Below are 67,485 nucleotides of genomic sequence, written 5' to 3'. Positions count from 1 at the left end.
CAATCCACCTAATATTTTTTTCTGAAATACATTAAAAAAAATCACAAAGAATGGACCCAAAAAATCACAAATGGTTCAAAGAGAGAAAATTTTCCATACCAATCGATTCCATGATCATTACCGTACGTGGAATGTCAGCAACAAAAAAATAAAATAAAATCATGTAGGGATGGCAAAACTATGCTTCGCTTCCTTACCACTTGATACCCAGTTTGATCTGTAACATCATTCTGTTTTTCTTTCACGTTTTTGCTTTTGGCTTTTTACCCTCCTCTTTTTTTCTCTTTTGTCTTTCTAAATTTACAAAATAAATTATTCAAATTATTGTTGTGAGTCCCCAAAGAGACCTATAATATGGTCTCACACTCATGTGACAAGTTTAGTAAAATATTTGATAGAATATTTGGGATTCCTAACATAATTCATAGAATATTAAGGGTTACAAATGATAATCATATGGAGGCTCAGATTAGGAAAATAGAAGCTAGGAATTAAAAATAAAAATCTTTCCTGTTTTGCTTCTTTCAATTTTGTTTCTTAGCTGTAAATATGAGTTTTGCAAAAAATTAATTTCATTAGATATCAAATAGACACATAAATAAATTATAATTTTTTTTTAAATGATTTTTTTTCAAAAATAATTTTTTCAATTAGTTGTATAAGATGAATGATTTAAATTACCAACATAAATTTAAATTAGTCCATAATGAATCAATTTTATCATAAAAGTAAAATTTTAAATTTTAATAAATCCGGTCTCACTCACGACTTCCTCAGTACTTCAGTTTGGGTAGGTTGTAAATGGGCTTAATTGAGGAAGTTCATAGGTGTGACTGGGCCTTTGCTAAGTGTTTGACGGACAAAAGGTCCAATTGCGGCCCAACGACTAGAGTTACAAAGGGAGTGGTGGTTCCGTGAATATATTTTGGAGGCCCATTTAAAAAGGTCTTCTTTTCTTGGTGCTAGTATCATTGTGGTATAGTTTGACCAATTTAATGGTATTTAGTCGGACCTATTCAACTAATACAATTGCAACAAGATTACAAACACAAAATCAATTACATAAAATAATCTTAGTCATGCATATCATATGGTGAATCCCCATATATTGTTTTAGTTAGATTGTTGTAACTATGACATATATGGTTGATTTTGTAGTCAATTATGTATCCGTAAACTTATTACTCCCTCTATTTTATTTTGTTAGTCTTTTTTTCATTTTAAGATGTCTCAAAATATTAGTCCTATTTAAAAAGTCAAAGTAAAAAATATTTAACTCTCAAATTTGTCCTTTTTAAATGACTAGAAATATATTACAAATTAAAAAAGAGCAAGGTATAATTGAAATAAGTGCACTAAAATTTGAATTCAAATGCAATGATTATATATCCCCTAGAAAACTTAAAATTTTTCAAAAAGAACAATCTTATAATAGTTTTGCATTTGGCAGTAACAAGATGTTGATTTCTTCAACAATGTGAATAGATATATGATTTTGTTTAAGGAGAGAATCAATAAGTGTAGATACCGACACACTGATTTCATGGTCATGCATAGTGGGCCATGGCTGACGATGCCGTTGACACTTTCAAAAATAGGTTTCACGTCAATTTTTTAAGGGAAATTTTATTTTCACATATCAAATTATCTCTGTTTACATCTTTTCTCAATTCATACATGTAGTAATTTGATTTTTATTTCTTCATCTTAGTCCACACACATCACATTCTCAATATACTCTCACATTCTTTGTGTACATCTTCTCCTTTCATCCTTTCTCCCTCCAAAAAACTTAACCCTAATTACACCAGCTACCGGCAATGACGACAGTGACAACATCAACCACCGCCCCTTCCCAGCCTCTCAGCCACTCTCACATAAGGTTCAGATGTGATTAAGCTCATCGATTATTTGATTTTGTCTCATAGATACATACATATATATATATATATATATATATGGATTTGGACACAGTGTCTTAGGGTTTGAGAGTTAAAGTGAAGAAGACAAACAACAATCATGTCGCTTAGGCCTACTGCGAGAACCAAGGTTCGTCGGAGAATTAATATTCAGAGAGGAAATAGATTTAAAAATTAGATTTTGATCGTCTCTTTTTCTTACCCTTTCTTGTTTGCTAAAAATGGGATTCAATCAAGAAAAATAAAATAAATAAAATAAATTGACAATTACATGTTGAAAATGTATCACATTTTAGTAAATCTGACTAATAAATTATGTCTGCATACAAACATGATTCAATTTCATTTTTCGGGTGACCAAATATCTTCTTTTTTCTGATTGAATCCATTTTAATTTGTATTTTTGAAATTTTAATAAATTTTTTAATACTTTTATCAATTTTGTTAATATTTTTAGATCTATTTAATCTAAATACATTTAGAAAGTACAAATTTTACAAAAAAAAAATAAAAATAAAAATCAAACTCTGTATTTGAGAAGTATTTGAGATGGTGGTAAGTGAGGTGTATATGGAGAAATTGTGAGATGTGTGGGTGAGATGGTGGTGGGTGAGATGATAATTTTGTTAAAGGATAAAATTATAATTTTGAAAAAATTTATTAAACAAGTAGAATAAGAAAACTTAATATGTGAAAATAGAATGTCCCATTTCCTAGCCATGGAGGATGGATTGTTAGAACTTGCTACATTATCAAATCGTTGTGTGACGTAATTAGTATATTTTCGTCCTTATCATCCCCTTGTATTTTTATCAAAAATTCGGTGTAATTCCTATATTTTAGTCTGTCCGTTAATTTTCCAAATAATCATATACATTAAACTCAAAGACCTTAGGTTTGGTCCATGGTTCTTATAGTTATACATGACGATACGATGAGATGAAAGTCAAGAGTTTAAGGAATTGTTTAGAATGAATTATATAAGTGTATTTTTTGATTTTTTTAACTAAAAAAGTAGAGGGAAAAAAAACAGTTGTTTGGGATAATTTTTTGACTTTTTACCAAAAAAATATGTATTAAAATATTGTATGAAATACCGAAATTGCCAAACTACCCTTCTGACATGCACTTTTGCTTTCGTGCATGTTAATGAATTGACTCATTTTGTTTAGTGCACTCTGGTTTTGTTTTATTTATTTATTTATTTTCACCCGTGCATGTCAGGGGGAGGGACAAAAGTAAGGGCAATTCTGTATTTTTGCGCTTTGATTTTAAGCCACAATTTCTGTGACGACTCCACCACGTACAGTGATTAGCATTGAATTAATTAAGGAGAATTAAATTTTAATTGTCAATTATTCTAATTTAATCTGGGTTTTATGAAAATTATGGAGACTGATTCGTATATGATTTTATTGAGAATTTATTTTGGAATGAGAAATTGAAAGTCTAATGGCTCAAGAGAATACAAATGGTGAATTGAATTATTTTAATTTCAAGTATCGGACCATATGGGAGTTTAATTAAATATTCGATTCAAATTTATAAAATTGAGATTTGGTTAATTGAGTCTGAATTGGAGTAATTAAGTTATGAGAATTGAGAATTAAGATTATTATGAATTAAATTTATTTATGAGGTGTTCAATTGAATATGTAATTTATTGACGGAAATCTTGAGTTAATCTGAAATTGAAAGCCTTAATAAGGTGAGAAGCCTAAATTGATAATAGAAATAAGTTTAATTTGATATTTGAAAGTTTGATTAAAAATATGATTCAGAATAATAAATTTAAATATTATTAATTGGATTCTAATAGAAGTCAAATTAAACAAATTAAATTATGTGAGATTTATGATTAATTATGATTAATTAAGTTATGTGCTAATCAAGATGTATAAAGATAGTGTTATCCAATTAAGTTAATTTTAATCATAAATTGAATGGTGTAAATTTGAGGACCTATGTAGGTGTGCAGAGAAATTCTGTGTGTCCAGAGAAATCTTGTAAGTGTGTGCGTGCATGTAAGTGTTGAGGTGGACTTAAAAAGAAGTGTGCACGTGTGCTTGTGTGGTGTCCAGAGGTGTAGGGTATGTTTCTGTATGTGTGCTGGTGAACTCTTGAACATTCATTTGGGCCCAAAACATTTTGTAAAGAGAGAATGAGCAAGCAGAGAGAGAAAGAGTTCAAGTCAGCTCCTACTTGCTGGAAATAGAGAAGAAAAATTAAGGAAAAGGAAATAAAAGAAAGAAGACTCAAAAATTTGTGAAAAGATTCAATAATTCAACAACTCTAGGTAAGATTTCTAACTCCAATCTTGAAGTAAATCCTCCCCTACCTCTCAAATCAAGAAGAAATATAATCTAATTGTATGTAATTTTGAATGCAATGAAAAGAAAAATGGAAAATTTGGCTATAAACCCTCTTTACCTTCCTTTCATTGTTAAAAGGACTAAGAAAAAAATTAAATTTTCTAAACCCCTTCATAATTATAAAATCTTGCATAAAGGACAAAATTTATTATTTAAATATTTTTCAGACTATTATACCCTCAACTAAATCTTCCCACATTCTCCACCCACTCTCTCTCTCTACTTTCTTAGTCTCTATGACTCTGGCCAGTCAAAATCGAGTTCATCTAAGCCTAAGATTCATTCAATCTTTGACCTAGAACACTGACCTGGTTCAAACAATCACAATTTGACCTGTGTATTTGAATTGAAGCTTAGTTTGAAGCTTTAATCTAATTTGCGTCTGTTAAGAAACCAAGGACTTCATCGCAAAATTGATCCGATTCGACAATCAACCCGAATTCAAGCTTCTGGAACTCGCGATTACGAACTGGAGTCCTTCGCGATCTGACCTTGGGTTCTCTCTTGTGACTCGTTGTTCTTTGAGTCAACTTCGATGAGAACTTTGGATTTCAAGTTCTAATTGGAATTGCGATTTCAGTTTGCATCTGGCTTAAAGGTTGCAAACTCTAAGTTCGAACGACTTGCAGATCGACTTCGCAAACTGAATCGAAATCAGACTTGTGTTTGCTATCTTGAAGCGAAATTAAACTCAATTTGAAGCTTCTATTGCAATTTGAAAATCCATCGAGTTCGCAATGACCACGTGGAGAAGAGTGCGGGTGGAGTTGTTTGGTTATACATATTTTTTTAAACACAGATTTGAGTTTTGAATATATGTATATATATATATATTTGTGTGTATGAGTGTTGTTGAACGCATGTATTCTTTTCATTGAGATTTGTGATTGTTGATCGAGTTTTAGAAGTTTTTCTTCTCAATTAGATATGTTGATTTGTTGATTAATTTGTTTTGTTTTTGTTTGTTTGTTTGTTTTTTATTTATTTTTGTTGTTTTGTATCTAATTTCATTTGACAAAACTAGAGTAAAATTTTACTCTGGTTCTATTGCTCTGTTTTTTTCATTTGACAGAACCAGAGTAAAATTTTACTTTTATACAGAGTAAAATTTTACTTTTGTGTAGAGTCTAACATTTTACTCATTTTTCAGAGTAAAATTTTACTTTTATACAAAGTAAAATTTTACCTTTGTGTAGAGTCTAACATTTTACTAGTTTTTCAGAGTAAAATTTTACTTTTATACAGAGTAAAATTTTACTTTTAGTTTCAGAATGTAAAATTTTACTTTTAGTTTCAGAATGTAAAATTTTACTTTTATACAGAGTAAAATTTTACTCTGAAATATATAGTGAAGATGACTTAATAGGAGAGCTGATAGATATGAGGGTAACATAGTAAAAGAAACAAGTTTTAAAATATTATGGAGTTTTGAAAGTACTTATATAATTCTTGTCCTTTTGAAAGACAAATTAGATAGTGAGGGGGCTATCACCAAATCACCCAAGAAAAATTAGGTTCAAGAATTAAGAAATTTACTAATTGAGTTTGATTTGTGTTATTTTTCATGAATTTAGACTCCATCTCTACATGCATCATGAATTTGGAAGAAATTTAGGTCATTCAATTTTATATTATGAAAAAGATAAAGAAAAAGTCGTGAAAAGAGTTCATGAAAAGGGTTTAATCATGGAGTTAAATGAGATTCTGATTTTTGTTTTGGAACCTAAAAATTGGTTTGATTTCCATGCATGTAATGTAATTTGAGAGTTTTATTTAATTTAAACAAATTTTAGAATATATTAAATTAGTTAGTTTTGTTTGAATTATATACATGCAATTTTTGCTAAGAAAATTGACAAGAAAATGAAGAATTAAAGCTAAAACCAAATTTATGAAGTTTAATTATAAATTAATTATTTTGGGTTTGATTTTGAAAGTTATGGTTAAACTAAGCCTGTGTTTGGCAAGTGGGTTTGCAGGCTTTTTTGGCTATTTTAGTCACAAAAAACAAAATAGGCTATTTTAGCCATAACAAACAAAACATCACATCCAACCCATAATTATTACATTCTTCTCTCACAAAAAAACTCAAAAAAGCCAAAAAGCCAACCCACTTCCCAAACGGAGGCTAAGCTACATAAATTACATGCAATAAAAATGGGGGATTTGGTGATAGCCTCTTCACTATCTAATTTGTCTTTCAAAAGGACAAAAATTATATAAGTACTTTCAAAACCCCCTAATATTTTAAAACTTGTTTCTTTTACTATATTACCCTCATAAAATTTTACTTTGTATGAAAGTAAAATTTTACACTCTGAAACTAAAAGTAAAATTTTACTCTGTATAAAAGTAAAATTTTACTCTGAAAAACGAGTAAACTGTGAGACTTTGAAGCTAAAAGTAAAATTTTACTCTGTATAAAAGTAAAATTTTACTCTGTATGAAAGTAAAATTTTACTCTTTATAAAAGTAAAATTTTACACTCTGAAACGAGTAAACTGTGAGACTTTGAAGCTAAAAGTAAAATTTTACTCTGTATAAAAGTAAAATTTTACTCTAAAAAACTAGTAAAATGTTACTCTACACAAAAGTAAAATTTTACTCTGTATAAAAGTAAAATTTTACTCTAGTTTTGTCAAATGAAAAAACAGAACAATAGAACCAGAGTAAAATTTTACTCTGGTTCTATCAAATGAAATTTGATAAAAAAACAACAAAAATAAATCAAAAACAAAACAAACAAAAACAAAACAAATTAATCAACAAATCAACATATCTAATTGAGAAGAAAACTTCTAAAACTCGATCAACAATCACAAATCTCAATGAAAAGAATACATATGTTCAACAACACTCATACACACAAATATATATATATATATATATATATATATATACATATATTCTCAAAATCTTGAATGAGGAATGTAACGGCTGCGAGATCTTCAAATTTGGAGATCGTCTTCATCGATTTTGTGAAGTATGATCGATTTGGAGATCGTCTTCATCGGCTACGAGCTCAGATTTCAAATTTTTCATACGTATGATACTATATATATAAGGGCAATATTGTGATAAAAAAAAATAGAAATTATAAAATGTCCTTATTAAGGTAAGCATTTCTTACTCAGGGACTTTTTGAAAGAAAATTAATTAGGTTATCCTTTACCCTAATAAAAAGGCCCAAAAGGGGGGTTCCACCAAAAATCCCAATAAAAATTTATTGAAGATTTGATTCATGCAATGAAGTATATAAATAACTTTGAAGAAAAAGTTTTGAAGATCATGAGTTCATGAAATTTGAGAGTTGATTTTGAAATTAAAGGAAGTTTTGATTTAATTGAGTTGAAGATTGATCATGACTCATAATTATTTTCATGTTTTGATGAAATTTTGCATGAGTTTTGAACATGAAATTGGGTTTTAAAAGCTTAATTTATGTTTTAGAATTTATGAGTTTGAAATTGAGATTGATACGAAGAAAATGAATTAAATCTAAAATTGGACAAATTAATAAATAAATTATAATTTGAATTTGACAATCAAGAATTAGAATTTGACAATCAATAATTAGTTTAATCTTAATTTGAAATTCATATATGTAAATATTTTTCTAAGAGCCATATAGCTTTAATTTCATATTTTGTAAGAAAAAAGAAGAAAAGTTTTGAATCATTATATTCATGAAATTATAGCTTTAATGTTGACAAATTAAGGAAGGTTTTGCATTAAGATTTGGAAATTAGTTGTGTTCATATTTATTAATGACATTACTTGTTTAAATATGCATGAATCTAAGTTTTGAATGAAATTTGGAAGGCAAATCTTCAGTTTTGGAACTCATAAAATTTACCAACCGCTCTAGTAACCAATAGGTGACTTGAGCGAACATTTTAAGCTTCTAGTATTTTTATAGACAGTACAGTCTGGTGGCTCGAGCAGCCAAGCTATTTTCAACATGTTTTGAAAAATCACACTTTGTTTATCTTTTTATCTCATCTCTTCCAAAGCATTCTAAACATGATTTATGAGTCAATGAAGATTAATAAGCTAACGATCAACATTAATTAGTTGATTGAAGAATAAGTCATTAACTTAGTTGTAATTGATTAAGAAGCCAATCAAAAAATTGGTTTATTCAGAAAAGAATGATTTAGTAATGAAAGAATATGTGAAATGAGAACTCGATTCATTTGACTAAAGAAAGAATAAGCGCATTAGACCTTTGGATTATTTAGACAAAAGACAAAAGAAGTCAAGTTTGATCAAGAAAGTAATATTGTGTTTCAATGTGTATATGTTATGTATTTGTGTAGGTCACGTACTATTGTCTACTTGATCTGCTTTTGCAACTATCTGTAAGTAATAACTTAGTAAAGCTATATTCAAAATGAAATACTTTTTGAACATTATGATATCATATGAACTGTTTCTGAATGATACAAAAGGCTATTTTGTGATTACATGAATGATGATTCAATTCTTTGAAATATCTTTGTGGTATCCTTAGCAGAGGCCTTCGCCCAGGAGAAATAATATTGTGGCTTATGGTCATGAGGCCCTCACCTGGAGTAACGGCAATCCTAACATTGATAGAGTAACTACGATCCTCTTAGTTGCAATATAACTTTATTAACAAACTAACATTTTACAATCTTAACAAAAAATAAAAACAAAAAATTGAGTATATATACATGTTAGACTCATTGTAACTTTAACTTTAAATTTTAGGAGATGATTAAGACAATTAAAATAAATGACACCCCCGTTTGAATATTAAAAAGGATTGTTTGAGATGAACTAAATAAGTGTACTTTTTGATTTTTTGGATAAAAAAATAGAGGAAAAAAATTTGATTGTTTGGGATAACTTTTTACGAAAAAATGTGTATTAAAATATTATATAAAATAGCAAAATTATCATATTACCCCTAAATATATAAATGCGTACTGACATCCCTTGTACCATGAAGCCAGTACTATATGCTGCATGCTTTATAACTGGACGGTGCCTCCAGTCCGAGCACAGCACAGGACGGTGTTGTTCGCCTGGTGGGGGCCCACCACAGGTCCCATTTTGATAATCGAAACCGTTCAATGTGTAGAACTCGCCGAGTACTGTATATTTGTGAAAAATTACGTTGATTGGATATCGATATCTATTTGATTGGATTAATTTTTTTTCAACCGTTAATTTGTTCAATGCTCATTTTTTTATACAAAACTGATTTGATCATATAGTTATCGATATCCGATCAACAAGATTTTTTATAGGCATATAGTACTCGACGAGTTCTACACATTGAACGGTTCAGATTATTAAAACAGAGCCTGTAATGGGCCCCCATTGACAGAACAGTACCGTCCTATGTTGTGCACCGCCTGCGTAATTTGTACCATCATGTGAGACCTTTTTTTTTTTTTTTTTTTTTTCTGGGAGTTGACATCACTTCAGCCTATGGCGCTGTTTGGGAAGTTTGGGTTTTAGTTTTTTTTTTTTTGTTTTTTTTCACTAAAAGACAAATTGGTTACAAAACAAAAACAAAAAATCAATCCAAACAAAATATCACATAAAATCTCATAATCATTTCACTTTTTATCTCACAAACATTACATCCAACCACAAAAAAACCTATCTTCTTGAACACAAAAAAAAATTTCTCCAATAATATCCTACAACTAAAAATATTTACAAAAAAAACCCACTTTCCAAATAGCCACATAGAAAGTTGGCTTGTATTTTATTTTATTTTTTGTGTAAATTTGTTTTTTTTTTATATTTTTTAGTTGTGAATAGTGATAACTTTTTGACTTTTTATCTTTTTTATAACATGCCAAACCAGCCCTAAGTTTTTTTTGTTAGCTTTAAATTTTTATGGAAAATGTAAATAAAATATAAAAAGTGATGTAAAAACTTATAATGAAATTATTATTTTTCCCAAAATAGCATAAATATAAAATATAGAGTGCAAAATGAATTTTTTTTTCAAACATTAATTAGTGAACTGAAACATTTACAAAAATTTAGTGAAGTAAAAAATATATATAACACCATTTTTTGACTGGCCTCGTTTGGGAACAGGCTAATTTAGTAACTTTTTGGCTATTTGGCTAAAAAGGTAGGTAAAAAAAACTTGTATGTTTGGGATGACTTTTTGGCTAATTACGAAAAGATGTGCAAAAAGTTGAGAGAAAAGAGAATCTTTGACTTTTTTGTATGGATTGTTGGCTTTTTGGCTAATTTAGTAACTTTTTGGCTTTTTGGCTAAAACAGAGCCTTCCCAAACGAGGCTGTTGTTTGGGAAGTGATTATAATAGTCAAAAAGGTTATTGAAAGTAGGGATAAGCAGTGGATATTTCGACCCGTCTAAATCGGTCGAACTGAACCAATTTGTCATATTTTGAATGGATGCGTGATGACAAGCGGATGGTTGCGGATTGATCTTTTTTAATCCACCTAGTTTTGGACGGATGACAGATTTGTGGTTCCTCTGGCCGCAACCGAACTGCCAAACCACGAGCACTCTCAGTAATTTGTAAGATTTTATGTTTTCAATTTGTTTAAATATTTTGTTTGTGTTTTCAATTGAAAAAGAATGCAAATATTTTGTTATGTTTTCAATTTAGAAATCCTTTTATCAAATGGAAAGTGTTAATATTTGATATTTTTGTGTGGAAAATACAAGGCTTAATTTATTTAAAAAAAAAATCAAATTAAATAGTTTTTGAATATAAAAAAAAGTAATAAAATAATTTTGATAATGGATAGTTTTCTTGTATGTATTTATTATTGGTATTTGACAATTTACTTGATAATCTTTTGGTTATGTTGAGTTGGATTGTTATCCCCCAAAAAAATATTGATAAGTTGTTATATTATGTTCAAAATTTATAAAAATTTAAACCGCTAAATCGATTCGCATTCATCCTTCAATTTGCATCCGTCAATCCGATGGACGGATGTGAATTAATTTTTTCCAATTCACCAATTCAACGAACAAATGACAGATTAGAGGTTTCTCGGCCGCAATCAAACCGCAAACACTCCTAATTGCAAGTTATCATATTACTCTCTATATTTTTTTTATATGTCCTTTTGTAAAAAGTTAAAATGGCCAAAAATAAAAATAATTAACTTCCAAATGAATCCTAAACATAAAATCATTATATATGGATTCATCGAATGAAAAAAAAAAAAAATCATGAATATGCGATTAAATTATGGTTATTTACATAAAAATTCTCTAAACTATTGAGAAGTATTATTCTGAACTCTTAAATTTTATAAACATACAAATGAACCCCTTAAACTATTAACAAGTATCACTTTGCCGCATTAAAATATAAAAACCATACAAATGAATATTTTAAAACTATTTTAAACTATTAAAATATAAAAACCATACAAATGAACCCCTTTTTCGATTAAATTTGTACGTTTTTATAATTTAAGAATATTTTAATGCTTTTATAATTTAAAGGGTAGAGTGATATTTCTCAATAATTTAAGGGATCCATTTGCATGCTTTTGTAATTTAAGGAGTCAAAGTGATAATTTCTAAGGGTCTGTTTGGTAATCATTCCGTTTTTAGTTTATATTTACAAAAATTTTAAAAACTGTCATTAAAATTTGTTTGATAATTTTTTTGGTTTATAAATGGTTGTCTCAGTTTATAAATTTGTGAAAAAAACATAAACTCAAAAAATGAGTTTACGTTTTCAGTTTTCAATTTTTTTTCAATTAATTTTTTTTTTCAATTAATTTTTTTTTCAATTAAATATTTTTTCAAATAATTTTTTTTCCAAATAATTTTTTGTTCAAATAATTTTTTTTTCAATTAATTTTTTTCCAATTTATCTTTTTTTTAAATTAATCTTTTTGCCCAATTAAATTTTTTTCAATTATTTTTTTAATTAATTTTTTTTCATTTTTTTCAAATAATTCTTTTTCAATTAAATTTTTTTTTTCAATTATAATGTGTGTGATCCCATTGTCATAAAATAATAAAAATAAATATAAATATTTTAGGCCTGAACAAACATATTTTTTAGTTTATGTTTTTAAATTTTTTTAAATATTTTGTTCAAACCAGACGCATTTATAATTTATGATTTTCTAAAAATAAACAAAAATCAATTTATAAAATTTTTATAAATATAAACCAAAAACGCAAACATTACCAAATAATACCTAATAATTTAGGAGGTCTTAGGGTAAATAACTCATTAAATTATACACTGTTCAATCATAAATCTAACCAACATTTGGAGAAGTTGTCCCATGGATTGGGAATTCCAAGTTAGCAGCGTATCCTTCCAATGAAAACAATACATGGAGATAAAAAAAAGTCACAATACATAGAGTGCTCGTTTGGGAAAAGCGGGTTTGGGGTTTTTTGGCTAAAATAGCTTTAAAAAAATAAAATAGACTTTTTAGTTCAATGACAAAACATCACATTCAACATATATTCATTACATTTTTTTTTCACAAAAGTCAAAAAAAGCCAAAAAGTCCATCTCAACTCCAATGGTAATAGGTATTTTACCTATCTAAACATTACTATAAAGTATATATTTTATTTTGCCTATCAACTGTTTCATGTTTTTGCTTCAACCATGCTCTTTATTTTAGCTATTCATCAAAATACTATTAATTTTATAAAATGCCACGTTAGCAATAAAGATGGAGCGAAATAATCCTAATGATTAAATACATTTTGCCTAGCCTTGAAGGCTAGCTACATGTAGTTAGTGAATGTGAGTTGAACTAAAATGCCTAATCACATGCCTAGTGCATTAGAGTTGAAAAAAGTGAGTCATACTAGGGATTTTACCTAGCAAGCATTATATGCCTAGTGCATTGGAGAAGCTCAACGGTAGTAGGCATTTTACCTATCTAAATATTACTATAAAGTATATATTTTATTTTGCCTATCAACTGTTTTATGTTTTTACTCCAACCATGCTCTTTATTTTAGCTATTTATCCAAATACTATTAATTTTATAGAATGCCACGTCAATAACAAAGATGGAGGGAAATGATCCTAATGATTGAACACATTTTGCCTAGCGTTGAAGGCTAGCTACATGTAGCTAGTGAATATGAGTTGAGCCAAAATGCCTAATCATATGCCTAGTGCATTGGAATTGAAAAAAATGAATCACACTAGGCATTTTAACTAACAAGTATTATATGCCTAGTGCATTGGAGATGCTCTTAGCCCTAAGCTAAAATAGCCAAAAAACTAAAAAGCTAACCCACTTTCCATATGAACCCAGAGTAATTATAATAATTTAGCCAATAGCTATCACATTCTTTAAAACTTCATTGATTAGGCACACCACATATTAGAGGTGCTCGAGGTAGCGTTGTGGCCAAGAAACCTCCAATCTGTCATCCGTTTGCTGGATTAGCGGATTGGAAAAAATTGATCTGCATCCGTCTGTCGAATTGGTGGATGCGGATTGGAGGATGGATACGAATTGGTTTGGTGGTTTAAATTTTTTAAATTTTGAACATAATACAACAACTTGTTAATATTTTTTTCCTTGGATAACAATCCATTCAAAAATTATTTAATTTGATTTTTTTTAAAATTGACAAAATTAAGCCTTATATTTTTCACACAAAAATACTAAATATAAACACTTGCTATTTGACAAAAGATTTTCTAAATTGAAAACATAATAGAATATCTAATTTTTTTTTTCAATTAAAAACACAAACAGAAGATCTAAATAAATTAAAAACACAAAAAATTACAAATTACTAAGAGTGCTTGCTGTTTGACGGTTCGGTTGTGGCCAAAGGAACCTTAAATCTGCCATTCATCCAAAACTAGGAAGATGGAAAAAATCAATCTGCAACCGTCCACTCGTTATCACGCATCCGTCCAAAATACAACAGATCGATTCAGTTCGATCAATTTAAACAGATCAGAATATTCACTGAGCATCCCTGTCACATATGTGGTGTACCAGTAATTCTCCAGTATTTGACACAAGCAATTTCTTTGGATCAATTGCTAACATTATTACTCACAAACAATTTCATTCGTCTGTGTGTGTGTGTTTTTTTAAATCTTTTATTTTTTAAATTTATCTATAGACGAAGAGAAAAAATAAATTTTTTAAACATAATTTAGAAAAAAAAAGGTTATTAATAAAAAGAATATAGAAAAAAATTATTACTTTAGCCTTGTTTGACAATTTAAAATTTTAATTAAAAGTTAAAAAATCATTACAAATTATCGTATCATTTTTTCTATTTTTTTATACAATTATTTTTATAAAAATAAATTTTTTTCTAAAATAATAGATTCCAAACCAAGCCTTATTTTTTGGAAGTTTACAAACCGCCTTTTTATTGTACAGCGCATCATAGTTTCCCTCTTTGAAACCTCGTTCTCAGCATTTTCTTCAATTTTACAGAGGGAAAGTGAGGAGTTACCGACTCCGCGAGAGAGAGAGAGAGAGAGAGAGAGAGAGAGAGAAGCAAGTTTGAAGAGTCGGCGAATTGTGGTAATTATGGAGTTGTTCGGAAAAAAAACAAGACCTATGAAGACTGACATTGAGAAATAGAATTGAAACCCTAGACCACGCAAATTGAGGTTTGATTAATTCTTCTTTGTTCCTCTTTTTGGTCGTATATTTTTGAAAGTTGTGGTGAATTTCTGAATTGTTTACTTTTGATTTAAGCTTTGATTATACTACGGCCTTTGTTTAACATAGATGTTCGGTTTTTGTTTTTGCGCTTGAAGGTTTGATATCTTTCAAGCTGTAGGGGTTAATTCGCTTCACTGTTAATTTACAATCATTGTTTTTTCTATGACGAAATTCCAAGAAAATTGGTATTTTAAATGTTTGGAATGCATGTCATTTGAAATTGGTTTTTGATTTGGAAGAATTTGGAAGGAAGAACTAGTCAGTCATGTTGAGATCTCTGTTCAAATGTATTGGTTTCAATGGAATTGAAATTACTTAAACCTAATTTCTTTTACCATCAATACCAAAGGGGAATCATGTTCTACAATATATTTATTTTGGGTGCTTCTATTTACACAACACTAACACTCTCAGTACACACTATTAATAGATTAAATTTATATTATAATAATATCCTCTAATGAAATAACCATTAAGGAGGTGTATTCTATCGATTCAAAAATTTCATATATTAAAAATACAAAATACTCTTCACACACCATCATTCCTATAGGGTTTAGAGTTTGAACATTTAAACATTGTATTTCTTCATCATTTTCACCATTAACCTGCACTCATGATATCATTCATTATCAATTAGCTCACTCCCTTCTCTTCTCCATTGTACGTATTTTTCAAACTCAAAACATTATTGCCTTTGAAGATCTAGGGTTTAAGAATATTGAAATCAATTAGTTTTGAAGATTTGCATACCATAGATGACACTGAGATGGTTGGTTCCGATATAAATATTGAAAACGTTGATTTGAACATTGAAAAGTTTAGTTTATGACTTAGGTCAAGTTTGGCATGATTAAAAAAAGACAAAAAGTCAAAAAGTCACTATCGTATTTAAGTAACATCATCTTATTTAAGTCACATCACCTCTCTAACACATCACTTCAAACCCAACCCAAACCCAACCCATATTTCATAAAAAGTCAAAAAGTGCACTTATTTAGTCTTCCCAAACTAAGCCTTAATTTTTTGATTTTTTATTTATCTCGTTCGTATATTGGGAAGATGAGTTTGTTTGTCGTGTTCGGATAACCAGAGCTGAACTTTTACACAATGTTTGATTATTTATATTTGAACAAAACAATTTTGTTCAAATTATTAAGATTGACCAAATATTAAATGTTCATACATAAAAAAATTGAACATTTTAAGATAGTTTGGTTAAAATAAATTAAAATTTTATTCATTATTCAGATATAAATTTTTAAACACATTAAGTATGTTCAACTTTGTATTTATGAGCATAACTAATTTGATGAACTTAAAACGACGATGAGAGACGAGAGTTCAAGACCGACAATGAAGATGAACACCGGTGAAAATGGAGACCGAATTTAACACTCCGCCATCTATCTAAAACGACAAGACGACGAAATGAGACATGATGAGAGTTCAACACTAACTATGGAGATCAACAATGGCGAAGATGGAAGACGAATGAAACCTCCGCCAGCGATGGAGATCAAGACCAACGAAGATGGTCTCTGTTGATATCTGTTTTGAAGATTGTGGGATTTTTGTTGTGTGTAGTAGTGAATAGTGTTTTTAAAGGCTCAAGGCGTACTAAGGCGCTGAAGGTCTCTCGGGGCCTAGGCGCAAGGCGAGGCGCAGGCTTTATTGAAGTAAGGCGCATAATTTTAGTAAAAAAATAGAAAAATTAACATAGACTAATCATTCATAGTACTAAGACAATTTTTTTAAAAATAAAAAATAATTAAGATTCAAGACAAAATATAGGATAATTTTCAAAGCCATGAAAGTGCATATACCATTTCAATTTTCAAAGATAAAATAATCCACATTCAATAAAATAAAAATAAAAATAAGAAAAGACAATTTAATAAATAAAATAAAGACAGAATTTAAAAAATAAAATAATTCACATTTAATACATAATTTATTAAATACAGATAAATACAGAATTTAATAAATACAGAATTTATTTTTTTCCCCTAACAGATAAATACAGAATTTATTAAATACAAAATTTAATAAATACAGATAAATACAGAATTTATTAAATACTGATAACTACAGAATTTAATAAATACAGAATTTATTTTTTTCCCCTAACAGATAAAGGGGAAAAAAAGACCAGTAGCATTGTATTTATTTATTTATTATTTTGTATTTGTATTTGTATTTATATTTATTTATTTATTTTGTATTTGTATTTATTTATTATTTTTTTTCCTAACATAATTGAAAAAAAATAAAAAATAAAAATAAAAAAATAAATAAAACAGAGTCGAATGGAAGCCATAAGAAGAAGAAGAAGAAGAAGAAGAAAGGGAGAGAGAGAGAGTGAGATTAGAAGAAGACCTGAAGAGGTCAAAGCAAAAAAAAACAAAAACAAAAAAAAAACAAAAAATGAAGACGAATCGAGGAGACCAGAAGAGGTCGAACAGGAATCGAGGTCCACAGGCTAGGCGAAGCATACCTGTGCGAAGTTGAATCGAGGTCCATAGTCGAAGTCGCTACGAAGTCGAAGTCGAATCGAGGAATCGAGGAATCGAAGTCGAATCGAGGAATTGAGGCCCACAGTCGAAGTTGTTAGATCAGATCAAGCTGCTAATACATCAAGCGCGTCTAGTCGTGTGCCTTGCGCCTCTGTCGCCTGGCTCAAGTCGCGTCTAAGGCGCTCGCCTGGGACCTGTACAGGCGCAAAGGGTGTGCCTTGCCTCGCCAGGCGCACTTTTCACAACACTGGTAGTGAAGATGAAGAGTTTTGGGTGTGTGTAATGGCATGCATTCAAATAGTTACTGGTGTGTTAATATAAGGTTAGTAATGGAAAGTTAAAGTGTTAACTAAGATATTTTTGAACACTAAAAATTATTTTGTGTATTCTAAGGCCTCGTTTGGCAAGTGGTGATTTTACTCAAAAAAATTAAAAACTCACTAAAAAAACCAAAAGCCAACAACTTATATCAAAAAGTTAAAGATTCTCTTTTCTCTTTACTTTTTGCATATCTTTTCGTAAAAAATCAAAAAGTCATTCTAAACATATTAGTTTTTTTTTACATCATATTTTAGCTAAAAAGTCAAAAAATTACTAAAAAAGTCTGTTCCCAAACGAGGCCTAAGTAATGTTGTGTACACTGAGGCCTTGTTTGTCATCCTCTAAAAAAGCCAAAAAGTCACCTATTTATGTCATATCATCTTATTTAAGTCATAGCACTTCTCTATCACATCACTTCAAACCCAATCCATATTTCATAAAAAGTCAAAAAGTGCACTTATTTAGAACATCTCAAATAATCCTTGAGAGTTGAGAGTTTAGTGGTATGTAAATAGAATCATCATTTTTTTTGTTTTCTTTTCAATTCTTCATCAAACCCATATAGAAAGAAAAGGTTTCCCCTCGAATTTTCCCCTTTCTTTACCTTTTTCAAATCCAATTTCTGAATGGATTTTATTCCAAACAGTGTTAATTAACATATAGTTGGATTTGTCTTTCAAGTAACTTAGAAGAATACTAAATTGGTGAAGTCGGAGAAATTTAATATGAAATTTGATTGGGGATTTGGGGCTCAGAGAGGATTTATTTGATTGCATTTTAGTATGGATGTCATGCCCAATGAATGCTCTTATGACATCTTGCCCAAATGGGGACAACTAAATGCTGTGAAGATTACCTGCGAAAATAAGGTTGACTTGTGAATTGAGTAGACATATCCTAAGTTGCCTTATTTAATTCATAGCAGGTAGGCCTTGGAATGAGCTAGGGTAGGCTACTCGAGTGCTTAAACTTTTTCATCTTTGGATAGACCTTTATGTGCGTGAATCTTATTAATTTTCAATTAAATGCAGGGATGTTAGCTCTATGTCTATGTGACTTAAAGTTTGTCTAGATTTTAGAAGTGACTGGAGTGGAATGGCAAAACAAGACTTTGTTGAGTTGGCAAGTAGTTGATATGAATATGCTAGCCTAGAAGTGAAAGTATATCTCTTCTCTTACTGGAGTAGAATGGCAAAACAAGACTTTGTTGAGTTGGCAAGTTGTTGACATGAATATGCTTAGTCCTAAAGGAGGGCTAGAATGAAGAAAACAATCTGTATAGCTGGTTCTTGGTAATTGGGGCATAGCATTAGTTGATGAAAACATGGTATCAAGTATTTGTTTGTGATTTTTTTTCTCCTCTTTTTATTTTTTTTAGAACGCAGAGAGCAGTCTATTAGAGCAGAAGAAGGAAAAAGTATATTTTAATAGTAGTGAAAAAATTCTCAAAATGACCCTCACAGAATGGATTAAGGAGGTTTTTTCCTTAATAATTGTATAGTTGAGGCAACACTTGAGAGTATGAGATATGATTATTGTTACTTTTATTCTTTTGCTGTTATTGTTTTAGTTATCATTGTCAAGCAAGAAAATAAGTTATTTTGCTAATATATTCAGAAATTTCTTTACTCGAAGGACAACACTTTCAAAAAATTATTTGTTTTGTTTAGTCTGACTGTTAGTGATAAATTGCATCATCTCTGAGCTTGGGATCAGTGCTGATCATACTAAGCTTGGGCTCAACAAAGGTGGAAAAAATAGAATATCTCCAAATCGCCACTCAACACCCCCCCCCCCCCCCCCCCCCCCCCCCCCCCCCAAATTAAAAATATTAATAAAAAATCCAAAAAATGGGAAGGATGTTTGAAAGGTGTTGTTAGTCAAGCTTTAGATACTCCACCATACTGCTGATATGCCTCGGAAAGATTTGCTCTTTTTTTTTTTTTTTTTTTTTTGTAATGCAGAAACTGTAATTGAGGTTTTCATTTCATTCTTTTGCAGTGGTTTACAGAAGTAGTGATTGCATATTCATGCAAGTCTCCTTTATGCTTGCTTGGTGTAATTCTTGTTTGCTTAAATTCGTTGTGCCAATTTTCTGAATTTATATAACTATTACATTGAATTTGTTGTTGATGTTGGATGCATAAATTTTTAGACAATGCATTGTTTTTGAGATGCATAAATGTCGATGTTCTCAGCATGAAAAATTATTGTAGAGCAGAAGTTGCCTTGGTCTACTGAGCTTGTAATGTAATATCAGTTTTATCACTCCAAATTTGACCTTTCCCAAACGGGCAACTGGCAGTGTTTTCTTCTGAAAAGTGTGGTTCAGCATGCGTTAACCATTTGTTTCGAAATAGAAATATGGGAAAGCTTGCCATGAGCCTTCTCTTGACTCTACATCTATATGATACTCGTATTGATAAAAATTGGATTATCATGTGCAGTACAAGTGGCCTTCTGTGTTATGTCAGAAGTTTCAAGGGATTTGGGTGCTTCAGCTGAACCCAATAAAATAGGGCCAGATTACTTTGCTTTTTATGCACGTGAAGTTGCAGAGCTGTTATCGCAAGATGAGGATTTTCTTGCTTTCTCATCAGAAACTTCTGAAGTAGCTGGAATGATGAATGGAGATGTTGGAGAAAAGGATGCAACTGGAAGTAATCACAGTGGCAAAGATAACACTTTTTCGGGTTCCTTATTTTGTAATGGTGTTGGAGCCAGGCTTTCAGATTTTAAGAAAGAAAGATTGAAGGCCTTGCTTCGGCAGAGTGTCGTCACTCTTTCACAGGAAGTTGACGAGGTTAGTTTGATCCTCTCTCTCTCTCAACATAAGCACATGGTGGAATAGACTTAACCATATGCTAGGTACTGGGTTTTGAGTTATTGTAATGGGGCTTTTTTTTTTTTTTTTTTTTTTTTTTTTTTTTTAAGCCTTTCCAGATGAATTTATTTGGGAAAACCTGAATTATTTGTAAATTCTTGAATTATTTGTCTAAAATGGGTTAGGTTTTGTACGTGTGGCCTTTTTCTTAGTGATCACTTCTCAAGTTAGCTATTAAATAGACCATGTTTGTTAAGTTTTGTATTGATTCAGCTTTTAAGGTCTTTTTGAAGTGAAAATATGTAATAATTTTGTAATTACAAGAGGACTACCATGTTTTATGCTTCGTATATTATACATTTGAATCTATAATCTGCAAAGTATTTCCTTGAGAATGCTTGGCACATCTGGTTGGGAGTGCAAATTTATTTATTATTTGAGTTTTTTTCTTTCACCAAGATCTTTATCTTTACTGAAACATGGAGCTTAAGATATATTGTAGTTTTTGCAAAATCAGCAAAATCATCTGTATTCTTCTTCACTTCTGTTGTGTACATGTAAATAGTGCTATCCATTTATGGTACCAGTTACCCCCAGTTGGCATGTATGGTGGACTTCGGAGAATTGTGATTAGTGTTGACATATTGAATGCAGATGCTAGATCCTGTAATCGCTATTCGTCACATACAATCACAACTGAGATACAAAAAGAGCCTATCAAATTATTCAGCTACAGCATGTGATGAGGGTGATGTAGAACAGCATCCTCACAAGAAGATTAAGCTGTCCTCTTCGATCAGCATTCCTCTGCATGCTAGTCCCATTGGTGCTAAGGTTTGTTTCTTCATCCATTGTTTTATATTAGTACTTGGTTGTCAATTCTTTCATCCTACCTATTTGTTGGTGCGTTTGCCACCAGTGTTTGTTTCTTCATCCATTGTTTTATATTAGTACTTGGTTGTCAATTCTTTCATCTTACCTATTTGTTGGTGGGTTTGCCACCAGTGTGACAAGATGGGAGTAGCGATCCATTGGCTAATTATACTGAGACATCAGTTAACAATGAGAGATTTAGGGCCAAAGATTGGGGAATTGTTTCTTGAAATAGCGAGTGCTCAATATTTGGGCATTCAACTTGTTAAATACATTTAGAAAGCTTAGGAGGATGTGATATGGTAGGCCTAATGGAGCTAGAGAATATAAGTTTTATCATAGAATGAGAAATATTTAATAAGATTATAATGACTACGAAAATGTCAGAGAAGTAGAGAAAGAATATTGGTAGCGTTTGGTTGTGTTTTGAAATTGTGATTCTAATAAAAAAATTTCAAAACTCATAACAAAGCACACAACTCAAAAATCAATTCAAAAATTATTTTTGAAACTCATAACCATACACATAAGTCAAAACTCAATTCAAAACTCTTTTCAAAATTCAAAATCAAGTTCTTTTCAAACCTCTATTTAAAAAAAAAAAATTAAAAATATTTTTTTATTTTGTTTTTTAAATTATTTTTAGAATCATGATTTGAGTGTGTAGTCGAGTTTTGAGTAGAGTTTTGAAAGTAAAAAATTTGTTTAGTTATGAGTTTTTAAAAGCGTTTTGAGTTGTATTTTGAAATTTTTTAGACTTATTTTTTTTAATATTTAAAAATTTTCTTAATTTTATTTTTTTTAGGGTAAATATTTTATATTTTAAAATTTTATTTATTTATTTTAATGTGCACTATATTTCATACATTTGTGTGCAGTATTTTATTTTAAATATTTTTTTAATATTAAAAAATTTTTTAAAAAATTATTTTTTTATTTTAAATATATAATTTTTATTTTAAATATTTTTTTTTTTATTTTATAAATATATTTTTAAATATTTTAATATTTTTTGTTATGTGTTTGGTTACGATTTGAGTGTGGAGTTTTGAAAGTAGTGTGGAGTTTTGAGTTATGTGTTTGGGTATGAGTTTTGAAAATAGTTTTTGAATTGAGTTTTGAGTTATGTGTTTAGTTACGATTTGAATGTGGAGTTGTGTTTTGAATTTAAAATATTAAAAGAATTAAAATATTTAAAATAAAAAAATCTAAAAATTTTAGATAAAAATTATATATTTAAAATAACAAAAAAATTTCTTAAACATTTTTTAATATTTTAAAAAAATAAATCCAAAAAATTTCAAAATACAACTCAAAACTCAAAATACAACTCAATTTTTTTTTTCAAAACTCAAAAACTCTTTTCAAAATTCATAACCAAACAAATTTTTCTTTTCAAAACTCAACTCACAATTCCATGCTTAAATCACAACTCCACCCTCAAATCATAATTACAAACTAAACCGAACAGAGCCCTTGTATTTATAAAATTACAAAAAATATCTTCTGGGATTGCACAAACTGTCAACCTTGAGTCTTTAAATCTTTGTCCTAGTCATGGATGAATTAACTAGGATGATTTAATAAAAAATTATATAAATTTATTTAATTTAATGGAGCATATATCGCTTTACAAAGCGGAATGGCAAAAGGGATTTTCAAGTTACCAAACCAATTGATTGGGGCACAAGACTTTTGGTTTGGTTTATGTTATGGTTTGACTCCTGTAAATAGTTTTCGGAATTGTTTTAAAAAGTCTTTGTTGAAATTAGTCTAATGTTCTCTTTTAAATGAGTGTCAGTACATGATTTTCATGGACAGCTCTGGCATTTTCATATTGGTTATCTCCATTTAAAGAACATTTTGCTTCTGTTTCTTAATTCTTATTGATTTTAGGTTGGCTGACTTGGCTTCCTTGCTTTGAATTTTTTGTAATTTTCTCTTGGCATGAAGTCTTTGTGTGTGTGTGTGCGCGCGCGCATGTTTTTGCAGGATTCAGGTAATAAAGGCAAGGATGCAGATTTGCCAGAAAATGGAAGATCCAATGGTGTCAAGAAGAATTGTGCTCATTGCCATACTACTAAAACCTCAAAGTGGAGAACTGGTTCCGAGGGGCCTCTGGTGATTACTTATTTTATTCTCTTGCTTTTCTTTCACTTGTCAGTGTTACTGTTTATTTATTTTTGTTAGTGCTTTTTTTTCATTTTTTTTTTTCCAGTCCATATGCAATGGTTGTGGAATCAAATTTGAAGAAGAAAAGGAGCCTCCCTCAATAAATGACCACAACAAGGAGTCATGTCTGGTTTCAAACATAGGGGCTGATGATGAATATAGAGAAGTAAGAACAATTAACTTCATGTTAATTGGTTGCTAGTCTTTTGAATCTTACATATCATGCTTGATCTGTAGTAAGGGAGAGAGTTGGTGAGGAAGTTTAATGTTTTGGAGGACTTACATATGTATAGGTTCTAATAGGTGGAGTTATTGATCAATAGGTCCTATGATAATTAATGGTGTTTTTCATCAAGTACTATTAAAAAATGTCTCTAACTGTTCATTTTCAGCGACATTTTAAAAATTGTTACAAAAAATGTCACTAATTGTAAGTCTTAGCAATAGTATAAAATAATCGTCACAAAAAAAAGGTCATTATTTTTCAACTTTCAGCGACAGTTTGAAAAACTTGTCGCAGAAAAACGTCACTAATTGTAAGTTTTAGCAACAACTTATAAAAATAGTGACAAAAAAAAGTCATTAATTGTCGATTTTTAGCGACATGCAAAAAATTGTCACAAAATTATTTTAGCGACGATTTTACTAGGACTTATTTTCAATAGGACTTGATCGGAATTAAGTCTAACTATTAGAACCTATTGGTAGTTTACCCAAATATTTTTCCTCTCTCTCTGTCTCATATATTTTTCCTCTCTCTCTCTCTCTCTCTCTCTCTCATATGAAGTTGAGCTTGGTTAACAGCTGCCCACAACACTACTATTTGCTTTCCTGTTGCAAATGTGGCATTAAACTTTATACCATTTTGCCTGTATGTGCATTATGAAAAGCTTGCATGGTCATAAACTACATGTTGATGAGTTTGGCCTTTTCTATCCTCAAAACTTTTGTCAGGTTGATGATGATATGCAATTCCTCCTGGAGAATGATGCCCCAAAGGTTGAGGCGGTGGTAAAGAAACATTCTGATGAAGTGTTCACAATGGTAATCTTCCGAAGTATCTTTAATAAATCGTTCACTATGAATGTCGTCTAGCCGGATATCTCTTACTGTTAAATTTGTAGTTTATTATGATATTGACTGAATTGAGGTTAAATATTCTTTTTCCAGCTTGGGCACATGGAGCAGCAGCTTGAAGAGCTTCTTGATACAGTGCTGTCTAATTGCAGGTTATTGTTTTTCTTTCATAAGCCTTATACAAACAAATTGTAGTTGGTCTTGACATTCTTAATTTTGTTTCAACTACAATGGCATTTGATTTTATTCCTGTACAGATGCCTATCCATACAAAATGTTTGGCCATAGTCAAGCTTGGTATTTCGCAATTTTTGCTTTTGCGCTTCTGATGATGTCCTGGTACTTGAAATTTTGAATATCTGTTTTTCCAAACGAAGATCCTTCAGTTGTTTATTTATTTTGATAAGTCTATAGTCTTATAGTGGTATCTCCTTGCTTAAAAGATCATTATATGCTTTCTAGTACAACATTTATTCATGAGCATAGACTATGCATTCAAGAAAGGGGTCATTGTAAATGCTTGGGTTATCAAACATGAGAAGGCCGGTATTGAGTCTGAAATAGCCCCGTTGTGCAAATAATGTTGAAGGTTAGGTCTGTATGTGGTCCTCCCTTCCCAACTCTCCCTATTTGCAAGAACAATACAAGTAATGATTTAGTGGTTGGTTCGTCTCTTATTTCAGCTAAATGCTGACGAAAGGGGTTCAAATATAGGCGTTAACGCAGTTTTTGTAACTTTGTGATGTACTTCTATGATTGGAGATAGTTACTGTTTTTGTAATGAATGAAGGTGGTTGGATATTTTATATATATGTATGTGTAACGAGTTTTTGATTGCCAGTGGCATGACTAGTTGTGCTTGAGTGTATGATATGGTTACATTCTGGTGCCTTAAAATTTATCCTGCCTTGAGACTCTGATTCTAATTGTCTTACTTTTAATATGCAGGTTGATGACTCTTTCTGAGAAGCAACAGCTTCGAAAACTGATTCAGAAGCTGCCGCCTAGAAATCTTGACCGTGTTGTGGAAATCATCCAATGTAATAAACCATTTGGCAAATATTCAGCTGATGAGATCCATGTTGATCTGGAAAAACAGGCAAGTAGAAAGCACATTGTTTGTGGTGAATGAGTACAAATTTTCTGTCTTCAACTAAACTATTCTGGTTTATTTCTGATGGATCTATTGTAGGATAATGTTACACTTTGGCGATTGTATTACTACGTTAAAGCCGTTGATAATGCTAGAGAGCTCTCAGGGTAGCTGAACCTCAGCAAAGCCTCGTAGCCAAACTTGCCAAACCAAATTCTGCATGCCAGTTTACTCCATTAGGGTCATGAATTTTGTCAAAATGTGGATCAAGTTTTCTCTCTACCTCAAAAGCCAGATGAAGAGGCCCAAACATCACTGCTTGCTTGTTGATTCTTCTGAAGGGGTAATGCCTAAAATTTTGAATGCAAAGTTCTATTAAGAAAGCAAATTTACTGCAGACCATACCAGTAAAAATGGCATTTTTTCACCGAGGCAGAAAGAGCATTCTTTTGAAGTACTTTACAATCCCTGAAAGGTGGAATGTGACCCAGCTTTCTTTTGTATGATTGTGGGGTCTTACTAGGTTCTGCGCGATAAGGTATTATTGCATTTTGAAATCTTATTTTTTGTACATCTAGTATATAGATGTTCTGACTGTACAGTTTGTAAGGTTTTTGTGGGGGCATCAACTGGTGGAGAGCTACTTCTGTTAGTGCAACATGATAACCAACAAGGCTGTACGACAAGAATTTGATCCATGTAAGCACGAGGAATATTTCATTATTTCCTGAATGTTAGTGCAAGCAAGGATCATTTGTTACTTTATATGAACATTTGAAGTTTATTGTTTGATTTGTTTTTCCATGAATCTTTAACCGGCTGATTGATGCTCAAACCAGCCATGAGGCATAGATTTGAAAGTTTTAAAACCCATAAACTGGGGAAAATGAGAAACTGAGTCTTGCACAGGTGAAATTGTTGGAATCAAATCTCATGTGCAATTGTACAATCGTTAAAAATCCAGAATTTGATCTCATGCAATCATATTGTTCTAGATGAAGATAGGTTTCTACCGTACTTTGTGGCTCTGGTTCTTCTATATCGATTGAGTTTTTGAATTCTTGTTGATTCCTGATCCATGCTGTTGCTGCCATGTAGGAAGTGTCTTGTAAATGAAAAACAAATTATGGTTGGCCCTATTGCAACAAAAAGAATGGATGTCATTTTAGCTTTCATCATTTGAAACAACATTAAATTATCATAACTAAATAAAATTATCTTGAGGTACTACTGCTCATTTGGTTGCAGTGTCGCAAAAGATCAGTTTATAGACCAACCAAAGCAAGAGAAGGATTAAACATTAAAATCATTTAAGAGATAATGAAGCCAGAAAATTTCATAATCTGATGTCCTTGAATTGGCCATCACATGAACAAAATTTGGAACTACAGATTGCGGATGAAAACAGACCTTGTAAGTTAAAACCTGAAAGAAATTCATGCAGCTTTGAAGTAAGAAAAAAAGATTGGCACCTACTAAAATCTCACATTAATAGGAACTAATCCATTAAACTAATTAAAACGTAACTAAATATTACATCACTGTCAAGTAAAAAAGTGAAAAAAAGGAAAACTAAAAAAATAAAAATAAATAAAATTAAGAGAAATTTCTTGGGGAACTCTCAGCTCTTAATAACAAGCTGTCCTTGCTGCTAGAAAAAATCATCACAAAAGAAACAAAGAATGAAACAAGGAGAGAGATGGAAAGAACAATGAAGATAACACCGAACTTTTCTCTACCATAACAATTCTACTAGACTTGAAAGCACATTTTAACCATCCAACAAGACTCATCTCAAATCAAAACGAGCCACGCCTACGTCGGTCCTCAGCAACATTGACCCTGATTGCCCTCCCATCCAAACTCTGCACCACCAGTTACACTTAAATCAGGAAACAATAAAAAGACATACTCATAGGAAACAAAAGATAGTAGCAAGCCTCGTGAAAGATTACAGACCATAAGTATTTTAACAGAAATGAGCGTATTTAGGATGATAATGGAAAAATCTAGGAGCATATATATAACCTGTCCATCAAGAGCAGCGATCGCATCATTGACTTCTGTCTCACTAGACATTGTTACAAAGCCAAATCCACGTGAACGGCCAGTGTCCCGGTCATAAACAACCCTGGCATCCACCACCTTGCCGTGTTCACTGAAGACCTGCTCGAGGCGAGCATTGTCCACTTGCCATGGCAGGTTACCAATGTAAATTCTGAAAGAAGGTTCAATCGCTCCAGAAGGTCTTTCTGGGCGTGACCCTCTTGGAGCAGCCTTATTTACAGTCAAAAACCTTCCATTTATTTCCTGTTTAAAGCAATTGAAAGTATTAAATTCAACAAGCAAAAGCATTTCAAGAATCAACGAGATATCCAGGGAACTCAGATGTGGTAAAGTACAATGAGAGCAAGCTTGCGTGCACACGGACACACACAAAACCTTTCACCTTATTCTCATTGATGTCATTAGCATAATGCACTAAAGATGCCAATTTTATAAGGTCCAACCATGGTGCCCTTGAAGGACCAAGGGATCTAGACATCAAAGTAGTAGGCCCTAAACTAAATTCTACCCTATCTATTAATACTTATGTCACCAAATTATTATTGGTGTCAGGAGCAAACACACCCCTTGAGGTTTACTTAAATTACAAATTATCTCCTGTGATTTTAGAAATTACATTATACCCCTAAAGTTTCTAATTTCATAACAAATAGTCTTTTTATTAATAAATCATAAAGTTAATTAACAGTTTTTAATAATGTTAAAATTTTATTTCAATTAATAAATCAGATAATTTTATTATTGTATATGTGAATAGTTGGAAATTTTACTTTTTCAATTAATTCTGTTAAATAAAAAATTCTGATACGGAGACATTTGTAATTTTCCAAACCACATAAGGCAATTTGTATTTTAAGCAAATCTCAGGAGGTGTATTTATAATTTACCCTAATATAATTTAGTAATGAATAGTGTCAAAATGCTTTATTCTAGCAATGTTGCTCCAATGGTGCAATGCAAAATTTCTTCAATTTTTCTCACAAAATGTCAAATCAATATGCTATATTTGGGTCCTAAAAGAGGAAAGATGTAGACAAAGATATTACCTATAGGTAAACCAGGTGCTATATTAAGTGCTAAGTTTAGCCATAGGTGATATATAGCAAGCCATACAATTTACCACTGGAGTAGAATTTTTGGAACGACAAGGCAAAATATAGCAATAGCAAGCCATATATAGCTCACCATTGGACCCCCATGGCAACTAGCTTTGCCATTCTTTAGAGAACTGTCCCCTAGCGGCAGCAAACAGTAGGTGGGATAGACAGTGACTTCAACCAAGAGATTGAAAGTACTTTTTCTTTGTTATCCCTATTCTTTTTTAATCCAAGAAGAAGAGATTTTTTTTTTTTTTTTTGATAAATTAATCCAAGAAGAAGAGATTATTGAAGCACAGTTGGACCATTGAAAACATTGTATTTCGATCAAGCTACCGACACATTTTCTGCAACCATATATTTGGCTGCAAATTTATGGGCTATGGATACGAAGGCTTGTTAGGAGACACACCCTTAAAACTACAATTAGTTAGCCAGAACATGGCGAAAGAAAATGTACTCGCAAACTGAGCTATCAGGAGATCTAAATAAATTAAGCACCAAAAACGTAAAGGAATTTAAAAATCAGAATGAAATGATGACAAAAAAGATGCATAATAGGAAGGCCAACCAAGACTTTCACAAAGAAGTTGTTGACGTGAAATTAGAGGGGCTAAAGATGAGAGAGAGGAGTGTGGGACTGCTCACATGGTCTTAGTCACGTCATTGGGGGTGCTAAATTAGGGGATGTAGTGGGATTGTCAATTTAAAGTGTTGTTTAATGTGTTGTCAAAACACCGCATTGCAATTAAGAGAACTGGATACCTAGCACATAGCTATCCACTACAGCAAACTAAAAATAAACAATCTTTCACAAAAGAATCAAGCTTGAAATATAATTTCCCGATAACAATAACAAAGGAACAAATAATTCTATCTTTAGCATGACTCCAAATTGAAGTGCCAAACAGAGAAACCCAAAAAAGATGAATAGAAAAGGATCAAACTTACATAACGGTGGAACATCTCAACAGCCTTCTCAGCTTCTTCGACAGTACTCATTGTTACGAATCCAAAACCTCGACTCTGATCCGTTTCCCTATTGTAAATTACCTACAATCAAAACCACCTAATGATCATCATAATCACATCCCTCAAAATTCCCAATTTCCAATAATCACACACACAGAAACACAGAGATTATTATACCTCAGCAATCTCAACAATACCAGCCTGATCAAAAAGCTGAGCCAATTTCTCACTATCAATGTCATAAGGCAAATTCCCAACAAAAATCTTAGCCTCTTCAGATGGCTCAGGATAGGACTCTTCTTCACTCTCCTCCAAAACCCCACCATCTCTGATTCCCTCTCCTCTATCTTCTCCACCCTCACCTTCCCAAGAAGTAGCAGTGGCCTCCGTTTCCGCCAAAGTCTCGTCTCCCCACTTGAACCCATCAATTGGGTTCTGTTCTTCGCCCTCTTGTTGGGCCCAATCTGAGGTCTGCGCAACGAACGAGACCACACCCGATGATGATGTAATCTTAGGTCTGAGAGAGACCCATAAAGATGAAGGGAATGAAGCAGAAAGAGATGATAATGAGCATGAGAGATGGGTGAGTTTGATTGTTTTTGAGGGGATTGAGAGTAATGGGTGTTGGGTTTTGGAAGTGAATAGTGCTGGAACAGAGGTTATTATACAACACTCGGCCATTGACAATGGTTTGATAGCACAAGTCATTTCTACAGAGGGTTAGAGAGAGAGAGAGAGAGAGAGAGAGAGAGAAGATAAGGGGGAGGGAGGGTCACAGTTTGGTCTGCAGGGATAAGATATTCTAGGTTTGGAGAGAGATGATCCTCCTACCCCCAATTTTTTGTTTTTTTTCAAAAAGACCCGTAATTTATGAGTAATACTTTGAAGGCCCATGAAATATTAATTCTTCTCATTACAGGCCCTCAATTTTCTTTTCATTCACTCTCCCTAACACTTAAGTTATGAGAATAGTCTGCTGTGAAAACATGTACAGGGGTTTGAAATGAGTTTTGCATTCCCATAACTTAGGATTTAGGAATGTGCTTCTCATCATATCATTGAGTCATTCTTGAAGCCTGCGCGATCCATCGTTAAAACTACTTAACTATTAATCATTTTGACGATTAATTTATTAATTTTTTTGAAATATCATATTAATCATGTACTCCTTAAATAAAAGGGGGCAGTATGTTTATATAGCTAGAACTATGGAAATAACAATGAACAAATGACAAAATACAATGATTGGCACACGAAAACTTTGTGTTCCTCAATCCATGGACTCGTTTTTACATTCAATCATGAAGATTGCATTCCTGATCATGACTGCTTTTTGTTAAGCTTATAATTGTTTGCTTTTGAACTATTAGCAGAGGTTGGATGATAGTTAATGCCAAAATCTCTCCCACAATGAAGAAGCATTCAAGTATTTAAGAGTACTATTATACATTAAACGAAATTTTACACGACTTTTTTTTAACACTAAACACAAAAGATATTTGAGCACACACATTAATAAATACACATGACTTTGTATTCAGCGATAAGCAATCTGATATGTGTTCTCAGAAATAAAAGGGATTCATTCGTGTATGGGTTTGAAGTTCTTGTAAGCGATCACTGCATAGAAAGAGTCTGACCCAGAAGACAATCCCAACAATCTCATGATCCAACCGAAAGGCGATCTGTCCCCTTGAGCACCACCAGTGGCTGGCAATTTCCGAACAATTTCTGGCTCTGTAAATCCTTCAATGCACTGGAAGTACTGCATTCTCCATGCACCGATGGCTTTTTCATAGAACATTCGATTACTGAAGCTAACTATGAACACTCCACCTGGCCTCAGCACCCGAAACACCTCTGCAAACACCTGCAAAATATTTAACTTTAGTCTACATTACATCTAATAGTTAGTCTTGAAATTCAGTTCCAAAACTTGCACTCAACTCAGCTAGGCCTTACTCCTGCAGTGAATTGTTCGTATTCAAATTAATTGTAAAGTAGATTTTATATTGAACCAAATATTTACATGGAAATCGTAAATAAAAATATTTTACTTTACAATGAACCTGACACTCTGAATTTAAAAGATCCAAACTACCCAAATCTTTCCCAAGTTTCAGTTCTATTGTAGGCATTTGTTTAATCTCACAAAGTTGTCTCTCTTACATTTGTCATTTTGACAGAGAAGAAAATTGTCGAGGGTAGCAATTTCAGAGAATGATGAACTTCAATTTCCCCTTGAATTACCAAGGCCACATCACATATCAATTTTGGTGAATTAACAGTTGAACTTTACACATACACATAAATTAGTTACATAGCATAGCATTCTATGTCCAGTTCTATGATCAGATTCTGTGTTCCTATCATTAATCGTGATTCGTGAATTACCTTTTCTGGCTGCTGAAGATACTGCACGCTAACAGTGCATAACACAGCATCCAAACAGCCACTCTCCAATTCAAGTTTCTGATCATAATTAAGATCCTTGACGAAAAAATAATCAAGCCTTGGGTTCTTGGCAAGCTCTTGTGCATTGAGCCCATGTCCCACCACTCTTTTGTACTCAACTTCTTTGGGTAGATGGCTAACCCATGAGCTAGCAAGGTCAAGAATCTCTGAGCCAGGGCTCAACCTTTCTCTGTAAAGTTCAGTCAATGTGGCAATAAAGTTGTCGTCGACATGGTTGACAAAGCGAGGGAAGGCATGAAATCTTGGTCAGGGTAGGTGTTGAGTTTGGTTCTGCCCTCTGGGCTGAGAACTAGGCGTTTGATTTTGCTTGCTGAGGAGGGTTGTGTTGTTTGGTTGTTTTCATGGAGGGTGTTTGATATGATGGTTCTTGAATAGAGAGTTCTGGATTTGGGTAGGATAGAGAAGAGGGGATTTCTGGGTTGGTTTGGTGTTGATGGGTGACACTGCCATGGCTTGAGGTAATTTGGATGAAGGGTGAGCATGGAGTCTTTTGATAATTGATGAAGTTTTTCAACATGTGAAGGTGACAGATAAGTGGCCTACAACCATCTGGATTGTTAACGCAATTTTTAGGATAGGGTGTAAATCGCTGAAATGAGGTGAGAGTAGGAGTGCTTGGGTTCGGTCAGATTGTAGTTTGGGCTGAGAAATTCTTATTTGCATCCGACTACTTTTGGTTTCGAAATTCTTGAACGGATTAGGTGAATTGACGGGTGAATTCAATTGGCTGATTTAATCAATTTTAATTTTACAAAAATAATTCTTATATTTTTACTAAAAGGTGAAAAATATCCCTTTCAGATTTTAATATTTAATTTATTGAACAAATAAATAATATATACATGTATCAATATTTTAAAAAAATTAAAATTCTACACGGTCAAGTCGAATTTGACAAATTAAAACTTATAAATGTGCCACCTGATTGAGACACAATTTTTTTTTAAAAAATTATTAGACCTGCATCCATTCGCCACCCATTACATCGAAACTGCTTATTTGACGTCAGGGTAGATTGACGTATTGAACGGTCAGATAGATGTTTGTTAAGTCATAATTTATTTAAGAAGTGACATTTTATAAGTGGTCTACGTCAAAAATAGTGTGTATTATTTATTTATTATTATTATTATTATTATTATTATTTTTTAGAGAATATGAAAAATATTTATATTAAAATCAACAATATATAGAATAAGACCCCAAAGGGCCATACAAACCATACAATTAAATAAAAAAAATAACAAATCCGTCAAAAAAGACCAACTACGATGTAATCTGGAAAGCAAGATCTACATCAAATCAAGTAAGATTTGCTTGAAAACCTGATGTCTCCATCAACGTCGTCCCTATTGTTGTTGCCCAACTTTGCCACCACCATCGCCATACTTCGAACACTGTCAGAAGGTAAAATTGAGAAGAAGGTACACCCACAATGGTATAAGAGAAGGTTTAAGAGATGAGGGAACCATTGTAGGGTTAGAAAATTCAAAAATTTATGTCAAAATAGAATAAAAAAAACTTTCAAACTCTTATTTTATATATAACAAATCTAAATCTACACTCTAAAACTACAAATCTATATTTTAAGAATGTAAATCTATACTTTAAAAATATAAAAAGAATCATCAAAATATCGCCACACAACCACCAAAACATCGCTGGAAATCTCCCTACAGAAAAGCTCTACTCTCTCCCTCTCTGAAACTTCTATTTATTATTATTTTATTTTTTTTGGTTGCGCTTTGAGATCTATAGTTTCTTCCCTTTTTATTTAGGGAAATTTGGTCATAAACCCCTCTTAGCTTCATTTTCTTGTTAAAAGGATAGAAAAAAAATTAGTATTTTCAAAACTCCCTTATAATTATAATTTCTATATAAAGGACAAAATTTGTTATTTGACCATTATTTCATCTCTTCATCGTCTATCAGTGTCACTTATTTTTACCGTCGGCCAGCAACCACCATTTTTACCGTTAAACCACCACCATCTCAGATTTGATACCTACGAACTCATATTTGAGATCAATAACTTCAGATCAGAGATTAAAAAACCTTAGATTTGGTAGAAAAATGAGAAATTGAGATATTGCAATGAAAAATTAAGAGTTTTTCGTTTGTTTATTCATAGATCTAAAAGTAAAATTTGACTCTGGTTCGTTCATTTAATATGTACTTTGTTTTCGTAATAGTAAAATTTTACTCTGGTTAACAACATACTAATCTGCTTGATAACAGTAAAATTTTACTTTGGTTAACAACATACTAATCTGCTTGATAACAGTAAAATTTTATTCTGAATCATAGTAAAATTTTACTCTGACTCTGAAACAAGCTACGATGATGGCTTTACAGAAGAGTTTTGTGTCATGAACCAGAGTAAAATTTTACTGTTGAAAGAACAGAGCATCATGAGAAGAAGAAAGAGAGATAGAGAGATAGAGTTTGAAAACAGAGGATCAAGAGAAGAAGAAGAAGAAGAGAGAGAGAGAGAGAGAGCATGAAAAATCAAAACCACAGAGAGAGAGAAAGTAAAGGATCTCAGATTTGAGGTTTGCAAACCGTCGCAAATCGCTATTTTCCAATGACGACAATTGTGAATGATCTCAGATCTGAAGTTGTGGATGCAACAAATGATGGTGGTGATGAAAACGGTAGAGAAAGAGTTCTATAGTGAGCGGCGGTGGTGCTAATGGAGAGCAACAATGGCATCGATGAAGAGAATAGTGATAAATACGAGACAGAGAGAAGAGAGATTGAGATGAGAAAGAGTGATTACAAGTTAATACACACACACACACGCACATATATATATATATATATATGAGGGTATTATAGTAAAAGAAATAAGTTTTAAAATACTAGAGGGTTTTGAAAGGATATATATAATTATTGTCATTTTGAAAGACAAGTTAGACACTGAGGGGTCTATCACCAAATCCCCCTTTTATTTAGGGGAAATTGGCCTAAGGTCTCTCATCTACTTTTGATAGGAGGAGAGGTCCTTTATAATATGTTTTGATGGCTAAGATCCCTCAAATTTATTTTAGGTTATAAAGTACCTAAATTACCCTTCCTTTATAACATTAATTTGTTTGAATATTATATTGTTGACTTAATTGATAGATTTTGGAAACCGAATTTGAAGTGGAGATTTTGTCGGAGTTTTCGTCGGAGATTTCAGTGGAGATTTCATGGTGGAGATTTCGTCGGAGATTTCAGTGGAGTTGACGAGAAAGATTGCTACGATCATGTAGATTTCGTTGGAGATTTCGTCGGAGATTTCAATGGTGTTTCAGTGTGTTGATCGCGTAGATTTTCAGTGGAGTTGAATCAGGTTTGTTTTCGATGGAGATACCACATGCATTTTGATTTTTGTTTTGAATTTTTGTTTAGAGAGAGGCTAGCTTGATAGAGTTGATTTTTATTTTTGGAATTAATTTTTTATTATTTGTTTTTTAATCAATTTCAAAGAGTGTTGACAGTGTGTTGATCGTGTAGGTTTTTGAGTGGAGTTGAATTAGGTTTGTTTTCGATTTAGATTCCACATGGATTTTGATTTTTGTTTTGAATTTTTGTTTAGAGAGAGGCCAGCTTGATAGAGTTGATTTTTATTTTTGGAATTAATTTTTCATTCTTTGTTTTTTGATCAATTTCAAATAGTGTTGACAGTGTAGGTGATTTGATGTTTAGAGTTCATTTTTGGTGCTCTGTTTTTTATCAACATCCTGATCAATGATAAGTTTTGTTCTATGTTTTTTCAAACTAGAGAAATTTCATTTTCTACACTTTTGTTTGTGTAGTCCAGAGGAAATTATAAGTGCATATGGACATATTATTAGAAGTTTGTAATGCAGATAGAATATGAGAAAGTGAATGTAAGTTCATAAATTTCTCTGGACTTGTATTTGTAGTTCAGAGAAAATTGTAAGTTTGTTACTCACTTTCAGTTTGTAGTTCACAGAAATACTTTTCTCTGGACTTGTATTCTATGTGATTTTTTTTCTATAACTGTGTTTAATAGTTAGCAGTAAATTTCTCTGTGATTCATTAAGTTTCTGTGATTTTGTTTTTTATGATCTTGAAGGTGAATATCAGTTTGTAGATGTCTTTGGACTTTTATTTTAAGTTCAGAGAAAATTATAATTTTTAGAAATTTCTCTGGACTTTTATGTTGTTCTTGTGAAGTGTTTCTATGTTAAACAAATTATTTTTGTTGTTTTTTGTTTCAGTTTCAATGGACAGTGCAGTGTTGTTACTGTGCAAATATGGGAATGATACTATTGTCATTAATGTTTCATGCGAATTGAATTTTGAGGAATTGGTTGGCATTTTGTGTAAAACATGGGAGAATTTGAAACCTGAGACTATGTGTATTTCATATTCTATTTTGGGCCATCCGAATTGTATGGTTCGAAATAATATTGATTTTCTGAATATGTTGAGGGTTGTTTGTGCACGCGGTGTTGATATAGTTGATGTTTCAGTTAGTAGATGTAGTACTTCTGATGAAGAGGATGAAGTGGGGTCTAATTGGGTAGATGTTGTGGATGATGAGTGTGATAGGCTGGTGGATGTTGAAAGGAATTCACTCTCTAAGTTTTGTTCTCACCAAGAAAAGGTGTTATTGTCAGCTAGTTGGTGGAATAATATTATGAGTGTTGGACAAAAGTTTGAGGGTGGTATGGTTGAGTTCCGTACTTTTTATGCAAGCATGCTATTGAGGTTGGTTTTCAGTTTACGTATGTTAAAAATGACAAGCTGAGGGTTATGGCAGAATGTGCATATAAGGAATCAAGGGGATGTATGTGGCGTGTACATGCTTCTGTTGAAAAAACAAATGGGTTCTTCTACATAAGGACTTTGAACAATGAACATACGTGTGGTGTGGCGGTTCGTACGAGTAAACATTCGAGGATGACTTCCAGCTTAGTTTCTGGGCTGATACTTGAAGAGGTAAGTGCAAAACCTTTAACTCGTCCAGTGGATGTTGTGAAAGAAATGAAAGACAAGTATAGGGTCTCAATCAGTTATAACTGTGGTTGGTTGGGTGTTGAAAAAGCAAAATATAGTGCATATGGGGATTCTTGTTTGTCATTTGATCAATTACGGTGGTATTTTGATGAGGCATTGAAGAACAATCCAGGGAGTCGTTTTGAGTTAGATTTTGAAGATAACAAGCGTTTCAAAAGAGTGTTTGTGGCTTTTCATGCATGCATTGTTGGTTTCAAATATTGTCGGTCATTGCTTTTTTTTGATGGAACATTTTTTAAAGGACGATACAAAGGAGTTATGCTTGCTGCAACGGGGAAAGATGGGAATGAAGGTAATTGTAAATATATCTAATTTTATCTAAGTATGTGAATTTTCTATACATGTAGGAATTGAGTGAATGTGAATTTTCTCTGGTTTTGGCCACTGTGTGGATTTTCTATTGTTGTGGCCACTGTGACAATTTTCACTGAATTTTGGTCAGTGTATGAATTTTCTCTGGATGTTGTCATTGTGTGAATTGTATCTGTAGGTGGTCACTAAGTGAATTTTCTCTGTATATTATGATTGTATGAATTTTCTCTGTAGCTGGTCACTAAGTCAATTTTCTCTGGATGTTGCCAATGTGTGAATTTTCTCTGGAGTTGGGCACTAAGTGAATTTTCTCTGGGTGTTGGCAGTGTCAAACTTCTCTGGTTGTTTATTGTTCTATTTTTCTCTGCATGTGTATATCTAATATGCTTGTTCTTATTTGTTTTGTAGGTTTTTTTCCTGTAGCTTTTGCTGCTGTTGTTGATGCTGAGAATAAAGACAATTGGTGTTGGTTTCTTGAACATTTATGTGGAGTATTAGGATCAGAAAGGGTGATAAGTTTCATATCAGATCGACATTGTGGAATTGTGAAGGGAATTGCTAGGTTTTTCCCTAACAGCTTTCATGGATTTTGTCTGGAACATCTAAAGAGAAATTTGAGGGATAAGTTGTCATGTGGAAACACAAATTTGGTTAGGGAGACGATTGTGTCCAATTTTTCAGAATGTGCATATGCTCCAACAAAGGCATCATTTCATTTCAAGTTAAATGAATTAAAAAGTGAGGGAGGAGACATTGTGAGTGTTTTCTTGAAAAGTTTACCATATGAAAATTGGAGTGATGCATATTTTACGGGGAAACGTTATGGTGAGATGTATTCAAATGTTGTTGAGTCATTCAATTCATGGATACGAGAAGCTCGGCACTTGCCAATAACAAATTTGGTGGACATGATACGGTTGCAAATCATGAATATGAGGTCTGATAGGAGGCTGCTCTCTAGTAAATGGAATAAAATTCTGTGTCCTCATATGGATAGTGTGTTGGAGAAGTCTTTTTTGGACGGGAGGACATGGAATGTGAGTTTATCATCTGATAATGTCTTTGAAGTGCATTGTTTTCCTTCGGTTATGGTTGATCTTGGGTTGAGAACTTGTTCATGTCGAAAATGGGAAATAAATGGGTATCCATGTCAACATGCTGTTGCTGCAATTTTTAGGAGTGGAAAGAATTTGAATTCATTTGTTGAACCATTTTTTCATGCTGATATGTATCGTCAAGCATACTCGTTTTCGATTGGCCCAGTTCCAACTGTTGAAAAACCTGTGTGTAGCATTGAAGATGCTATGATTTTACCTCCATTGAGCAAGAGACCTGCTGGGAGGCCGAAGAAGAACATAATTGCTTCTACTGGAGAGTTTAAAAGGGTGATTAAGTGTAGTCGTTGTGAGAGTATTGGTCACCATAATAAGAGGACATGCAAGGAACCTTTGTTAAATAGTTGAGGATTATACATTTTATTGATTGAATAATACATTTGATGATTACTTTGTGTATTTTGTTTTGTGAAATGTATTTTTTAGACAGTGTATATAATAATATCTATCAAATTCATCCAGAGAAATTTTCCAATATCAGTTAAAGTGTGTTTGTTGATAAAGCTCTACAAGATGACAAAGAAGGGATTGAATTGTTGTTAATGCAACATAAGTTTGTAATTTGTTGTTTGTTATGTTCTGTTTTGTTTGTTGTACTTACTCAAGCCCAGACACATTTGATATGTGCTGCAAGATGTCTTTTATATGATCTTTTATCAATCTTGAAATTGGAAGAGTTTGTGGAAAGACTCAAGATTTTCTGATGTTTATAGGTTGAGGCAAGACGTACGCATCAGCATCAAGCACTTCTTTGTCCTTCGTGCTTTGCTCAACTTGCTTTACAGCTTGTTTTGAAGCTCTAGTCACTTTTGCAACTTTGAGATATTGGAATTCTGGATCATGCTGCTTTTTCTTCCTTTCTTTTGCCTTTAAATTTTTTATCATTGACGTCGGATCTTTTTTGACTGTAGACAGTGAAAATATTAGGAAAAGTGAAATTTCTCTGAAGCAACAGATGATATTTCAATATGTAAATTTATTTAATTCAATATTTTGCAGTTACCATAGAGTTTCTTCTTTTGTTTCGGTTGTTGTTTGTGTGGCATTTGTTCTTGTTGGGTTGTTGGTTGTTGTTCCACTTGCATTCCAACTATACACAGTGAAAATCAAACAAGCCCCAAAAATGGAATAAGAAAATATACAGAGAAATGAAATGAGCAGTAGAAATATAACTAATGTGTTCAGAGAGATATAACTTCCAGAGAAAATTACCAATGACAGAGAAAATTATAATAAATAGAAATTTCTCTGAGTTATGTTGACACAAGGACATAACTTTTTGTGGCTCAAGATTTTCTCTGACCTTATGGTTGAAGTTGTGTTGGTGTTCGGTATGGTTGTGTTGCTAGTTGGACGGATAGTTCTTGAACTTGTTCATGCAATTTAGCATTTTCAGTTTCAAGCTCCGAATTTGAACACCTCAATTGTTGAATTGTTTTTGTATTGTCTGCTTTTTCAACCTCCAACATCCTTAGTTTCATTCGGATTGTGCTTTCTTTTTCTTGAAGTTCTGAATTATGTGATGTCAGGATTCTTGTTGAAATATCCCTTTCAGCAAGTAATTCAATCCAATTTCTGTCTTCTTCTTTTTTAGATTGAGAAAGTGCCTTCAGTCTTTGACGTAGATCAGCAATCTGGGCATCCTTTGATTCCTCAAATTCTCCAGGCTGATGCATTGTTTAGCCACAAATGCCATCATGTTGTTAGTCCATCGGCTCATTATTTTCTTCTTCATCACTTTCATCCTTGTTCTCTTCTTGTTGTTCATCTTCTTCTTCATCTTCTTGTTCACTGTCTTCTTCTTTCTGTTCATTTTGTTGTTTGTTTTCTGGTTCTATTTCTTCACTTTCTTCGCTGGTTTCTTCTTCTGTGCTGCTTGCTTGATGTTCTTGTTCATTGCTGGCTTCGTATTCTTCTGTGTTGCCTTCTGCTTGTTCATTCCCTCCATCTTCAGATGGATCTTGTAATGTCTCCTTGAATTTGACAATTGCCTTTTTTAATTCTTTCTTCGTCTTTTTGCCAAGACAGAACTCCTCTGATAGGTTTTTGACTAGTTGCTTGTTATCAATTTGTAACAGGAGACTCTTTTATTAGAGAAATGTTACAAAATTCACTGAGAGAAAAAATTCAAATAAGGAAAATAAAATTCATCTAAATGATACTAATGGGAAACAAACTTCAGAGAAAATTGTATGGGCCAGACAAAATTAGAGACATGGAGTTAATTTTATGAGGCAGAGAAAATTATGAAACAAGCAACATAATTTAGATATCAGAGAAAATCAATCAAGGCATATGAGTTAATGTTTTACTATAATTGTGTCAGAGAAATTTGAATTCCAGTGAAAATTCATTAGAAGGGTAGAAATAAACAGTGTTTATCAAAGATGCAAGGCACATAAGTTATGGGCAGAGAAAATTACACACAAGGAGATAAAATTTGATGGGCCAGAGAAAATTATGAAACAACCAACATAATTCAGATATTAGAGAAAATCAATCAGGGCATATAAGTTAATGTATTACAATTGTGGTCAGAGAAATTTGGATGGCAGAGAAAATTGATTACAATGGTAGAAATAGACCAGTGGTAAGCAAAGAAGAAAACATAAATTGATAGTTCAGAGAAAATTGATCTTAATCAATCAATGCACAAGGAGGGAAACAAAGTAGTGGTCAGAGAAATTTTGGAATTTCACTGAGATTTCAGTAGCAATAGGAATCTAACTTGTCGAGGTGCAAGAGAGTGGACTGATGTCTTCTGCAGCTGTTTTGTCAAGGTTTGCAGGTTCCACTTGGCACATCTTGGGAAGTCAGTTGTGTTACTGTCTTCCGAGTCAATGATAGTTGCATGTTCACATAGCCAATACTGTGATGAAAATGAAAGTAAATAAAATTTTGTAAACGCACAAATTTGTAAGTATGATAATTGCAAATTTGAATGGATATTATACTTACCAGCAATGCAATGACACACCCCGTAACTTTTTCTGGAGTTTTGTGCAATGCCATGACAGAATCAATAAATGTTGATGTGATTGCTTCCGGCCAATCATACTGTTTCATTGATTCAAGAGGTTCCACATACTTTATAAAAACCCAACCTATTGAATTCCCACTTGTTGCAAAAAATAGGGTGAGACACAAGTACAATGTAACAATGATTGCTACATCTTTGAAGTCAGTTGGTTACTTGCCTTTCATTGCTTTGACCAAGGCATTTTTAAGAACAGGACCAGTGAGCCTTGTGTCCTTTTGGAATCTTCTCCTGAGGAATGCAGATTTTGACTTTTTAGAGTATCTTAATGACATGGCTCCTTTACCTCATTCCAAACCAAAAATCAAGGTCATGTCATTTGTTGTAAAGGTCAGGTTCTTTTTCCCAACTGTGAATGCTTTTGTTTTTTCATTGTAACATTGGATTATGGCAACTACATCATCATCGGATTTCCTAGATTTCTTTGGATCCATCCTTCCAGTGGTTAGAGCTTGGATCAAATACCAGAATGGGGTCTTTTGAAGCTCTAGAAGATGTTTTGAATTGAATTTAAGTGTTTGAAAGAAGGAGACGACAGATGAGAGGTTGGATCGGAATTGAATGCTGTAGTGAGCTCTCTTTCTGTGGAGTTTAACAGGTTTTTTTCCCCTTGAGCTTGAGTCTTTTGAAGTTGGGGTACTCATCTGGATGCTAGTTGCTTCATCAGCTTGGTAACTTGTGTGTTTTGGGGAGGAGTTTGTGGTGTTTTGGTGCTAGTTTTTGATCTTAGATGATAAGAAGACTGAGAGAGTTGTTCTTTCTTGCTTGGTGTTTCTAGTGTTTTGCTGCTGATTTTTTATCTTAGTCCATAAGAAGACTGAGAGAGTTTCTATTTTTTGCTTGGTGTTTCCGATGTTTCGTTGCTTTTACGTTTTGCCATTTCTAGACAATGATTAAAACATAGAGATGTCAACATTAAATCCCAGAGAAAAATGGACATGTCAGAGAAAATTACAGATAAGAGAGAAAATTACAGAAAAGAGAAAATTGGAGATGGCAGAGAAAATTATAGATAAGGGAAAATTATAGAAAATTGGACATGCCAGAGAAAATTTGACATGCCAGAGAAAATTAGACATTAAAAATTAAATGTCAGAGAAAATCAACACAGCATTATAAACATGGGAGAGAAATTTTCAATAATTGTTTAAATTACATATAGAAGTAAACATACCAGAGAAAATGAATGATAGAAAAAAATAAACATGGCAAGCGAAAGAAAATTTCCATTCCACAATTAGCAAAGATAAAATAAACAAGGTAATGTAAACATGTCACTGAGAATTACACTATATTGAAATCAAGAATTGAACAAAATAAACATACCAGAGAAAAATGCACATTCTGGAGAAAATTACACATTCTTGTGGAAATTTCCATTCCAGAGAAAATTTCAATTCATAATATTAAAATGCAAGAGAAATTTACATACACAACCAGAGAAAATTAACCATGATAGAGACACTCAAGGGAGGAAAGTAGTGTGATGTGGTCAGAGAAAATTATAAATACCAGAGAAACTTAGACAGGGGCAAGAGTGTAATAGACATTGTAGAGAAAAATACATATTCCAGAGAAATTTACAAAGCAGAGAAATTCATAGACAAAATCACAGAAACATGTTCAAGAATAAGATCAAAATTCAGAGAAATAACTTTTTCTCAAAGTACACATGGCAGAGAAAATTCAAAGAAGAAACATTCATTCCAGTCCATAATATTAAAATTCCAGAGAAAATTAAAAATGACAAAGACACACAAGGGAGGAAAATGATGTGATGTGGTCAGAGAAAATTATAAATACCAGAGAAACTTAAGACAGAAGCAAGAAAGCAATAGACATTCCAGATTAAGATAGACATTCCAATTAAAAATACATATTACAGAGAAATTTAGGGAGCAGGAAAATTTATAGAAAAAATTACAGAAACATGTTCAAGAATAAGATAAAAACATAGAAAATTGTTTTTGTGAAAATAAACATGCCAGAGAAAATTGAAAGAAGAAACGTACATTAATAAAAAATCAGAGAAATTCAAATGCCAGAGAAATTTGCAGATAAAATCACACAAACATGTTGAAGAATAAGTTCAAAACACACAGAAATAACTTTTTCCAAATTCAGGTAGCTTTTTATTATGAAATTGAAACCCTAATTTATGGAAGGTTATTATAAAATGCTATTAACTGTGTTTCCAGAGAAAATCTAGTTGTATTGTAGAAAAACTGACTAGAGTTAGGATGAAACTTGAATGATGAGCTGATATGGCCGGAGATAAAGATGCGACGTGACGAAGATGGACTGAGATGATGATGAGCAGTGAAAACGAAGCTTTAACCTAGGTCAGAGAAATTTGTGAGGAAGGAATGGGAATGATTTTTGGAGAAGATAACGAAGCTCTAATGTCGATGGTGTAGATGATGTTGAAACCCTAATTCTGCTGTTCTTCTGTTCGTGAAGATGCTGGATGTTTGGAATGTAACTCAGACGTCGGAATGAGTTTGTTTCTGTGTTGATTTTGGCAAGGGTATTTTGGTCCACAAAATAATTAAAAACGCGCGCCAAGTTGTTTCAGGGACCTGATGCATGACTATCTTTTTGGGTGTCCTTTATCCTCTAAATTGTTATTATTAGGGACCTTAAAAAAAATCCTCCTTTTATTTATTTATTTATTTATATTTATTATATACTGTGATATCTCAGTTTTTTTATCAGGATTGCAGTAGTGTACCAAAATCACAAATCATTTTCTGGCTCTCAGGCCCAATTAAAGCACGGACCGATCCATTGCTTAGGCCCACTATGATTGAAATGCTTACATTACATCGGTTAATTGGGCCAAGTCGGGTATGACAACCCATTTGTTTTTTTGGATAAATTACATTTACACCCCTGATATTTGGCTTTAATACATATTATCTCCTGACGTTTGAGAAATTACACTAACCCCTTGTCATTGTAATTATTTAGACGGAATGAAGACATTGAACTCATTCACTCTCTCTTTTCTTGTTTTGCTTCACTTTCTTTGGGTTTTTTTTTCCCCTTTCCTTTACTTTATTTATTTATTTTTTTTAAAATGTGATTTTCTTTATTTTTCTATTAGTAATTGTTACCTTTTATATCAGCAGAGAGTTTGTAAAAGGAGATTATTAATTATAGAAGTGAGAATATAATTTTTTAAATATCAAAAGATAAAATATAATTAAACCAAATCTCAAAAAATGTTAGCGCAATTTACCCTTTTTTTTTCATCTTAAAATCCACGGCAAGGAGTGAACTTATTTTGCACAATTGGCTTTGAAAATGTTGACTAATCAACAACATGGCTAGGGGCTTTAACTTCTGTGATTGATTTTGCACATTAAATATTAAGAAAAAATTATTATTAAGTGTTAATGCAGAAAAATAATTATACATCAATGATAAATTTTATATTAATGGAATATGTGTCCAAAAAGGTCTATACTATTAGAAAAAAAAATCAGAAAAGTATTAAGAATTTCATATCAACGGTGTAAATTTGAACTTACTATTTTGGGGCCATATATTGACTAAATCTTGGCCATAAATATTAAATTTTAGGAGGTAGATTCTCTTCAGTCTAAAATTTAGACCGTTTCAATGATCCGAACCGTTCATTATGTCTCATACTTCATATATTTTACCTCAAAAAAAAAAAAAATTAAGTCGATTCGATAACTGTTACTTGTTCAATTTATTACTTTTGTCATAAAAAAAGAGAGAGTATGATTTGGCTTGTTTGGTTCTAGTTTTAAGAAAATACTTTTCAGAAAATTCTAATTTTTTATTTTCCGTATTTTAATGTTTTCAATGAATTTTTTAAATATTTTAAGTATTTTTTTTAATTTTTAGACACACCTAACATAAATACACTTAAAAAATATAATATTTGTGAAAAAAATCTTTAAAAAATACACTAAATACCAAAAAATATATTTAAAAAAATACTAAAATTCAATATAGTTTTTGTATTTTTGTATATTTATTAATTTTTTAAAATATTTTTTCATAAATATTTTACTATTGAGAAACATTTAAATAAGGTGCATCTAAAAAAGTAAATAAATTACTTAAAATTTAAAAAATATTCACTAAAAACAAAAAACTTAATTTTCAAAAAACTGAATTAAAAAAACTAAAATCAAACACACTAATTAGTTTTTTAAAAACACAATTGTCATCCATTTTTTTAATAAAAAACACGATAAATTAAACAAATTACTATTATCAATCAACATTTCTAAGTTAAACTCATCCACCACTCTAGTTCCAAAAAAAAAAAAAAAAACTCATCCACCACTGATTCTATTTTGCCTAACTTTTTTCCTTTAAAATTTTTGTTTTCTATGCAGCCACTTTTAAGAACTTCAAAAACTGTTTGACCAATTAGTTTCTTCAAATTGTTTTTAAGATTTTTTTTTTTAAATAACCCACTTTTGAAAAATTCCAAAAAAGTAATTTTAAAAAATTTTGAAAATTATTTTCATATAAAATAAAAATATATAGATATTTTCTAACCTTACATTGACCAAAATAAGAAAAAAGAAACATTAAACTTAACCCAAAGGATAACAAAAATAAGAAATATTAAGCCTGCACTAAATTATAAGATGAAGCCATATATGAAATCAATCTAATACCATGTGAAGAGATTGATTCATGTGTTAATAGAACTCCATATAAATTTTATAGAAATTTTTTTTTCCAAAACAAAAGAGTAAAAAAAATATATTAATTATAACAACACTCCCTTAATTATAACATATATGTGTTTGTCCCATCATTTATAAAACCATCTAAGTTACAAAAACATAAAACAGAATAGATTAATTTTTATAATTGAAAAAATTAAAATGTACAAATTTTACAGATGATGGAATAAACTCATTTTGAGAAATTCTTAGTGCAATTGAATAATTAAATGAAAGCACAAAAATTTAAAATTGTATGTCCATGGACTCTTTTAGAGAAGCCATGACTACAATGGTGAGAAATGAATTGATATGGAGCTAGCTGGCTAGATCAATGGATCTTCCGGATGCCAACCATTTTTATCTCTCTAATAATTGTGGGTCCCAAACTCCATTGCACGTGCACCATGTATATACACACTCGTTAACAAAACACAAGAGTAAAAGGGTAAATTATCTGTAAGGTTTTTGACAAATATAAAAATTTCATCTATCAAAGTTGGAAAATTCTATTTTCACACATTATTTCCTCTCTTTTTATATTTTTTCTTAATACACATATTAAGTAAATTTAAATTATAAACCTTCACTCAATACACATCTTACCGTACCAAAAATATCCTTATCATCTTCATCCTTCAAACCCTAACCCTAACCCTAACAAATCACCACAGCTGTTACTGCCACCGGTGGCACCTCTACTTTCTCCTCTGCTTTTTCGCAAAACTGAAATTCAAGTTAGTTACATACACTAGACAAGAAAAAACTCTTCGAAATTGTGTGGGGGTTAGTTGAGTTTTCAGATAAGTGCACTCAAGGATGGATCCAGGATTATGACTTTGGGGGGGCCAAAGTATGTTTAACCTCTAACCAATAAAATTTGAAGTTCAATACCAATTTCTTCTAATATGAAAAAAAATCAATAATGTTATGATAAAATATTGAACTATATATTCCTTGTCAACATAGTTGAGCACCAAAAGATGATCATACAATTGAAAATATTTTTTTGCCCATATTCACTTACAAAAAGTAGTAACGATTTCTAGATGCATTTATTTACTAAAATTAGGCATCTTCAATTGAGCTCGACGCTCTTTCATAATATCAAAAGCATGAATGATAGAGTCTAATCAAACCCTCGAGCAATGTCTTTTTCAATGTACGTAATCAAGTAACTACCCAGAAAACCATCTTTTATCCTATTCCTAAAAGTCATAAAATATATGGCAGCATAAAATAACATTTAGATTTTTATCCAAATTCTTAAAGGAAATCAACAAATCATAACCTAAAAGCCTATTCAATTATAAAGAAATCACACAACATAGTACCTATCAATTACAATAAATCATAGTATTAAAAAAAAATTCACAATATTTAGTTAACAATTGTACCAATAACAATTATCAGATATTCATCGCAACTCCTGGCTTCTCCACCTTATGCCAGCCTCTCTGCCACAATTTCACTCAAAAAAATAACCAGCTTGCATTGGCCCCACATTGTCATTAAATTATTATTTATTTTTAAAAAAATTCAAAATCAATTGCTAACCCAGATAATGTTAGAGGCGGTGGGTTCTGATGTGTGTATTGAAAGAGTGTATGTGTATTTATTTTTTTGATTGGCATAGTAAAATAAAAGAGTGTTTGGAGAGAGGAGCGAAATCTATTGACAGTGGGGGTGTAATTGTGGGTTATGTGATGTAGGAAGTTGGCGATTTGGGTTGTCAAGTTTGGGATACCAAAACTGAAACTTGGGATGAAGATTTCTAGTTGTCTGTAGGCTTATGGGTGACCAATAACAACCAATAACAAATTAATGGCAAAATAATCGCATTATTTAGTCTAAAATCACAATCAATCATAATATTCAGTCTAAAAACAGAATAATCACATTGAAGCTGAAGGGATATCAGATAACTTACCAGTGAGAGTCCACGGTTCCACCATCCACGCTGACTGTGACAACTCTCACCACTGATTAGTGCTAATCTATGATTAAGCATGTTAACTGACTGATTGACTGAAATTCTGAACTGATTGATTTAGTGTATTAGTTTAAATACATTTCTAGCTGTTGACCTTTAAATGATCTGTTTATGTTTTATGTTTTAAACTGCAAATTGAAGGCCTTATCGACGGCCAAATCTGAAATTGATTAATGCTTTGTGTTAATTAGAATTAATGTGATTTTATTGTATATTTAATTGAAATGTGATTTGGTATGTTTAAATTAAATTTAATAATGTTAAATTACATAAGTTGGCTTTATTTACTTAGTTGCCATTGAGTGGCATTTCTCTACATCATATTTGGGACTTGATTAGGAGCTTTTGACACTTTATTCTCAGCCCTTTTCCTTATATCAAACCGACTAGAGAGAGAGAGAGATAGGAGATAGATTGATTTCAACCAAATTGGCTTGGAGGCTTAGGAGATTGAAAGATTCCTTGCATATTGAGCTTCTACATTTGAAATTGGAGACTTAAAGTAGAGAATTTACCTCCTTGTTCATATTTTGGGTTGGTTCTTGCATGGTTTAGAGGATTGTTGGAGTTTAGAGCCAAGTTATGGCTTAAATTGTTAAATTGAAGCTTGAATCATGCATGCATGTGCATATCTTGAAGTTTAGAGTTGTTTTCATGGAAATTATTGCATGCATGTCCATATTATTGTTAGAATCCATGAATTCACCATGTTTTTGGAAGGATTGGCTCATTTGATCTTGTGTTTGAAGCTTTAAATTCATATAAACTCATGCATGTTACATTTGAGTCTTGTTCTTGAAGTTTATTTGAAAATGGTGTTTAATTGAACTACCTTTGGGCTTGGATTCCTCAAATTGATCTTCAAAATATGTTATATTATGAGTTTACAAGTGTTTTTCAGAAAATTAGCCCAAAATGATCGATTTTGGTACATTTAAAGTTGATTTTGAGCTTGAAGGTTCAATCTGGAATTTCCAAAATTTGGACTCACGCTCCAACGGGAAACTTCACGCTCGAGCGTACAACCTGTGTTCATACAGTTCGCTCGAGCAGGGAAAGTGACGCTCGAGCGTGAAATACGTGTATCCAGTACTTTGCATGTGTTTACAGTCCGCTCGAGCGGCGGAATGCACGCTCGAGCGAGGACTTGTGTTTCATGCTCGAGCGGGTATCGAGCGCCCATCGAGCGTGAATTTCGTGCATCCAGTACTTTTATAGTCCACTCGAGCGAATGAATCCACGCTCGAGTGGAGCCCTTTTGTCTGTATGTCCGCTCGAGCGGAGAAAGCCACGCTCGAGCGGGACCCCTATTTCAGCAAATTTTTTAAAAGTGTTTAAAAGAGCATCATTGCATCCTCATTCCATCCTAGACATTCTGAGGCCTAGTTTAAGGCATCTTAATGAGGATATTGATGTAGAACCACACCGAGTCTAAGTAGGGACTAAGTCTTCGATTCCCAAGTATGTGACTTAGTGTGTGTTCATCCTGTAACTGTGTAGGGTTGGTATCCGAGGACGCGCACTAGCTTATCTGTAGCCCAGAACTCTGTGAGTAACTATGTTGTAAAGATATGTTCAATTGAGATTATTTTCTAAACAAATGACTGTACTGCTTTATGAAATGACACTGTTTGCTGAACGAATGTTTATCCTATTTGTGAACTGTATTCGTGGCATCCATAGCAATTTACTGTTACTGCTACTGTTACAGAGATCTCTGTCGGTTCCCATGTTTGGAACCACTGCTGTTTATTGATATGATGGCCATCAACTGACTGTTCGGTTTGTTAAGACCTACTGTACTCTTTGTTATTGGATATATCACTTATGACTGCTATGATCGAATAACTGATATACTGTTCAAATGACTGTTTTAAATACTGAAAGGACATTCATTCTTAACCTCTTTACGCATATGTTATTCACTGGGCTTTAGCTCACTGTTTATATATATATGTAGGTGTTCAGGCACTGGACCGAAGTTAGGAGCGTCGGATTAGCTCTTATTTTGTCAAGCTAACCATCGTGCCTCACATCGAGGTTCCAAGTGTGTTCAAGCCAATGCTGCTTTGGGGTGATTTAGATTCCCCTTTCTGTTTCTGTTTTGTATAGACTGTATAGACCTGTACTGTACTGTTATGGTAGGGATTTGGTCCCTAACCTGAATGTTTGTATATGTTGCTTGGTACTGAATGTGAATATGTATGAATTTTTTTTTTGCATACAGACTGTCACAGCTCATTGGATATCTTTTATTACTGTTTTGGCTTCCGCCAGCCCCTGTACTCTGTATTACTGTCTTTACTGTTAAGCAAACTTTCGGTAATCACGGATTACTGGCCGGTTACGGTGCTAAACCTATAGAGGCGGGTTTGGGTCGTGACACCGACCAGCTCTGACGAAGTTTAACAACAAAGCTTCTCTGTTTCTTCTCTCATCTCTTCGCTCCTCTCCTCTTTTTCGAATCGCAACAAGTCTCTCAGATCAGTTGTTTCCTTTTCTTTTTTTAATCTTAGTGCTTTGTTTGAACAAGCTTCTTTAGCAAGCCTTATAGTTTATATATTTGTAAAAGTTTCATATTTGACACTTTGGCCCATTAAAGTTTCTAAAATTTTACTTTCATCTTGACCTAATTTAAAAAATACATATACATGAAATTTAAAATAGATTATTATATATGTTAACTAATTCCAAAAAAAAAAAAAAAAAAAATTCCAAATAGTTTAAAAAATTGGGGGTTACTCTATATAATTTTGAAATTATCTAAAAAAAAATTGGGGGTGCGAACTCCTATAATTTTAAATTATTTTAAAATTTCTAGTATAATAAATGACATTTTTCAAATTTTTGCGACCACCCCCTCTGCCCCCCCTAGATCCATCCTTGAGTGCACTTTTTGACTTTTTGGAATAAAAAGTTGAGAGAAAAAAGTTGACTGTTTGGGTTAACTTTTTATTTTTTTACGAAAAAATATGTAATAAAAAATTATATAAATAAAGTGTATAGTGGAAGAAAGTTGAGTGGTTGTACGGCTGCCCCAACATGTCTTACACAGAAAATAATTGCCTTCATCGGGGTAAAGTTTTTGGACAGTGATGGTCGGTCCGTAGGGGTCACCATGGGTCCCATTTTAATAATCTGAATCGTTCAATATGTACAACTCGTCGAATATTATACACTCGTCGAATATTATATGCTTATAAAAAATCACATTGATCGAATATCGATAGCTATATGGTCGGATTAGTTTTTTTTTCAACATTTAACTATCACACCATCCATTTTGTTTATACAAAACTGATTTGATCATATAGTTAACAGTATCCGATCAAAGTGATTTTTTACAGACATATATTACTCGACGAGTTCTACATATTCAACGGTTCGGATTATCAAAACGAAACCCTTAGTAGGCCCCCAAGGGCCCAATGTTTGAATCAAACTTTGTGTTTTTACGTATGTAATTTTTTTTTTGGCCCAAAAAGTGTATAATGGCCTTCCTGCTTCACAAGTACGGCTGACAGTATCCATCAGATTTTTGTATTATAAAAATATATAAAATATTTTTTTTGATATTTTTAATTTGTGAATAATAATGACTTTTTTACTTTTTATATAACTTTTTGACTTTTTAAATTATTTTGGACTTGCCAAACCAAGCTTGAATACAAAACACCACAAACTCATCTAATATTCTCTATCTATGTATCACTGCACCACCATACATATACATTCTTTATGGTTTCAACAAACCTTAGTCTTTCTTGCTTTCCTTCATTTCACTCTCCTCCATTGCTGCATTCAACAATTCTTCTTACTCCACTTTCATTTTCTTTCAAAAAATTACCTACATTGTGACAATTTTCTTTTCTTTTTTTTAGTGCTTCTCTACTGGGTTTGGGACTGAGTTTTTCAGTACTGGGGGACTTCTTGAATGGGTTGGGAAGAAACTAACTGAGCTTGGAACTTTATTTCAAATTCAAGGTACCTTGTTCTAACTTGCATTTGCAACATAAAGAAAATGAGAAGTAACTTTTTGTTTTGAAAAAATAAAAATAAAAAATCACAAATGGCGTCCAAAAATTGGTCCCTATTTTTGCCCCTGCTTTCATGTTGCTTTATTTATGTTCAGCAGTTAATTCAATCTGTAATAGTAGAGCAAGAATGCAGGACAAAAACATATTCATGAACATGTCTTCCACAATTGACAGGCACAGTTCACTCAGACTTCAAATGTTCAGCACCAATATGCCATCTTGCTCAAAACCAATCAAGTAAGGCACCATAATTGTTCTCATATCAACCCCTTTTCTTGAATAGATGCATGTTGAAGTCACTCTCTCTCTGTCTCTCTCTCTCTATATATATATAAAATAAGATTTTTTTTTTTGACCTATATATAATAAGATTGGTTTGAGAGAGTTAGAGTTAGGGTTTTGGGAAAGGGATATCTTGCTAATTTAATTTTAGGACAAAAATGTAATAAAAAAAATCATTAAGTGTGTAGAAAGAGAAGAAGTAGTGTGTGGAAATAGAATTTCTCATCAAAGTTCTTTCATTCCGCCAATTTTGCAAAAGCGACGTTAGTAATCTATACAAAATGACCATATTACCTTGCTCTTGCATGCAAAAAGACAAAAATGCCTTTCGTTCAAACATAGTGGGAAAAATCCAACAACAATACAATAATTATAAAAAAATTACTATTTTCTAGATTTTTAGAGATGGAGAAGGAAAAGGAAAACCCCCAAACAGAAACTTATATATATATTTAACAAAATTAAAAATCAATAACAACAACAATCACTGCAAAGACAATAATTACAAATAATAATCACAACAACAATAATCAAACAATTTCAGAAAAAATTTCAAGCAATTTCTCACAAATTTCAATCACTCTCAAACAAAGCAAAAGAAATCTCAATTAATTTCAAGCAATTTTAGAAATGTAATTTCACAAAAATAAATACTTGGATGAAAGAGATGAACCCAGATGTAATTTCACATAAATTTCTTTATCTTCTTCACTCAATTTCATCCTTTTCATCTTCTTTGCATTGTGATTTTGTTAAACTTCTGAGATGAAAGAGATGAACCAGATGATGAAGATTTGAAGAAACCTTTATGGATCAAATGAACTCTTGCCCCCTGTTAGCCCTTGATGGATTCGAACGAACCTAGATCGAATGAAGGCTAACCCAAACACACACAATTGCTGAAGGAGAAAGATGGACAAGCCTAATAGAGAGAAAGAGGGAGAGAGAGCTGAGATGAACTGGGTTCGTTCAAAATGTACCTTCCCCATCTTCATATAGTCACCATTTTTTTTTTTTTGAACATTTACATATAAGTCTTAATTTATAAACTTATACTCCATTAAGTCCTAACTAAGATTTTTTGGACCTTCAAGTTCCATTAAATTTTTAATAGTCAGAATTACCTTTCAAATAATGATTGTTCATCATTTATGATTATTTATAAAGGAACATCATATTTTGACATTTATTTTGATTTTCAAAACTTTAAAATATCAACTTTCAAATTGAAAAAACTTTTAAAAAAATTATGTGCAAAAAAAAAAAAAACTAAGTTTTTATTTGAAAATTTTATAAAAATTGAATTATTTTTTTGTACAAAACTAAAAATTTTGTATTTATAAAGGATCACGATGATGTAATATTGATGTGCAAAACTTTTATAAAAAAAATGATAATGTTCTCAGTTTTAAAACTGAAAAAAAAACTGATAATGTTATCGGTTTTATTGGATAGTTGAATCGAACCAATAAATAGAAGGGCAAAAACGTTTAATCTTGTGCTCTATCAAACCAATACGTAGAAGGGTAAAAACATTTAATCTCATGTTATGTTTTTTTTTTCATCAGTTAGTGAAACAATTATCTGGAATACTACTATGCAAAATTGATAATATTTTTAGTTTTAAAAATTGAGAAAAAATGATAATATTTTCAATTTTATTAAATAGGACTTATTGATTTAAAAAATCTTAAATAGAATCTGAGCTATCATAACATTTGTAAATAAAACTTTAAGTAATTAACCTTTTTTTTTTTTCCTTGTCTCTCTACAAACCCAACTATACTAACACAATGATATATGTAAGCATGCATGTGTTATGCATTTACAATATTTACAGTGAAATGATTCTTTGCTAAAATTAAAATTTTAGTTCTCTCGGTAAATAAATAAATAAATAAATTATAAATATACCTCTTGAGGTATGTTTAAAGAGTAGATTGTCTTTTGTAGTTTGAAAAATTATAAATATTCCTTTGTTAAAATTTTTTATTTAACAGAATTAACTAAAAAAATAAAATTCATAATTACTCTTCTATATGTCAATAAAATTACCTAAATTATTAATTGAAATATATTTCTAGCATCATTAAAAACTGTTAATTGGCTTGATGGTTTTTTAATAAAAGGGCGCTATTTGTTATGAAATTAGAAACCTTAGGGGGTAGAATTTCACATGTGGCGATTCGTATTTTTTTTTCTTCTCTACATATGACTAACAAATTATTGGGAAAAAAACATTAAAGTGTTATCTAAATTAAATATTATGGCAGTATAACGAAATTGTGCCAAGTTTGTGAAGCTTATTGCATTCTCCAAATCTCAAGAGTAGTTAGTATAATTTACCCTAAAATTTATAAAATTTTCTTATTTACTAATGTTACAATTATTATATCATTCAAAAATTTTATTATTGTATAGCACAAGTAGGAAAAAATGTGTAATATTTATTAGTTTGTATAGCATTTTCTTCAAAAATATGTTAATAATTGTCCAACAACCCTGAGGGCATTATTGGTATTTTTGAGTTTATTGGTGATGACATTAACATGTTTTGTTACCTGTGGACGGAGGTTCAAATATGGAAGAATCTTGACATTGTCAGTTAAAGTAGGGAAGGTTTGTATAATTATTCAAACTACAGAGGAGGTCCCTGTATTTATCAAAAATCTCAGGAGAGATGAGTTTAATTTACCCAAAGTAAAAACATCTTTATAATTTTTCATTCCCATCCCTCTCTTTTGCCTCTTTTGGGAAGGGGGTCCCTAGAAATATGGGTCTCTAATCCCAAATTAAAAGCCCAAATTATGTGTGTGCTAGCTAGGTTTATGGCTACAGTATACCACGGTCGGATTTTCATTCCAAACATCTACATAAAAAAAAAATATATATATATTATACATAGGAAATAGGAAATAAACTTGTATATAGGAAATAAACTTATATATATGTGTTAATATTGATACAAGAAACATTGATACCCTTTTATATAGAGGGAGCGTAGTGTTGAGGAATGAAAAAATCACTATAGTAATGATACAGGAAATCAAATCAATTTAATAATGAAATGATACACAAGAATAAGATCAACCTAATAAGGAAAATATAGTCAAAATAATATCTAATAATATATTATCTCTAACATTAGGAAAGGAGTATAACTGATGAAGACAAACCAAGGAATGTTAACAAAAATACAAGTTAATTATATGAAAGTCAAAAGAAATATGAATTGCTTTCTCTTATTAATTTAATATTTAGAGTTGTTTCTATATAACTGTCACTATTTATTTCTTGCATTACTCTTAGGCATTACATACGATCCAATCCGTGATAATCCATATATACAAGTTAGTTACTCCATGTTGAAGCCTCTCTAAAATGAGTACATGTGAAATGGAATTTTTTTCTGTTAAAATTTTCTCTCCCATTATATGACAAATGGGGAGGCCAACTTAGAATGATGATACATAATTTTAAATTTAAAATTTCAATAAGAGCTTTAATGAGGTGGCAAGGTAATAAATAAATAAATAAAAAATAAAGAACAAAAAAACAAAAAATGTATTTGTGGGGATGTATTTTCTAAATACCAACACGTGGCATGGTGATGTCGACGTATCAGCCGAGATGCCACGTGTCGTGGTAGTTATGCCGAGGTTATCTTTGGCGAGGCCGAGGTGATCTCCGAAGATATCGGAATCCGAGATAAGCGGATAAATGGAGAAGGGGCAAGAGTCCTAGAGGAAAGAGAAGACTTTGCTAAAGATAAGGATAAAACTCTTTGAGAGTCTATCTTTATCTCTTGAAGAATCCAAAGTCAGTATTGAATTGAAGTCCATAGAAGTCAGGCTTCTAGTAGGACTTGGATTGAGTAAACTATAAAAGAGAGGCACCCCCGTGGGTCTAAGGTACGCAGTTTTATACTCAAGCTTGTGAGTTTAGCACTTGATTATGTTTGAGAGATATACTGACTTGATCGTCGGAGTGCCCCCGGGTGGAAGAGCCACCGCCGGAGCCTTTTCTTTCTGTTGCAGGTTTGCTGAAGCCATCTATTTTGCCGGTGCTCTCCAGCTGATTACTAGGCGGGCAGTGTGGTCAGAAAATTACCCACACAATTTGGCGCCGTCTGTGGGAACTTAGAAGAATAGATGGCTAGTGACGGACAGAGGAAAAACATTGGGGGCGACACTCCTGCTGGGAGTGGCAGACCAATTGATCTTGACTTTGAAGGAGACAACCACAACACAGAAACTCATGGCTAGGGCCACGGAGAGAAAGACGTCGGCCAGGAGGGCAACACTTCAAAGAAAACAGACCAAGGCAAGTACTATAACGAAGATAACCTTCAGGTATGGAGGGATAGGTGCCTATGGAGGGATGAGGAAGTAAAAGACTTGGCAAACAAGTTGGCGGACCTACAGTCGGTCGTCAACTTCATGATGCAAAATAATGTCATGCAGCCACCATGCCCGCTGCAGGACACATCGATGCCAGCAACCAATGCCCAGAAGGGAGGAAGAACAACAATCCCTGAAATCCCTCAGCACACCAGGAGCGGAAGGCATTCTCACCGACCTTCCAGGGAAGGCGGACGAGAGGAGCCGAGACGAGAAGAGTCCCGAAGGACGTATCACACGAAGGATCCAGAGCCCAAAGAACATCGCCATGTTCAAGGGCAAGCACTCTGCTTTGACACAACCTATGGAGAATGATCGAAACGGGCCCACCACGAGGCCGACAGTAGTGTGCCAAAAAGATTGAAGTCCAGAGATAGCCGAGCTCCAGGTAGGAGTAAAGAGGATTTGAGGGATTACCTCAAAAGGAGGAAGCAAAATGTTGAAGCCGAGGTGACTTCCACAGTTAAGCCGAGAACACCATTCTCGGTGGAACTGGACAAATTTGAAGCACCAAAGAGATTCAGTATGCCGAGATTCCAAATTTATGATGGTAAGTCAGATCCTAACTTTCATGTTGGACTATACTTAAATTCAATGGCGTTATATAGTGGGAACGAGTCATTGCTCTGCAAAGTATTCCCCTCATCATTTGGGGAAATTACATCCGATTGGTTCCATAAACTACCGAAGGGAAGGGTAAAGACGTGGAAAGGCCTGGCGAGATGTTTGTGGCCAGGTTTGTGACGAACAAACTACAGCCCTTGAGGGTCGACACCCTGATGGCTTTAAGAATCACCAAGGAAGAAGGCCTTAGGGCCTACGCGAAGAGGTACTACGAGGTATTCAATCGAATACCCGAATGCAACCAAGAAGTGGCGGTCGTGTCTTTCAAGAACGGCCTGAAAGATGACTGCCCACTACGGAAGTCTTTGGCAAAAACATTGCCAAAAAGCATGGAAGAACTCATGGCGAGAATCGAGAAGTACGCCAGAGCCGAGGAAGATACGTCGGGAAACAAAGAGATAAAGCAGGAGAAGGGAAACGGCTCGCCGAAGCGAGGCCGAGGTAACAACGGGCCGACCAAACAAGAAACAGAATTGAAGGGTAAACAGGTAGTAACGACGGTGTTCCAAATCCCTATCCATAAAGTCCTGGATCAAATACGAAACCAGCCCTATTTCAGGACACCAGCAAGAGCACCAGGGGAATTTATGGGAAGAAACGTTGGTAGGCGCTGTGTACCACAATGAAGGACACCCAACTCAGGGCTGCAGAGCCTTAAAAGCACACTTAGAAGATCTGGTAAGGCAAGGCCATCTGAGGGACCTTGTTGATGAGGCCAAGACAAGAGAAGAACAGGCAAGATTGCCTCAAGCACCTACAGCTCCGCCTCCCCTAGCACAACAACCACAGGCAGGGGGACCACGAGTGGTTAATGTCATCCACTCAAGAGTGAGCGAAAACGACATTCAGGGAGAAACCCAAAGAGTAAAACACCTGCAGCACGTAAACCAGGTCGGACACAAAAGACCTCGGCCTGAAGAATGCCAAGGACCGATGATAACCTTCACTAAAGCCGACCTAGAGATGGTCCAGCATCCGCATAATGATGCCTTGGTAGTATCCCTCCAGGTTGGGGAGTGCCAAGTAAAATGCATCCTAATAGATCAAGGCAGCTCTTGTGACATCATGTACGTCAGATGTTACAAGGAGCTAGGTCTTCATCCTGACGACCTGGAATAATCCAGCAACCCTATGGTCGGCTTCAATGGAACGCCGACATGGCCACTGGGCACAGCAAGCGTGGAAGTACAAGCGGGTACTAAGAAGATCAAGACAGAATTTATGGTGATTGACACGCCCTCACCATATAACATCATCTTGGGAAGACCATGGTTGCATGCAATGGGGGCAGTTCCCTCAACATTGCATCAACTACTACGGTTCCCAACAGAGCATGGGATTGAAGAAGTCAGAGGAGATCAACTGCAGGCAAAAAGTTGCTCCATGGCAGCAATAAAGTCTACTTGCTGCATTCAAGAGCCAAAAGAGGCAGAGATTAAAGACGAAGACATGGAGGTCCTAGATGATGTCGGCAAGGAGCCAACCGAAAAGAGTGAAGAGACACTAAAGAAAATCCTTGTCCAGGAGGGCGACGAAGAACGCTTTTTTCTTCTTGGCTCAGGCTTAGCCGAAGAAGAGGAAAGAGAACTGGAAGATTTTTTGAGAGCCAACATTGAGGTGTTCGCCTGGACACCTTACGAAATGCTTGACATTGACCCCGAGGTCACTTGCCACAGACTGAATATCGACAGGTCGGCAAAACCTGTGATTCAACGAGCCAGAGGACCGACGTTGATGCACGTCAAAGCAGTAGAAGAAGAAGTAGACAGACTTCTAGAGGCTAGGGCCATCCGAGAAGTTCACTACCCGACATGGCTGTCCAACACAGTAGTAGTGAAGAAGAAGAATGACAAATGGAGGGTCTGCGTAGACTTTACCAGCCTCAACAAAGCCTGCCCCAAAGACAGCTTTCCTCTGCCCAAGATTGACCAGCTAGTAGATGCAACTTCAGGGCATGAAAGAATGAGTTTTTTGGATGCATACAGGGGGTACCACCAGATTGCCATGTACCCTCCAGACGAGGAGAAGACCGCGTTCATCACCCCTAAAGGCCTGTACTGTTACAAGGTAATGCCTTTTGGGTTGAAAAACGCAGGAGCAACTTACCAAAGGTTAGTAACAAAGATGTTTAAGCACCTGATTGGCAAAACGGTAGAAGTCTACATCGATGACATGGTCATGAAGACCAAGGAATCTAAGGGTCATCTTACCGACCTAAGAAAGGTCTTTGATATACTCAAAACATACCGGCTCCGACTCAACGCATCAAAGTGCGCGTTTGGAGTTGGATCAGGTAAGTTTTTAGGGTATCTGGTAACAAGAAAAGGCATTGAGGCCAGCCCCGACCAAATCAAGGCCATCCTAGAGCTGAAGAGCCCAACGTCGGCGAAACAGGTTCAGATGCTTACTGGAAGGGCCGCAGCCCTAAACAGATTCATTAGCAGAAGCTCAGATAAGTGCAGACCCTTCTTCAACTTGGTAAAAAAAGCCACAGACTTTCTGTGGACAGAAGAATGCGAAGCCACTTTGACCGACCTGAAGAAGTACTTGACCACAACTCCGGTTCTTTCCAATCCAGAACCAGGGGAAGAACTATATTTGTACTTGGCAGTTTCAGAACACGTAGTCAATGCAGTACTAATTCGAGAAGAAAAATGGGAGCAAAAGGCTGTTTACTATGTAAGCAAAACCTTGGCCAACGCAGAAACAAGGTATCTACCACTGAAGAAATTAATGCTAGCCTTAGTAATGGCTTCAAAGAAGTTGAACCATTACTTTCAGGCGCATAAAATTGTGGTCTTAACAGAGCATCCACTGAAGTCCTTGTTATAGCAAGGAGACTTAACATGAAGGATAGCAAGATGGGCCGTAGCCTTAGGTCAGTATGACCTAGAGTTCAGGCCGAGAACAGCAATTAAAGGCCAAGTTTTGGCCGACTTCGTGGCAGAATTCACCCCCGAAACCACCGAACATCAGGCTCCGTTGAGCCAGGATGAGCATTGTCCCAGCAAGCAAGGGGAATCCCAGCCAAAGACAAAAGAGCAAAGGAAGGAAAAACTCAGACCCTGCAGCATCTACATCGGCGACTCATTCAGACTGTTTTTCGATGGAAGTTCGAACCGACAAGGAGCAGGAGCAGGAGTACTGCTGATATCTCCAGATGGAGAAATAATAGAACAGTCCATTCGTCTGGGGTTCCAGGCCTCAAATAATGAAGCGGAATACGAAGCATTAATTGCAGGACTAAAACTGGCAGCAGCAACAGAAGTAGATGAGGTAATAGTTTTTTGTGATTCACAACTTATTGTTAACCAATCAACAGGAGAATTTGCAGCTAGAGACGAAAGGATGTCGGCATATGCAAAAGAGGTCATCAGATTAGCAGCCCTATTTCAGAACTGCAGATTACTCCAAGTTAGCCGAGATGATAACACCCATGCCGACGCGTTGGCTAACCTGGCAAGTTCAATGCAAACTGAAAAAACAAGGACAATTATGATCGACTATATGTCAGACCCGAGCATAGAACGACGGAGCACAAGACAGGAAGCAATGTGTGTAGACATGGGGCCAAGCTGGATGGATGCAATTGTTGCATTCTTGAAAGAAGGAAAGCTGCCAGAAGATCGTAAGGAGGCACACAAAGTCAGACTGAAATCGGCAAGATTCTGTCTGACAGAAGATGGACACCTCTACAAAAGGTCCTTCACTGGACCACTTTTAAGGTGCGTACACCCTTTGCAGGTTGAAGATTTCCTATATGAAATTCATGAAGGAATTTGTGGAAGCCATGCTGGGGGCAGATCATTAGCCCACAGGGCCATTACCTAGGGGTATTGGTGGCCCTACATGCAGAAGGATGCTGAAGCCTACGTAAAGAAGTGTGAACAATGTCAAAAGTTTGCACCTTTGATACATCAGCCAGCTGCTGACCTAAACCCAGTGTCCAGCCCTTGGCCGTTTGCCCAATAGGGCATGGATCTGGTTGGGAAACTTCCCCAAACAACTGGGCAGAGAAAATACTTGCTGGTGGCAACAGATTACTTTACAAAGTGGATAGAGGCAGAACCTCTTGCCAAAATCCGAGATGTGGACGCCAAGAACTTTATATGGAGAAACATCATCACCAGATTTGGGATTCCAAGAGCAATAGTTGCCGACAACGGAACACAGTTTAACAGCAAACTCATCAAGAACTTTTGTGTGAAATTCAAGATCAAGAATTACTTTTCAACACCAAGTTTTCCCCAAAGTAATGGGCAAGCAGAAGCATCCAACAAAGTAATTTTGGATGGAATAAAGAAGAGGCTGCAGGCAGCAAAAGGAAAATGGGTAGACGAGTTACCCAACGTGCTTTGGGCATATCGGACTACGCCGAGAAGATCAACAGGGGAATCTCCCTTTGCCATGGCTTATGGCACAGAAGCTGTCATCCCAGTGGAGATCGGCATCCCAGGGATCAGGACCCAGGGAGTAGAGAATGGCACCAACGACATACTCTTAGCTCGAGAGCTGGATCTTTTGGAAGAACGAAGAGAAAAACTGGAATTCAGCTCGCAGTATACCAGCAACAACTTGCCAGAGCTTATGTAACAACCCTCATACTGTTTACTGATTAAGGACTGATCGATTACCGATAATCACCGATTACTGTTAAACGAAACGGATAATGACTGATAACTGACTGATAATTGAACTGATTAAAGTACTGAACTGACTGACTGAAATTGAAACTGAATTGGCTGAGTATATGTTAGTTAATTGCATTCTATCTGTTTGATTGTCTGGTTATCTGTTCATGCTTATATGTTTAAACTGCTAATTGAAGGCCTTATCGGCGGCCGAATTAGAAACCGATTGATGTTCCGTGACCCTCATAATTAATGTGATTTTATGGTATATTTATCTGAAAACTGATTAGGTATGATTAAATTAGATTAAAATAAGCCAATTAAAGAGTTTGCCATATTTACCATTTTGCCACTATCTCATATACACACACTTGAGCCTTTGAACACTCCACGTATGTGATCAAACCAAACATTTTCTTCTCCTCTTCTTGCCTCAACCGACCCAAGCTAGAGAGTGAGAGAGAGTTGAGTTGTTCTTGAGAGATTTGCTTGATCTTGCTTGGAATTGAAGTGTTGATTGCTACTTTGAGCTCCTAGACCTTGGATACAAGACTAAGGTAGGACATCCATCTTCTTGTTGCTGTTCTTGAGTTCATTCTTGCATGATTCATGTTAATTTGTAGAGCTAAGTCATGATTTAGTTCATTAATGATGGATTGAAGATCATTTCTTGCATGCATGTTGGTATTGTTGCATTTTGAGGTTGATTACATGGACATTAGTGCATGCATGCTTATATTGTTGTTATAGACCATGTTTCCAACTGGTTTGAAAAGAAATGAGCTCATTTGATCAAGCTTTGGAGCTTTAATTTGGTTTAAAACTCATATATGACATGTTTGAATGTTGTTCTTGAAAATGGGTTTGATTGTGGTTTTAATTGACTCACCTTTGGGGCTTGAATTCATAAATTGAGCTTTGAATCTTGTTATACATTGAATTTAATGATGTTTTCCAGAATTTGGGCCCAAGAGGTCGAGTTGGGAGTGGTAGAATGCTTGGTTTGAGCTTGGGAGGCAAATCTGGAAATTCCAGATTTGGCTTCCTCGCTCGAGCGAAGGATTCCCCGCTCGAGCGAGCACCTTTGTCCAGGGCTCCGCTCGAGCGACCATCGAGCGACGATCGCGCGTAAAATTTCAGCATCCAGTACTTTTACTGTTTTGCAGACCGCTCGAGCGAAGTATTCCTCGCTCGAGCGAAGCCTTTGATTTTGGACTTACACTCGAGCGTAGAAAGTCTCGCTCGAGCGAGGCTCCTATTTTCAGCAAACTTTGCAAAATGTTTTCTAAGTGTATTTTTGCATCCTCATCCCATCCTAGGCATTCTTAGGCCTAGTTTAAGGCATCTTGATGAGGATATCATTGTAGAACACACCAAGGCAAATTAGGGATTAAGTTATGAGATTTCCCAACTGTGTAGCTTAGTGTGTTCAACCTGTGAACTGTGTAGGGTTGGCAACTGGGGAGACACGCTCTAGCATACTGTAGCCCAGAACTCTGTGAGTAACAATTGTGTAAAGATATGTTCAACTGATTATCTTTTGAATACTGAACTGAACTGTTTACTGAACTGGTATTATTTACTGAATGAATGTATGTCCTTTATTTCTGAACTGTACTGTGGCATCCTTAGTACCTACTGTTTACTGTTACTGTTACTGCGACAGAATTCTCTGTCGGTTCCCTCGTGGAACCACTACTGTTTACTGACTGATGGCCATCATTACTGTTCGGTCTTTCAAGACCTACTGTTACTGTTATGCTAATGGATGTACCACATATGACTGTTTACTGTACTGAACAACTGAATGACTGATTGAAATGAACTGTTTTCATACTGTAAGGACATTCATTCTTAACCCCTTTACATATTGTGTTATTCACTGGGCTTTAGCTCACTGCTCATATATATATGTAGGTGTACAGGCACCAGACCGCAGCTAGAGGCGTCAGGGTTACTCCAGTTTTGTCAAGCCAGCCTTTGTGCCTCACTGCGAGGTTCCGAGTTGCCATGCTATGGCTTGGGGGTGTTTTGTTTGTTTTTTCCCCTTCTGTACTGTTTTACTATTCTGTATAGACCGAGTGTTACTGTACTGTTATCTAGGGTCGAGTCCCTAGTCTGAATGATTGTAAATATTGTGTATACTGTTCTGTACTGTTTATGTATAATGTATGAAAAGCCTTTTTGCATACAGACTGTCACAGCTCAATGGACACTATTTATTTACTATATTGGCTTCCGCCAGGCCCTGTACTCTGTTTTACTGTATTACTGTTCTGCAGGCCTTCGGTAATCTCGGATTACTGGCCGGTTACGGTGCTAAACTCATAGGGCCGGGTTTGGGTCGTGACAGCTTACAACAAGAAGGTCAATCCAAGAGATTTTCAAGTCGGCGACCTAGTCCTAAGAAAATTCGTCGGCAACAAGAAGGATCCCAGAGAAGGCAAGCTTGGCCCAAACTGGGAAGGACCCTACAGAATTACTTCGGTATTAGGCAATGGAGCTTATCGGCTAGAAGATAACGAGGGCAAAGCACTGACAAGACCTTGGAACACTTGTAATTTGAAATTCTTCTATCATTAGATGTGCAGTATTTTTGGCCGATGTCATCAATAAAATCTTTTCCCTTTTCTTAAAACACATATATTTGATAAAGTTACATATTGGTGTTTTTGGAGACATGAATAATGAGAACCCAAGTAGAACTCAGGTTCACATTGGGAGCAGAGAGAAGACAGATTATTCCTTAATTCACTTGTTAAAATTTGTAGCAATTTACAAGTTAGAATTAAGCTGATTTCTTATCTTCACTTGTTAAAATTTGTAGCAATTTATAAGTCGAAGTTAAGCCGAGATTATTCCTTAATTCACTTGTTGAAATTTGTAGCAATTTACAAGTTAGAATTAAGCTGATTCCTTATCTTCACTTGTTGAAATTTTTAGCAATTTACAAGTCGAAGTTAAACCGAGATTATTCCTTAATTCACTTGTTGAAATTTGTAGCAATTTACAAGTTGGAATTAAATTGATTCCTTATCTTCACTTGTTGAAATTTGTAGCAATTTACAAGTCGAAGTTAAGCCGAGATTATTCCTTAATTCACTTGTTGAAATTTGTAGCAATTTACAAGTTGGAATTAAGCTGATTCCTTATCTTCACTTGTTGAAATTTGTCGCAATTTACAAGTTGAAGTTAAGCCGAGATTATTCCTTAATTCACTTGTTGAAATTTGTAGCAATTTACAAGTTGGAATTAAGCTGATTCCTTATCTTCACTTGTTGAAATTTGTAGCAATTTACAAGTCGAAGTTAAGCCGAGATTATTCCTTAATTCACTTGTTGAAATTTGTAGCAATTTACAAGTTGGAATTAAGCTGATTCCTTATCTTCACTTGTTGAAATTTGTAGCAATTTACAAGTTGAAGTTAAGCCGAGATTACTGGTTCTCTTCACTTGTTGAAATTTGTAGCAATCTACAAGTCGAAGTGAAACCGAGGTTATAGTTTGCACACTTATAGCAATCTACAGGTTGATCCAGCCAAAGAAGATGCTTAACACTTGTTGAAATTTGTAACAATTTACAAGATAATGTTAAGCCGACATGTGATCATTTGTTGAAATTTGCAGCAATTTACAGGTTGAGGTAAAAGCTAAGTATATTGTTTAAACACTTGTTGAAATTTGTAGCAATTTACAAGTAGATCAATGTTATAACTTGAGAAAAATTTACAGTATATGTTAACACTTGTTGAAATTTGCAGCAATTTGCAAGTAGGTTAGACTGAGATCACTGTTTAAATACTTGTTGAAACTTGGAAAAAAGTTTACAAAATTGACATTGAATAGTATATGTTTTACACTTGTTGAAACTTATGAAAAGTTTGCAGGTCAGTATCTTGCCGAAGTAAAACTTGTAGTTATTAAACCCGAGATACGTGACCCCGAGAAGATTGCACAAAGGTGGCAAGATATGAAGGCATACAAAATATTTTAAGTATAGAACCATGCAGAAGCAAATCAAGAGAAATTAAAAGATTGAAACATTCATAGGAAAACAGTTGCAGTTGTATACAAAAGCAGGCACTACGGCCTACCAGAAGTAAATTGTTTCGAAGTAACAAAGAAAGGCACATTGGCCAAGAAAGGAAGCTTACATTGTCCAGAAAACAAAACAAAGTACAAGGGTGCAAAAGAAAAAACATGAAAGTTAAGACTTTTCAACATCAGTATCTGGCTGGATCTGAACCTCAGAAGTCTCCTGAAGAGATACCTCGGCTTCCTTATCTGCAGTAATTTCGGCATCAATCTCGGCAAGAGTTTCGTCAATACTCTTGTTGACCTGAGGAACGTCGGACGAACCCTGCTCCGGGGTAGCTTCCTTGGCAACTGCATCGTCATCTTCATCTTGAGTCAGGTCCAAGACCTGCTTATTCAGAGAAGGAGACTTAGCCCCAACAGCCTCCCTGGGCTTCCTTACCAAAGTTTTAGCCTCATCCTCGTCCTTACCTCCATCTTCATCCTCAGATTCAGAGGCATCCTCAGGTTGACTTGGAGGTGGAGGTGGTGGGAAGGGAAGAGGGATAGCATCGGCATTACGGAAAGGTGAATCAGCAGGAAGATCAAGTTTCTTTATCAGGGACATCCAACCAAGGGAGAAGCCCCTGTTGCATACCTGTCTGACCTGAAGTTTGTATTCTTCAGTGACGTCAGCCATACCCTGGGCGTATGCCCTTTCGTCGGCCTCCTTAATTTCGACATCCTTGGTGGCCAGGGCCTCCTGCAGTTCCTTTTCGGCCTGGGCCTTTCTGTCCTCTGCCTCTATCTTCTCGGCTTCAGCAACCTTCCTTATGGCCTCGGCTG

General features: G+C 33.6%; 2 protein-coding genes and 1 pseudogene across 4 annotated transcripts; 1 reads left to right on the top strand and 2 right to left on the bottom strand.

The window, feature by feature from the left end:
• The first annotated feature begins 14,636 nt into the window (after positions 1 to 14,636).
• LOC114323091 (uncharacterized) lies at positions 14,637 to 26,637 on the top strand. Of its 2 annotated transcripts, none has more exons than XM_028270566.2 (9): positions 14,637 to 14,904; positions 20,244 to 20,599; positions 21,275 to 21,454; positions 23,486 to 23,614; positions 23,712 to 23,831; positions 24,620 to 24,709; positions 24,836 to 24,894; positions 25,691 to 25,841; positions 25,935 to 26,637. In XM_028270566.2, exons 2-9 carry the CDS (start codon positions 20,264 to 20,266, stop codon positions 26,004 to 26,006), a joined length of 1,137 nt encoding a protein of 378 aa, XP_028126367.2. In that variant the 5' UTR covers positions 14,637 to 14,904; positions 20,244 to 20,263; the 3' UTR covers positions 26,007 to 26,637. The 2 variants fall into 2 exon arrangements, with proteins under 2 accessions (XP_028126367.2, XP_028126366.2); XM_028270565.2 differs by having other exon boundaries at positions 23,447 to 23,614.
• A 681-nt stretch (positions 26,638 to 27,318) lies between these two features.
• On the bottom strand, positions 27,319 to 30,768 carry LOC114323092 (28 kDa ribonucleoprotein, chloroplastic). The gene is made up of 4 exons (XM_028270567.2): positions 30,149 to 30,768; positions 29,951 to 30,052; positions 27,864 to 28,145; positions 27,319 to 27,700 (listed from the first exon to the last, which is right to left on the bottom strand). The coding sequence occupies exons 1-4, from the start codon at positions 30,677 to 30,679 to the stop codon at positions 27,635 to 27,637; spliced, it is 981 nt and encodes a 326-aa protein (XP_028126368.2). The 5' UTR covers positions 30,680 to 30,768; the 3' UTR covers positions 27,319 to 27,634.
• A 630-nt stretch (positions 30,769 to 31,398) lies between these two features.
• Positions 31,399 to 33,104, bottom strand: LOC145805742 (uncharacterized; annotated as a pseudogene). The gene is made up of 2 exons (XR_014347936.1): positions 32,366 to 33,104; positions 31,399 to 31,841 (listed from the first exon to the last, which is right to left on the bottom strand). The product of XR_014347936.1 is annotated as an uncharacterized LOC145805742 (transcript).
• Positions 33,105 to 67,485: the final 34,381 nt, after the last annotated feature.

This window comes from Camellia sinensis, chromosome 1 (assembly GCF_055761805.1).
Source record: "Camellia sinensis isolate YWXY chromosome 1, ASM5576180v1, whole genome shotgun sequence".
Taxonomy (NCBI): Eukaryota; Viridiplantae; Streptophyta; class Magnoliopsida; order Ericales; family Theaceae; genus Camellia; species Camellia sinensis.
The sequence above is the reverse complement of the archived record's forward strand: the minus strand, read 5'-3'. Positions and strand labels throughout refer to the sequence as shown.

Coding starts and splice junctions, on each gene's coding strand:
- LOC114323091 (XM_028270565.2), top strand. CDS start 20,264: ATGTCAGAAGTTTCAAGGGATTTGGGTGCTTCAGCTGAACCCAATAAA. Junction 23,615..23,711: donor CTGGTTCCGAGGGGCCTCTG/GTGATTACTTAT, acceptor TTTTTTTTCCAG/TCCATATGCAATGGTTGTGG. Junction 25,842..25,934: donor ATGTTGATCTGGAAAAACAG/GCAAGTAGAAAG, acceptor GATCTATTGTAG/GATAATGTTACACTTTGGCG.
- LOC114323092 (XM_028270567.2), bottom strand. CDS start 30,679: ATGACTTGTGCTATCAAACCATTGTCAATGGCCGAGTGTTGTATAATA. Junction 30,053..30,148: donor GTATTGTTGAGATTGCTGAG/GTATAATAATCT, acceptor TTTTGATTGTAG/GTAATTTACAATAGGGAAAC. Junction 28,146..29,950: donor TTGAGATGTTCCACCGTTAT/GTAAGTTTGATC, acceptor TGCTTTAAACAG/GAAATAAATGGAAGGTTTTT.